This window comes from Chenopodium quinoa, unplaced genomic scaffold (assembly GCF_001683475.1).
Source record: "Chenopodium quinoa cultivar QQ74 unplaced genomic scaffold, ASM168347v1, whole genome shotgun sequence".
Classification (NCBI taxonomy): Eukaryota; Viridiplantae; Streptophyta; class Magnoliopsida; order Caryophyllales; family Amaranthaceae; genus Chenopodium; species Chenopodium quinoa.
In genome coordinates, this window is record NW_018742410.1 from 617,501 (window position 1) to 671,859 (window position 54,359).

A 54,359-nucleotide genomic window follows, 5' to 3' on the forward strand; every position below is an offset into this window, starting at 1 on the left:
AGTCAGTCCAAATGGTTCAATAAAGGCAGGATTGATGAACACACCCTACAAAACACCAAAAAGTGGGATAAAATCATTATGACAGTAAGAATGTACTGCATGCATTACTTAGCTTCAGTATGCCATGAAAGTAGCCTTGTTAGACATAGAGTCTAGACTCAAAATGCTTCAGCATATATAAGCCCCTACCATCCATGTAACCATGACTCAATCCAAATGATACTCCCTTTGTTGAAAATAATCATCAATCATGCTAATTTGGATAGAGAGAACATACTTTGTAAAGTTTATGATTGGACTTTCCAAGATGCATATACCAAGTGATGAGAACAAAAGGGAATGGCTCAATTATATTACATATAAATATATCCTTAAGCATGAGAGATAGGAAGAATGTGACGACTATTTCCTGAAAAAGTAAATACTATGGAAGAAACTTAAGCATAATGCTATGGCCAGATCATTTTAAAAAGGTAGACAATCATTTTGGGCTGTATAATGTTAAAGTTACTGTCTGGAAAAAAGGGACAGCTGATGAAAGAAATATCAAATTAAATGTTCATTGAAAGCTTCCTGCTACTTATAATCAGTTGATCTTCATTGAATTGATGACCCGTGGAAGCATGACTAAAAGGTTAATAACAAGACTAAAACCAACACCAAGCCCATTGGCAACGAACGCCAGCTACTTAAGAGCTAAATAAACAGACATTGTGGTTCTGATGTCTGCCACTAAAGCTTAAATTATGGTACATACTCTCTTCACCTGAAAATTCTAGTACCTTTGTTTTGGCAGCCAGACGATATATATCAGGAACAGCAGACTGCTTGTGGTGCTTAGGATATGCCACTTGACCATACAGATCATACTTGTCAATCAATTTGAGAATAGATATCAGGACAGATGCATTTGTAGCAGACATTTCATCGATATCATCACGATTTCCCATAATCAGAGTCTGGAAGAGTAAGAAGAAAAGAGAGAATTACACAACACTCTTTCTGAGATGGACATAATAATCTATTAGCCTACTTAGCCTAATGTAACAAGCAATTCTTTTATAGAACTAATGAAGTCAGATGCCCTATGATACACACAAAGAGACAATAAGATCAGATAGACATACCAGGTTTGCGAGTTCCCTCAATGGACGGCACTCACCAAAAGCCTTGACTAACGTTGTAAGGTTCTTTTTTGGATCTGGCCTGGCTAGAGCAAGTATCATTGGTTTGCGCCCATTTGTAAAAAAACGCATAATCTGCCAAGAGATAGGGTCAGAAGGATGCAGATTATCCATATGTCAAAGCCACCCATACTGCATAGCAAGTTACTAAAACAAAACACTAGCCAGCTAAAAACGAAGAAAAAGCTAAGACAAAAATCTCTTAGTGATATATTACACAGAAATGCTCCACTGACCTCAGACCATATTGGTGGATCTGGATTGGCATTGCTATCTTTATGTCCATCAAGATCTGTTTCCATATCAACGTCATGTGGAGCAATATGGTGAAATTCCATGCCAGGAGGAATTCTCTGAATGATTACAAAACCTCCATTATAATTATGACAAACAAGCACAAAAAAAGAAGCCACAGAGAAGGGAAAAAAGACAACAGATAACTGCAGGTCTATGTAGATAGTCTTATAGATCATTCCAGAAAAAGGTATTGAACACTCACAGCCATACGGGGCATAAATCTGCCATGACAGCTCACACCACGTCTCATCCTAGCTCTTAGTTTGCGTTCTAGAACTAGATCAAATCCATCATAGAGCTGCCACTGCTCTTCAATTTCCTGTCTAGTACTGGTGATAATTATTTCAGAGGCATCAATGCACAACTCCTCAGCCTCTATGCGACGCATTATTTTGTATGTAGCATTTATTTCTTCCCTAGAATGTCTCCCCTGTTTCAACAGCTGTTCAAGCTTATCTCGTCCAAGGGAGTGACCAGTAAAAACCATTGGCACATTTAAAGCACCAGATAGAAGGGCAGCAGAATCTCCAGCATCTGCATAATGCCCATGGATTGAAGCTGGCCAAACAGGCAATCCACCACCAATTTGCTCACCAAGAACCTTGGACATCTGTTTTATGTGACTTAGTGCACCATCGACAAACTCTGGAATGTATGGCCAAAGTAGCTCTTTTGCTATATATTTATCCTTTGGCCCAAATGGTATGCGGATAATATAAGCACCACTACTCTCTCCAAGCTGCTCTGTTGAAATCTCTCTTGGAGACAACATCTCAGTAGGTTCACCATAACTCCAATCTACCCCTGGAGCTGAAACCTGTCTTGTCAGTAGATCAACGCGGTAAACTCCAGGCATTGACCCAAGTGCCCTTGCAAGTTCTACTACATACTTTACCTGAGTAACAATCATGATGACATATCATGTCAAACCACATATAAATCTTCCAGTAAACATTATTATATGCAGACAACAGGTCAAAATGAAAAAAATGCTAGAATAAAACGCAAAAACTACCTGACCACCTGTATCAGAATCGCGACCAAGTTCCATATTTTCCCCACGTATCAAGCCATGAAGGCTGCAACAACATTGATTGTTAAAAACAATAAACTAACAAGAATCACAAGTATTTCAATCTAACTCAGCCCTGAAAGAAATTTGTTCTAGAGAAAATCAATCAAAATAGATATGAATAAAACATAGAGCTAAACAACCATGTATCTCTATTCTTGCCTTATTAACACAACGTAGAGTTTTTTCTCTTTAAAGGTACTAGCCCAATTGTCCATCATTTCCACCGAACTTATTCTACGCATTCTTCCTTTAGTGCTATCACTAGCAAATGACATATCAGCAACAGTGTCTCCCTTCTCTCCTTCTGACAAGTCTTCGGACATATCAGCAGTAGCTTCCCTGCGACCTTTTTCGCGTTCCACGTGGCGTTTAGCCACACGCTGAGCTTCCTCTCCCTCGATCTACATACAAATTGCATATGAGAAGCAGAAAAATAACGGCAGCAGAAAAAGCCATCCAGAACTGACATCAATTGCACATGTAACAAAGCAAAATTAATATATATGCAAATGAAAATTCATTTATGAAGAATATTTACCTGCATATCCCTTAGGCCCTCTATTCTAATACTTGGTAACTAACAAAATAGAGCAAATTAATCGTACCTGTTTCTTTTTGCGTGCCAAGTTCCATATTCTCCAACACAGATTCTCCAACCGTGTATTCCTCTCTTGAGGGCTGCGAGTTGATGCAGCCTATACAAACAGGGAAACACTGAAATCTTCAGAATGCCAAACTAGTAACCAGAAACAGCATTCAAATCCAAGATAAAGGAAAAAAAAAGTTGATCCTACAATGTACTACCACACTCCACAGTCAAAACTAAATGAATCAATACGCATCGACATAATTTTAAGAGGGAGGAGGAAAAGCAAATAATTACATAATAAAACAACACAGATTATTTCTATGAAAAATATCATACTACAAAGTACAAACCAATGTTTAAAGAAGCAGGGGAAACAAAATTCTTGATTTCAGAACTGACAACCAACAGTAACATAAAGCCAGTGAATATTAGAAGATAATCTTGCATTTATCTTATGTTTATCTTTTCCTTTATTAAATTCTGATTTAATCTTCTTAGTCAATGTATCTAATTTAGCTCCACTAATTTAGCCATAACTCTAGGCTTAGTTTTTCTATAGTTGTTAATATTGTATCTATATATATACGGCTACTGTAGCTTGTGTAAATCAATAATAAAATTTATAATCTTTATATTTCTTATATGGTATCAGTTGGTTTTTGATCCTATTCCTTGCTTCCGCTCCTTTTTATCACCATGTCTGCCACTACCATTCCTAATCATGATGACCCAGCAACCCCCTTCACTGTCATCAATGTCCAGAATTGCATCAAACTTACTCCCTCCAACTATGTCGCCTGGAAAACTCATCTTCAGGCCACACTCCTTGGGTACGATGCGTGGAAGTTTGTGGATGGAACCTTCCCGTCTCCCCCCAAAACAATCACTACTAACGGCTCTCCTGCACCCAACCCTGCTGCCTCAGCCTGGTATCGCCAAGACCGTTTAGTATTTAGTGCTATTGTTGGCACTCTTTCTCAAAACCTAGTACCCTTAATCACACAATCTGCCTCATCTCATGAAGCCCGGAACATTTTGGCTTCTACCTTTGCCAATCCGTCTCGTGGGCACTTCAAGCAAATCAAAGCCCATCTTGCCCAGATCACGCATACTACTCAATCTATCTCTGAGTACATGCAATCAATTAAACAATGCTCCGACAGACTGGCTGCTATGGGAAGACCCATGGACCACGAGGACCTTATTGACAAAGTCCTCAATGGTCTTGATTATGACCAATTAAGGTCTGTGATTGATGCTGTCAATGCTCGTGACACTCCCATCTCCTTTGAGGAACTTCATGAAAAATTAATCACCAAAGAACTCACCATTCCCGTAGCTCCACCCTCCTCTTCCTTCCCTGCCTCGGTGAATGCTATGCATCATCGCAAACAGTCTTCCTCTAAATCATCATCCATGCCTCATGTGTCTCCTGCGCCTTCTCCTACCAATATGTCATATCCTGCTACCCCGAACCCACCTCCTCCTACCCCACCACACCGTCCATTTCTCGGCAAGTGTCAGTGGTGCCGAGAACAAGGACACACTCTCACTTACTCCCTGCATTCAAAGGCATGTATCCTTCCATCCAAGTTCCCTCTCCTGCCTATACCCGTACTCCTTCCAAAGGTTACACTCCTCCATTTCACGCCCCTCAGGCTCATGTTGCTACAGCTGCTTCTCCTCCCTCTAATGCTTGGCTCCTTGATAGTGGTGCATCTCATCATGTTACTAATGATTTGGCTAACCTATCTCTCCATGCACCATATGACAGTACAGAAGAATTAGTCATTGGAGATGGCTCTACTCTTCCCATTCAACACACTGGTTCTTTCTCTATCTCTACTCCCACCGCTGTTTTTAATTTTTCTAATGTCCTTCATGTTCCTTCCATTTCTCGCAACATTCTATCCATTTCTCAATTTTGTCAAGAAAATAATACATCAATTGAGTTCTTACCTTCTTTATTTTGTGTGAAGGAGCTTTCACAGGGGAAGATCCTCCTCCAAGGTCCAACTAAAGCTGGTGTCTATGAATGGCTTCCTAGGGTTCCTCGTGTTTTCGCTTCAACCGTCATTCCTAAGCACCCCTGGCATCACCGTCTAGGGCATCCATCTCAACAAGTTCTTCAATTATTGAAGTCTAGTTTTAATCTTCCAATTTCTGATTTTCGTGTTAATGGATGTAATGCTTGCAATATTAATAAGAGTCATAAACTCCCTTTTCATTCTTCTACTCTATCATCTAATGCACCCTTGGACTTAATTTTTTCGGATCTTTGGACTTCTCCTGTGTTCTCTTATGACAAGTTCAAATACTATGTTATATTTGTTGACCACTTTACTAAATACGTTTGGTTTTATCCCCTCAAAAAGAAATCGGATACATATGATGTCTTCTTACGTTTTAGGGCTCTAGTTGAAAATTTCTTTAAACGTAGGATTGTACAATTCTTTTCCGATAATGGTGGTGAGTTTGAAAAGCTCACACCATACTTATCCTCATCCTCGAATGGAATCTCCCATCTCACATCTCCACCTCATACTCCGGAGCACAATGGCTATGCCGAACGTCGACATCTTCACATTGTTGAAACCGGCTTGGCACTCCTCTCTCATGCTTCCTTGCCCATCACATTTTGGCCTCATGCTTTGGCCACAGCCACATATCTTATTAATCGTTTACCCACCAAGACATTACACAACACCTCTCCCTATCACAAATTATTTGGTGTTTCACCTAATTATCACAAACTGTGTGCCTTTGGTTGTCTTTGTTATCCCTGGCTCAAACCTTACACCTCTCACAAACTAGACTCCAAATCCTTACCATGTGTCTTCTTAGGTTATTCCCCCACTCAAAGTGCCTACTATTGTCTACATCCTTCAACTAATCGCATCTACACATCACGGCATGTAAGATTTGTGGAGGATGTGTTTCCTTACTCTACCCTTTGCAAATCTACTTCCTCTGCGTCCTTGTCCACCATTGATGAATGGGTGAGCATAAACCTACCCATGCCGGTATTACATCCATCTCATCCCATAGTTCGTGATGCTGTTTCACTTCCCAATTCCCCTACTACACTCTCTGACCCTCTTCCTACGCCCTCCACTTCCACTACACCTACGACTAACTCACCCTCACACACGTCTACCTCACCCTCCTCAACTCCAACATCTTCAACTCCTCCAAATCTCGCAACACAGTCCTCAACCGAAACAAAACCACCATCCCCTCCTCCACCTCGCACCATTGTTACACGACTCCAAAACAACATTGTTAAACCAAATAAAAAATATGCCCATCACACAACCACAACCACTTCCCATGTTGAACCCACAACCATCACTCAAGCACTCAAAAACCCTCAATGGCGGGCTGCAATGACTGCTGAATTTGATGCCCTCACAAACAATCAAACTTGGGTCCTAGTTCCACCTAATGATACGCCCAACTTGGTGGGCTGCAAGTGGGTATATCGTATCAAGTATAAGCCAAATGGAGAGGTCGAGCGCTATAAAGCCCGCCTTGTTGCCAAAGGTTTTCTTCAACGTCCAGGAATTGACTTCTCAGAAACGTTTAGCCCTGTGATTAAACCATCAACTGTGAGGTTGTTGCTTTCACTAGCAATCTCAAGTAGATGGTCAATTAGGCAACTTGATATTAATAATGCTTTTCTTCAGGGTACTCTCCATGAGGATGTTTACATGGCTCAACCCCCGGGTTTTGTTGACAAAGATAAGCCCAATCATGTGTGCAAGCTTCGCAAAGCAATTTACGGTCTTAAACAAGCACCACGTGCTTGGTATACTGAGCTTCCCACATACCTTCTCTCAGTTGGGTTCCAGAATTCTGTTGCCGACCCCTCATTGTTTCTGTACAATTGCAATGGAATCAGTTATTATTTGCTTGTTTATGTTGACGATATTATTGCTACAGGACCATCTCCTAATGCTCTTCAACAACTAATCAACACTCTTGCTTCACGGTTTTCTTTGAAGGATTTAGGGCCCTTGTCATACTTCCTTGGTGTTGAAGTACTACCACATGAGCATGGCCTATTTCTAAGTCAACGTAAATATATTGGAGATATTCTTGCTCGAGCCAATATGACAGATGCTAAGCCCGTCTCCACTCCAATGGTGGCACATCCACCACTTTTTGCTGATGCTGGGTCTCCACTGCCCAAGCCAACTGAGTATCGTGCCTTAGTTGGTGCTCTCCAATACTTGTCTCTCACACGTTTGGACATTGCCTACGCGGTTAATCGACTGTCACAATTCATGCATTGTCCAACTGATCAACATTGGGCTGCCCTTAAGCTTTTGCTTCGCTATCGCAATGGTACACTTGATCATGGTTTTACTCTACACCGCAACTCTCCTCCAATACTTCATGCTTTCACTGATGCGGATTGGGCTGGTGATAGAGACACTTTTCTTTCTACAACTGGGTACATTGTATATTTGGGAAAGAATCCTATTTCCTGGAGCTCGAAAAAGCAACAAGGTATTGCAAACTCTTCCACGGAAGCTGAATTTCGAGCCGTTGCTTCCACTACGGCAGAGGTACTTTGGCTCCTTTCTTTGCTCACTGAGTTGAAGGTTACTCTCTCTGCCAAACCGGTTATATATTGTGATAACTTAAGTGCTGTAAGCTACTCCAAAAATCCGGTTTTTCACTCACGAATGAAGCATTTTGGCACTTGCTTTTCACTTTGTTCGTGAACAAGTTCAGCTAGGCACTCTACGTGTACAACATATCAGTGGTGATGATCAGCTTGCTGATGCTCTGACCAAGCCCCTAGCCCTTACTCGGTTCTCTACATTACATTCCAAGATTGGTCTAGTCTCACGACCGTCCATCTTGAGGGGGCATATTAGAAGATAATCTTGCATTTATCTTATGTTTATCTTTTCCTTTATTAAATTCTGATTTAATCTTCTTAGTCAATGTATCTAATTTAGCTCCACTAATTTAGCCATAACTCTAGGCTTGTGTAAATCAATAATAAAATTTATAATCTTTATATTTCTTATAGTGAAAACAGCAGAAAATTTCCAAACCTCATCCAAGTATAACCGTGCTCGTTAGTACTCCTGATTTACGAGCAAATCCATTATTACAGTAGTTTCGTACATCCCTCAATACTTGTTCCATTTTTCAGCTAATGCCAACAGTCATCTCTGTCACTGACCATTCATACTTCTATAATAACTTGCTAATCTATATTGGAAATATTCTGCCTTTTCATTTCTGTGATTAGCTTATCTCGTCCCAAAATAGTGATCCACATTCAAATTGGTCTCGTTGCCAAGCAAACTAAAATTTTACTCAGAACAAATTTGATTTTACTAAGATCTCAGTGTCTCATTTTAATGCACATAGCAAGTCTAGTCCACACAATTTTGCCAACAGCTTATTCAAATTTTATTTTCCATGCGTAATTGTATATCAATTACTAATACCACCTCCGTTTTTCTATGCTACTTTTACTTCAATAACTATAATTACAAGTTACATCCATCATTTCAACGCAATCAGCAAGTCTAGTCCACACAGTTCTAGTAAAACCTGTTCAAATTTTAGGTTCTATGCGTAATTGTGTATCAATTACTACCTCCATTTTTTAAAATACGCACTTACAAATTTTGTGGTTAAAATAAGAAGTTTGACCGTAATTGTGGGTTATACCTACAAGAAATAAATTATCAGGTAGGATCTTGTTACATTTATTTCAGTGTGTAAACAAATTTGTACAATTAACTTTAAAATAAGACCATTTTGGGATCTCATTTGAACAACCTTCAGCTCACCCAGTAGCAAATTAATTAAACTCAAACAAAGTAAGAGCTCATCTAAAATGAGCTCCATTAAGTCCAATCATACTATATATTACATTAACATTTCACTATCAGCCCAATATTGGGCTCGACTCGTTTACACCCCTACTTGGTTCGACTCGTTTACACCCCTATTTTGACTCGACTTATTTACACTCTAATCAACAATTTGTCCCAAGTCCTCCAAGTAATTTTCCATATAAACAAATGCTGAGTAGAAAAATAACAACCTTTTTTCACTGAATTCAATAAATTCCAATTCCCATTAAAATAATTAATTCAAAAAATCAATAAACTACTCAATCATAGCTAATCATACAACAACACGTAAATCAAATAAATAAAATACTCCAATAAACTTACAACCCAACCACATAACTCCACAATTACGCAATTAGAAAAGAAAAAGAAATCAAATAATTTAATATATGAGATTCATCAAACAAAACCAACCAAAACAAAACTCCAGAAAACAAAAATCAATAAAAACGACGAGAATCATCAGAAAAAGAGGAAAGAGAAAGAAACATTACGCGAACCCAAGAGCGATGAAGATCGGTTTCATCAAAGCCAGAAATAACTTCTTCAACAAAATAACGAGAAGGACTAAAATGCCCTCGTTCACGAAGAAGCAACGAAGATGGTGAAGACGACGACATTTTGCCATTAGAAGCGTCGATACCTTGACCTCCAACATCTAGAATGGCTTCTAGATAACTGTTTATCCAGTCATTTCCCGCCATTTTTTTTCAATTTCAGAGCAAAATTCTGTGAAATTGAATTTGAGTCTGTAATTTTCTGGAAGAAGAAGAAGAAGAAGGGAGGATGAATAAATGGCGTAGGAGAGAGAGAAAGGAGAGAGGAGAAGATTGACAGTTATGAGAGCGTAACTACAGGTGGCGAATTGTAGGGTAGGAGAGAGAAAGAGGGAAGGAAAAAAATTTACAAATATTCACTTTCTGGAACGGTCTTACTTAAATAATGTGATGAAAATAGTGATTTTGTTAAATCAAATAAATCATGCATTTGATATTTGATAGAAGGATCTTGCTAATAAGCGTCGTAAGGTGTTAGATAAGGAATTCACATACTAATTTTATATTGGTTAAAGTATTGTATTAAATTAGAATGCATGATAAAATTACGCGTCATTCTGTTTTTGTGTAATTAATGTTAGATTTACTCTAATATTTCCACTTTTAATTCTCTAATCTAACGTCTCGGGAGTGCTCATTAGCTTTGCCTTGATACAATTGGTAGTTTATGGGCATGTTGGGTAAAATTAGTTGACTAGTGGGGTTGTGGGGTAATGTAGAGTCGTAATTATTAGACTTAAAAATTAAGCAAGTTTGACGGAGTTGGTGGGTAACTCGCCTTATAACTTTGAAGTCATTAGTTCGAGCCTCACCGACTACATAACACATGATTGAGAGTAAGACACTATTATATGAATTAAGTAATATTTTAACTTGGTTAAAGACGCCTAAAAATTCTCCAAATGTTATACCTCTCTATACTTTTTATTTTTAAAAGGCCCGCATAAAATAATTTCTAACAGTGTTGATTTTTTTATTTTTATATTTTTTATTTTTTACAAATAACAGTGCTAGATTATACTTCATAAGTTTTTAACAAATATTACTTGTATAGATTGATAAATTCCTTTACTTTAGATTGATTAGATGCAACAATTTGACTTTTGCACAATTCACATGACTCACCTTAATTGTAATTTTTTTAATCATAAATTAAAATATTACAAGTACATACATGTAATATAGATGAACTACAAAGTAAGATTCTCTTAGAATAATATCAATGAAAATTTCTAAGAAGATTTGCATAGATAAATATTAAGGCCAAATTAGAAAATAACACCTGCAAAAAAATCCGATTTTGATTATAACACCAAAACATTTCGAAATTTTATTATAACACCTACAAAAATCCCAAAATTTTGGTTTCACCACCCACTATTGGATTTTTGGATGGAAACCGTTAGTGGGACCCACTAGGAACACGTGTCAGTTGTTTATTGGCTTAAAAATTAAAATTAAAAAAAATTAAAATTAAAAAAACAAAAAAAAAAACCCTACACTCTAACCCAGCCACCAGCCCCACCACCGCCGACCGTCACTACACCGCCGGAGACCCCAACTGTCGTCGGATTCCCTTCCTTCACCGGCGAAACCACCGACCGTCACCCCCACCAACATCAGCCCCCCCCCCCCCTAAATCCCCTTCCCCCTTCCTTCTCCCCGAAAAATCACCCCCACCCACCACAACCCTCCGCGAAAACGCCTGCAGTTGACGGTTTCCTGAGCAGCGAAATCGCCGGAACTTCACTAACGAAACTCACCGGATTCTGCAGGATTTCAGCCGGTTTCTTGAGCCACGAAATCTTCCGAACAACCACCTGCGAATTGACGGAGAACCACCAGCGAATCTGCTGAATTTCGCAGCAATTTCAGCGGTTTTTGCGCAGCAACACCACCGGAATCTGCTGAGGTTGGGTTCTTGGTGAGGCTAAGGGAAGGGGTCGGTTTCTGGCGGGAGGAGAAAGAGGGTGGTTTCAGGTGAGGGGCTAGGTTAGGGTGGCTCTGGCGGTAGGGCTGGGCTGGGGCTGATTTCGCCGGATTATGCGAGGGCAGGTGATGCCCGCGGCTGGGCAGGTGGTGCCGGTGGTGGGGCTGGCTGGGTTAGGGGGTTAGATTTTTTTTTTTTAATTTTTTTTTAACCAATACATAGCTGACACGTGTACATGGCAGGCCTCACTAACGGTTTCCATCCAAAAGTCCGTTAATTAGTGGGTGGTGAAACCAAAATTTTGGGATTTTTGTAGGTGTTATAATAAAATTTCGAAATGTTTTGGTGTTATAATCAAAATCGGGTTTTTTGGCAGGTGTTATTTTCTAATTTGGCCAAATATCAATGATCAATGACAAATGTGTTAGTCAAATTTGACCTAAAACGGAGCTAGTGAGAGTAGTGAGGCTCAATCAAATTTTGTTTTACCTTTCTGTTATCGATAGACATTATAGCAAAGCAAGTCGGCATGCATGTCCTTTCTATATACTATTTCCTATGTCATTTTCTTAAAAACAAAGTTATAAAAAGTAAGATTCTTGTAGAATATTGCAAGTACATACATGTAGTATCGATGAACTACAAAGTAAGATTTATTTAAGAATGATATCAATTTCTAAGATATCAAATTTGCATATATAAATATTAATGATCAATGACAAATGTGTTAGTCAAACTTAACCTAAAACGGAGCTGGTGAGAGTAGTGACGCTCAATCAAATTTTGTTTTACCTTTCTGTTATAGATAGACAATATAGCAAAGCAAGTCGACATGCATGTCCTTTCTATATACTACTTCGTATGTCATTTTCTTAAAAACAAAGTCATAAAAAATGGCTTTTTTGCTCTCGTTATTTCTGTGACCTCCCTTTTTTCTCTTGCTAGGGGGCTGATCTAAATTTTATTTTAAATTGGTTTTTGATAACTTTATTTGGCTTATTGTTTTTGGTATGTGATGGAGAATATTACTTTTTAAAACTAAAATAAAAATTTAAAAAAGAGACGGAGAATATTACTACTCCATATCTAACGGATTGGGTTCACGTTTCCCTATTAAATGATTTTAATATATGTGGAGAGGATTTTAGATTAGGTTTTTGGAATTTGACTAAGTACATTATTTTGGATAAAAAATGAAAGGATAGGCAATAATTTAAATAAAAAAAACAAATAGATATTTTCATATGTTCGGATATTTACTTTGGAGTTTGAGTTAGCACAAAAATGAAATGAATTTCTTTAATCATTAGTTTTCGGATATCTCCTTGATCTTATTTTCCACCCCCTATTTCAAATGGCAAATATTTTGGCATTGGCAACACCAAATATAGGAGTAGTCAAATTTTGTGATATGTAAATTTATTTCTTATTGTTGTGAAAGACAATAAAAGTCAGAATTATTCGCAACACAATATTATTAAACCATATAACATGAAATTAATTAAATTCAATCATTAGTTTATGACCCCTTCAAATTATTCTTTATGAGATTTAATTGACCTATTTTGGTGGTAGTGGGTCATATCCAACATGAAATACAAAAGACGAAAATATATATACCTCACAGGTTTAGTCAGTCTAGCGCTTGAGATTAGAGGGGGAGGTAAGGAAATCCCCCTACTCCTAAGCATTTTTGTAGTTAGTGGGGCTCGAACTTGTGACCTCAAAATAACAACGTGAGTTCTCCTCCAAATCCACCAAGCTTTGCTTGGTAAGTACATGATTATGGTATACATTATACAATAGACACTAATTATACATGTAGACGTAGTATTTTCTCGAGAAAATATAAGTTTATATTAAAACGGCATGAAGAAATTGTTCATAATTAATCTAAGATTTCATCACAACTTAGTAACTTTTACTTCTTTCTTCATGAACTAGCGAACTACCAAAGCATATGCTGAGGTGATAAAGAGTATTCATATTCCAATTTCAGTTATCTTGGCTTAAATTAATGAAATAGTTGAAAGCGGACATGATCAGAAAATCAGGAATGTTCTTTTGATTTAATAATATATACAAAGTACTTTCTTTTTTTTTCTTTTTTTTGAAACAAACGAAGTACGTTGATTAGCTGTTTGTCTTTTTGGTGCACCAGAAAATAGTTCCCTAATCTAGTATTTTCAACATTATGGAGCTACATGTAACAGAATAATTCGTTAAAAAAGTATATAAAGATGTTCTGTCAAACATGCTCATGATTCTTGAAAAAAATAAAGTAGCTTATGCTTTCTATCTCTAATACTCCCTCCGTTAATTTTTATTTGCAATTTTGGGGGGTTTTGCAGTTTACGAGGCAAACATTAGTGGGAGTAAATGAAAGTGATTAAAGTGTTTGGAGAGAGAAAGTTGGCCTACCCACTAGCAAATGAAAGTGATTAAAGTGTTTGGAGAGAGAAAGTTGGCCCACCCACTAGTAAAATTATTAAAATCAGAATTTTTAATTAAGGGTAAATTTGTAATTTTCAGGGTTTTTGTGTATTAAAAATAGAAATAAAATAGAAAGTTGCACATAATAGTTAACGACTAAAATGACAAAAGTTGTAAATAAAAATTAACGGAGGGAGTACTTTGTATCATCTAGATCTCGATACTGATATTTCATTTCCCTCGATACTTAGTAAATTTTGAGGGGTTGGAGCTTTGAACTCGTACATTATTCATACACTCTTTTTAATCAATTATTATGATTAAAAAGAGTATGAATAATGTTTGATCAGGCTAGATGACCCAATAGTTTGTAATCTCAATATATAGAATCTTTTTAAAAATGATTAATAATTTTAAAATATACATCGAGAAAAACCTTTTATAATTTTAATTCAACATGCATACTTAATCAAATTATCTGAATACCTATAGTATAAAAATCAAAATAATAATAAGAGACATGTGTAACCACATATTTCATTCGAGAGTATATCCATGGCTTCCAAGATTTATTCCTTTTTGGTAGAGAATTTCCAAAATTGAGTACTTTTAGAATTTAGCTGGATTTTCATAAACTTTCCAAGTTAGCTTACGTTAGGTAGAGCGAGTATTGTATGTAAGTTTAACCTCACAAATAATTCCAAAAAAAAAAATCAAAAAAACAAAAACTCCGTATTAAAGTATGTAATGAAAGAGAAAATATCTTGGTATGTTAAAGCCAATAACACAATGACATATATATATATATATATCGTTTCATATAATCATACTAGATTAGTTCCGGTGCCATGCACGGTTATTTTTAATAACTTTTATTAAAATATTATTATATTTAGCTTTTTATGAACAAATTATTAAAATATTATTATATTTAGCTTTTTATGAACAAATTATTTTTTTTAAAAATATAGTTGACAAATTTTGATCAAAATAAAGGATTACAAAATATATGATAGATATAAAATATGTTAAATATTTGTGTTAAAAAAAATGTCAAATCTTTTTATTTTAAGTAATTATATTGTATAAGGTTAGGGAATTATTTTTGTATATAAGATTTGTTTCTTACATAGAATTTTATTCAGTAAAATAAAAAGAAAAAAAAAACACCAAGAAATAACACGTGTCATTGTTGATGTGTCTTTTAGTATATATGGATTAGTTATTATTATTATTGATTCCCATGTCCCATCAACATCTTCTAATAAAATAGTTAGTTTATCACAACTTTGAAGATGCGATGTGAATATTCTATAGATTACGGTAATAATCAATTAATTAATTATACACAATAATTTGAGGTATCTGTCCATCACTTGATTTTGGCCATTAGCCTATATCATGATACAAACAATACAATACAATATGCAGTGTGACCTATAACAGAAATAAAATGGTTGGCTCATATAGTTTGGTCCCATATCACCATAACTTCTATTTTACGGTCCATATATCTCGAATCTTTTGTTTTGATTCCATTTTGGTTCTGCTGGTATTGTCAATAAGCTTATGATGTTTAATTATTAATTGTAATTGGATAGTTTTATTTATTTATTTATTTTATTTTATTCTTGAACAAAATTGGTCAGTTTATTCATGTTGTGTATATGTAAGATGTCTCATATTAAAAATGAAATTGAGACCAAAAGAAAAATAAAAATGAATCGTTTTAATAAACTGGTCAGATTATGCAATTATTCTACAACAAAGCTGAATAATAGGTTTCATGAGGTCTAGTTTAATTTGGCACATTACAACAACAACAACAAAGTCTTATTCTCAAAATAATTTGGGGTCAGCTAACATGAATTGTCATAAAGAACCGTATGATATAAAAAGGAACATAACAAGATATTCAATTGAAAGAGCTTGAAAAAAAGTGAGTAAAGTGAGAAAAAAAAAAATCCAAGAAAATAGAGGGAATTTTAAAAGAGAACAAAAAATAAAATAATTTTTTTTTTTAAAAAAGAGATGGTTAAAACTTAAAACATATAGAGTTAAATTAAAAAAAAAAAAATAAAGAAACGTAAAAGGTTAAGCTTTAGTGAAGAAAATCAATACAATTCATAAAACACTGATGGGATAAAATTATAAAAGTAAATAAAAAGAGTTTTGGTAAGGAATGTTTGGAGGAAGAGTTACATTAATTATAAGGTGATCTCTGGTAAAAATGGCTCTAGACCGTGCCAAGTCGTGCCTCATACCGAGCCCACTACTTTAGGGTTAGTTAGGCATAACCCAAATTCACTAATTTTACTAGCATGTTTATCGCACAACATTATGCGTTGTTGTGCTTCGTTCAAACATAGTGACCTAAGCCTTCCCCATTGTGCATGCCATGTCATGTTGCACTTATTTTATTTTGGAAGGTGTCGTGCCTCAAGCTGGTCTAAGTGTCTAACCATGTGTCATCTTTGGTTGTTGATCAAACACTTCTTTGCAATTGGGGTTAGCCCTATATGGCTAACCCCAATTGAAGATCAACATCCATTAGCCCAAGTGCAACTGTACAAGCCTAATTAGCCCAGTCACACTCACAATCGCACTAACACCATTCATGAATCATATGATTGGGCTTGTGCTTCGCATGGCCCAATGGCCCAATGAAATGACACTTTGGACCTGGAACTTCAATTTGATGTCTCTTACACATATTTTCTTCTTCTTCTTCTTCTTCTTCTTCTTCTTCTTCTTCTTCTTGTGTTTAGAGCCATGTTAGTTTATCTAACTAATTTAATTTAAGATTTTTTTTAAGAAAAAAAGTCTTATCTAATTGGTTTAATCTGACTGGAAATTAGACTAAATATGGTCTTATTTATACATTACAGATTTACAGATCCTTAATAAAAATAAGTAATCATATAAAGCATTCATAATTTTATCTGTTAGGAATTAAAGATATTTTTGTCAATTATAATATTAAGCTATTATCCATAAATATCTCCTTATTTTGTTCGAAAATAATAGTCATATATTACATACAAACTACAAAGTACTTAATAAATACCCACACCTAAGGTATTTCTAGTAACACTTTAAGGACTTTCTCACAAAAAAAAAAAAAAAAAGGCACACCTAAGGTATGTCTAGTTCACCTTAAGGAAAGAATGGGTTTTTGTTGCAAACCAAATTCCCTTACCACTCCCCACTTTTCCAATTGTCTAGTCCACTTACCAAATTAGTGATGAGTTCAAACTCGGTAGGACTCTTTATCTTAACTAAGAAATGATACCAAAATACCAAATGAAAAACTAAAAAAAAAAAAAAGGTGTTGTTTACAAACGTGGGTTAGTCTTTGGCAAAAGACCTTTCTCATAGTTTGGCATGCCTTGATTGAGTTGAATTATTTTTTCCCAAAAAGAATGAATTGAGATTGACAAGCAAAAACAAAGTATCTAATTCCTTCCCACTACAAATTCAAGAAGTGGTACCATATTCTTTTTCTTTGCTTGTCTCCAAGTAAAGTGATTTCTATGTTTGTTTTTGATAACTTAATTTACTTTTCTTCGCATACACCTGAAGGTAAATTTGCACAATACACTGATTTTTAAATTTGAAAGATTTTACTCCGTATTTTCTAATTAATACGGAGTAAAGTTTTTATGTAGTACGTAACTAATTTTTTTTATACAAGTATGTTTCAAAATTCACCCTTCCTCACCCTAAGTTATTTGTCATTAATATGAAAAAATACATTACTTTCCTGCTATTTAATTTATAATATTTCTTGAGTAACCAAAAGACTAGTCTGGATTACATATAATTTGTCTAATGTTATAATTAAGACAGACGAGTAACATAATAATTTTGTAATAGTCCGTAAGAATGTATTTTTTCTCACAACTTAAGAAACAAGACTTTGATTGATTTAGATATTTACGCTTACTATAAAATTCGTCAACTTAGCATTTATGAGACCGTACGAGTACTTTTTTTTTTTTTTTTTTTTTTTTACAATGGTAAGAAAAAACTAAAAATTAGGAAATCCTCCTCATGAGGGGTATTCCTAATGCGTCAGAAGAAACAATGGAAAATAGAGAAGAATAGTTACAAGGCACAATATCCATACTATCACTATTTTGTCAAAAAAAAAATAAAAAAATACTATCACTAACTAAGTGACCAACATTTGTTATTTAGTCTGCTACTTGATTTGCCTCCCAAAAGATATGACGAATACTCCAATTATCGAATTTTCCAAGAAGAGAACAATTGTCTTTAACAATATGATCAATTTGCCATGGTGTGGACCAGATGCCTTTAACCGAGTTAATTAGTAAAAGATTATCACTTTCAATTATAATATTTTTGATCTCATACTCAAAGGACAGAAGAATTCCTTTATAAAGAGATATGACCGTACGAGTACATACTACATTATTTCAATGAGTCATTGGCACATTCTACATTTATACTCCGTACAGCCAAGAACCAACTAATGTTTTCAAAGCAATGAATTGTGAAAACTAATCTCATAGACAACAAACAAACAAACACCTTGTTTGGTATAAAAGGGAAAGTTAAAGAATCAAGCAAATCAAAAAGTGGTTGCAATGGAGTAACTTCTCCAACAATAAAAACTACCTTTTCTAAAACTGGAATACACCCTCAAAATTAACTAACAACACAAACCCAAAAGCAGAATTTTTTTTTATAATAATCAACAAATTTTATTTTATAATCCTAAATTAATTCACATAATCACGTTCGTACATTCTCGCTTCTTCACACCTTCTTTTGGATTCTCCCCTTTTCTATCTCCTAAATGCTCACCACCTGTTCGATAAAATGTCTCAATGAACGAAGACATCAAAATTAAACCCCATCAAATTCTCAACATATTTCACCAAACTGATCAAAACCCATTTGATTTCAGCTAAAATTCTAAAAATGGGTTTTGTTTTAGGAATTGTTCTTGGTGTTGCTTCTGGTATTGGATTGATCATGGCTATGGTTTACTATGAGAACATACGCGCCAAACGCCGCACCGATTTGGTCTCTTTCTCTCTCCTACCTATCTTAATGCAATCAAATTCGATTTTTAATGTGTTATTGTTGCCAAAGATCAAATTTTTGTTGTTGCTGTTTAATGGGTTTATGTTGTTGGGCATTAAAATTCTGATTTTTGTTGCCTAAGGCTGCAACAGTGGCTGCTTTCTCTAGGATGACAGTGGAGGATGCTAGGAAGATATTCACACCTGAGCAATACCCGCCATGGGTTATCTTTCCTCAAATGGAAAAGGTAGTTTAGATTGTTGCAATCTTCTTGTTTGGGGTTTTTGAACATGATATAATGGTAACAAATGAAATAATATTGGGTTTTGTTAAATTGCAGCTAAAATGGCTTAACACTCAGCTAGAGAAACTATGGCCTTATATTAATCAAGTAAGTAATTTCATCTTGCAATCATTGAAATTGGTCATAAAATACTCATAACTATGTATTGTGATTGATTTGGAAATAATTGTGTCAGTTTTGGCTGTTTAATTAGGCAGCATCAGAGCTGATTAGGAGCACCATGGAACCGATTCTTGAGCAATATAGACCTGTCATATTAGCCTCCTTGACATTTAAAAAGCTGACTCTTGGAACTGTGGCCCCTCAGTTTACAGGTCAGTGTGCTGATTGTGAGTTTGTGAAACATCGGGTGTTGAATCGAAATTGGTATACAAAATATTTTAGCTCTTGATTGAAGTTTTTGTGGCGTAAATTGGAGAATGTAATCGATTTTCGTTTATATTGCACACGTTCATTTAGTGAGATAGTTTTATTTTCTATCACTTGATGTGGTGTTTATTGAGAAGTAGTTGATTTGACACTTTAGAAATTTAGCAATTAGCTGAAATTGAACCATTTTCAACTTCATTTAAGGATAAATGTGATTTGTTTCTTCTTTAAATGATCATTATATTACTCTCTAGTGGTCTACCCACCAGAGGTTATGTCAGCTATTAGAATGATGATTAGCAATAGCCTGTAAGCTCTTCAATGCTGGAAGCTCTTGATATTGAAAAGATTAAAACAAATCAACAGTATTTTGACATTCGAGATATTATTCATGAATCATTATATGCTTCTTTGATTATTATCATGTCCATTAAAATAGATGTTGTTTAGCTTCTCATGGCCCTAATTGTGGTCCTGATCATGATCAATGTTATTCTTGGTTGAGTGTTGAATGGTGATGTCTTGGCAGCACTCTTAATTAGAGGGCCTAAGCACTAATCAGTAAATCAAGCTCTGTTGCACAGTTTTGCCTATACTTAAGGGTAGGTGTGTGAGTTCGGTTTAATGATTGAAACTTCAGATTTTTTTTTTGGAAGTATCTATGTGGCCATGCCTTTTTTTAGTGTCATTATCTGATACAGTTTGTAACTACTCTTACTAGTTTAATGATGTGCCGATGTAATATGACATGTTACTACTCTTATAGTTAAGAATTTACTGCTGGTTTTTTTTTTCAATGCGTGATGATATGGGTTTTCAGGAATTTGCATTCTTGATAGTGAACCTGGGGAGATAGTCATGGAAATAGAGATGCAGTGGGATGGTAATCCAAACATTGTGCTTGATGTGAAAACTCATGTTGGTATTGCTCTGCCTATACAGGTACATTTGTAACCTCTTCAGTTCTTTGCAGTAGGAGTAGCCTTTAGGATGAAATTATGATGCATTATTTACTGAAGTACACTATATAACTGTACGAGCGCAAATTTTTTATACACTTAAGTGCTCATGTATGAGCCTACATCCTCAATTGTCTCTCCTTCCCAAATTTATATCAAAGAAGAGTCAGGATAGCACGATTTAAAAAGTTTTGATCCAGTCATTGTGACCTTATCTTATTTTCACAGGTTCATTTTCTGTATATCTTTTTTCTAAATAATTCAGATCTTCATAATTTGGATTCTTAATTGTTTTGATATGGTTTCTCACTTGCTAATTGATGTTATTATTCTTGATGTGCATATTTAGATTAAAAATATAGGTTTTACTGGGCTCTTCAGGATAATTTTCAAGCCTCTTTTGAACGAGTTTCCTTGTTTTGGCGCTGTATCTTATTCACTAAGAGAGAAGGTAGAGGTTTTGTTCTGGATTTATATTATCTTCATTATTTTGTCTTTTCTGCAAGGACCTTTATCCTTATATGCCTTCCATTATAAAATGGGAGATGACATATTGGCATCTTTATCAGAAAATTTACAAATGAGAAATAGAAATTAGCATATCAAAAAAGTTGAATCAAAACTCAAAGTTGTGCACTTTATTAGTTTCGTTGATTGTCTGTCAATTGATCCATCTGTTTAATTCAACGCAGAAAGACTTGGATTTTAAACTCAAAGTTATTGGTGGTGACATGTCCATGGTTCCAGGACTTTCTGATTCCATTGATGTAAGAAATTATTTTTCTGTAAATTATGCTTCTTGTAGGTTTGTTGCAGATCTGTTGAATAGATCCTGCTATCTTTTAAAAATTGGGTAGCTTGAATGTTCTTTTTTATGGTTTTTTCTCAACTGAATCGTTTAGTCATGCATTATTATGGTTTTTGGTGTGTTTAAAGTGTATTTATTGGAAGCCTATTCCTTGGTAGAGCAAAATGAAGAGAAAATTGCTGTCAATTCATCAGCAATTTTATTGAACTGTGAGGTAGTGTGGGGTACATACGGCTTAGGGTTTAGGGTTACAGTTTCTTGGAATCCTGTCTTCATAAATTGTGTAATGCACTACCTGCATTATAACTTGATACAATAGGGGAGCAATGAGAGAAAGAGAGATTTTTTTTGCCCTACATGTTTACTGTTTAGTACTCCTTAGTATTAGTACCAATAGCAAAGTACAGTTGTTACCTTTTTGTTTGTCACTTTTATAACTACCCTTTTTTGTGTGTTCGAGTCAACCTACATTAGCTACGTTTTTGTTTACCACTTCTTTAACTTGCCATTAGTAGTCTTTTTTATATAATGACAACTATATTTCACACAGATGTTTTCCCTAGGGCTGCTAGGGGTCCTTGGAATCATTTTTCTATTTTAATGGGTATAAGCTTTTGTATAGAACAGCCTTCCCAGATCATTCCAATTGCGAGGGCTACGCTTGCGCATATTCTTGCTATTTCCATTGTTGTGTTTAAATCCTATCCTGTCGCTATAATCCTAACTTTACCATTTCATTATCCCATGCCTCTTACGGGGATCAGACAGTCAAACACTCAAACCTAAAAGCACACAAGCAGCACTGTAATAATGGCTTTTGATATTTAGTATTAGGACATGAACAGTTTAACTACTTCGTAGCTTTTTTAAAAATAAAAAGTACTTCTCATTTTCCTTTCTTTTTTGTGGGACAATGATATTGGCTTAGAGTTTGTTTTCATTAGAGCTTGACTACAATCACATATCCTGCATGCACCTTTAACTATGTCTGGAAATTTCAGTAAGATAATCTGTTCAATCCTTATGATTAGAAGGTAAAAAAAACAAAAACAAAAAAAAATAAAAACTCATTAGGCTGATCATAATTCTTTCCCTGTTGAAAACAGTTTTAAACTCATTGTTTTTCTGTTCCCTAAAATTTTCTTAATTTGATTTACATTTCTTAATTTTGATTGATTTACATTATTGTATAGGATGTATTATGTATGCAAAGCCTTATACATTTACTTCTAAGCTACTGGGCTGTAAAACCTGAAAATCTGGCATAAATTTGCAGGAAATGATAAGAGATGCTATAGAAGACTCTATAACGTGGCCAGTTCGTAAGATAATACCAATTATACCTGGAGATTACAGGCAAGTGTTGTTTCCTCTCAATGTTCTCTTTTGAAGGCTTCATCCTCATTTCCTTTTTCTTAAAAATAAATAGGTTAGAGAATAGAGATGATGTCCGTAAAATTGTCCAAATGAACCCATCAATCTTTTATCTAGTGTCAATAGTAAAGTTCAAGAGACCTTAACTAAGGCTCTGCATATAAAATTGGCTATGGACAGCTAAAAAATGTAATCATATAGAGATGATGACCGATAAAAAAAGCTTTGGAATGTTTATTTTTTTTCAAACATACATTGAATCTTTGGAGGGGAATGTACTTTATTGAAAGCTGTGTTGAAGAGGCAAAAATATAACAGATAATATAATAGTAGTGGTTTGATGATAGTTTTGTGTGTGAACCTTTTCTGGTGCAGTGACTTGGAATTGAAGCCTCATGGAATTTTAGAGGTGAAACTGGTGCAAGCTAAAGAGCTATCAAATAAAGATCTCATTGGGAAGTCTGATCCTTTTGCTTCCTTATTCATACGCCCATTACGTAACAGAACCAAAAAGAGTAAAACTATTGTAAGTTTGTGTTCTATTCTCTACTCTAGTTTCAAATGTTTTATTTTATCTTAGATGACGTTGTAGCATTTCTTCAGAGCAATCAACTGAATCCAATATGGAATGAGAGTTTTGACTTCGTAGTTGAGGATCCTGCCACGCAACATTTGACTGTTAGAGTCTATGATGATGAAGGTCTTCAGCCTCCTCAACTTATTGGTTGTGCACAAATACCAATTAATGTGCTTGAGCCTGGTAAAGTGAAAATTGAATGGTTAAATCTTGTCAAGGACCTAAAGGTTCAGAGGGATAGAAAAAATAGAGGTCAGGTAAGGAACCTGTCTCACAAATCTTTACTGATTTCCTTTCTATTTAGGTTTTTGTATATGAAATGAAAACAAATAGAGAGCATTTGCTAATTTTTCAATGTTGTATCAAATTGCCTCTTCACAATGATTTTAGTTTCCTTATTTTTGACATTGTGTTCAGGCGGGGTGTTCAAAAATATCCGATCCGAAATTTCGGATATTCAATCCGATTTTAAGGTTTCGGATATTTCGGATCGGATATCCGAAAAAAATTTTGGACTTTAAGATCGGATATGGATCGGATTTTGTCCGAAAATTTTAACTACCCGATCCAAAAATCCGTTGATCCGATCAGAAAACCCAATTATCCGATCCAAAAATCCGGATATCCGATCCGAAAAGTTCGGATCGGATTCGGATCGCAATTTCTCTGATCCGAAAATTTCTGATATCCGAATTTTTGGATCGGATATCCGAAAGTGAACAATCCTGCCAAGTAGCAACCCAATAGCTTGTGAATTTATTTATTTTGGAATATAGTTTTTGATTTTTATTATATTTTTATATTATTGGTTTATTGTGAATTTCATGTTGTGATGACACTATATATTTATCCTGCTCATATATTATCTAGTATCTACTATGGAGGTGCAAGTCAGTGAAATTTAGTTTCAATTTCTTATCTGATACTTTGATTTTTTTGAAATAGGGTAGCAGGATATCAAAGTATAATGAATGAGAATGATTGAACTACTTAAGAGTAGAGATAATGAAATCATCTGTTAGAAGTATATTGGTGATAGTATACCAGATTTGAATACAAATGTTTCATATTTTTGGTTCATTCCTCTCAATTCTTAGCTTCTTGCCTTCTTTTATAAACCTCGTGGTGAGGCTAATAAGAGAGAAGCTTGAGAAAGAGGAGACTTAATTTTCACTTGGCTCCTTTCGGAATGCAGGTTCATCTGGAGCTCTTATATTGTCCATTTGGCACTGAAAATCAGATTCTAAATCCTTTTTCCTCTATTGTGCCACTGACGGATGTGGAAAGAGTCTTGAAAGACACAACTGAGGATGATGCCAGTGATATCGAAAGAAAAACCAGTGAAAAGAAGCATGAGGTCATCCTTCGAGGGGTGCTTTCTGTAACAGTGGTATCTGCAGAAAATTTGCCAGTTATGGATCTGACTGGAAAGTCTGACCCTTATGTGACTGTGTCACTGAAGAAGGCAGGAACAAAAATGAAAACTAGAGTATGTATTCATTATTGATTAGTGTTTGCATTACTGTGCCTTACTGCCTTAATCTATGGTTTGCAGTTGGATTGGTCTTCAGAAATTGTTGCATGCTTAACCAATTCCTCTATTCAATTGCAGGTTCTAAACGAAACTCTAAATCCAGTTTGGAACCAAACCTTTGACTTTGTTGTGGAGGATGCTTTGCACGAATTGCTTATTTTTGAGGTGTATGATCATGACACAATCGGAAAGGTAAGCTCATTAGCCTGAATTTGACATTTCTTCTACTTGTCCACAAATAGTTAATTACATTTATTACCAGGACATCAATGCAATGCTTTGTTGCCCAGTTTCTATGAAGTCTCAAGTACCTTATTCACACTGTTTCCAAATTACGGAGTATTTATTATTTTTGGTATTAAAAGAGTTTTATAGTTCACAAACTAACTTGAGATCATGAATTTTAGATATAAGTAATTATATTGATGCCGCTCAGGGGGGGGGGGGGGTCAGATATTTTAATACATATCCTTTGTATAATTACAAGAGGTTTTTTCAACATTACCACACAGTTGCAAAGAGGATATTTCTAGTTTGCATCGGTTAAAGTGTATACTTCTTCTGTATTGTACAACACCAAAAAATTTCTTTCACCTATCCAATGTTGATGTCAAATTGTTGTTTAATATGATGTTAAATAGTCAGATCACTCTCTGGAAAATTCAAATAATTTATCTCAATCTAATATTGCAGAATTATATGGGAAGATGCATCATGACACTTACTAGAGTACTGCTGGAAGGGGATCTCTACGACATCTTTGATCTAGACGGAACAACATCCGGAAGGCTAGCCTTGCATCTGAAGTGGACTCCTCAGCCAATAATGAGGGATGTTTAAGTAGGAAAATCACGATGCTGTGAAAGGAGTGCTCGAAAGGTACATGAATGTCAAAATGTTTCCTCAACTTTCCTCCCTTGTTTGAGCATATGACTCAACAAAAAAGTGCAACTCAGTTCAACTTCCATGGAATATATGTTATGGTCAGACCAAGGGAAAGGCTCAAGTGATTAAAGACTTCTGCATGATTCAGGTCATTCTGCATGGTAAATGATATTTACTACTATAGATGTAATGACTAGAGTATGTACATAGGATTTTTAGAGTTTTTGTTCAATTATTTTTCTGCTAAGGTGATCTGATTTCTACATCATGTATAAAATTCGTTCATATGAAGTACATAATATTACATAATGGCATAATGCATAAGTCATACAATGTGCTTTTTAAGTCGTGCATTAAAAAATAGTCACCCCTTCCCCACCACCCCGCCGGCGCCTAGGTTCGGCCCCCTTTTGTCGGCCCTCCCCCCACCCTTGTCATCGGCCCTCCTGCTTTCCCCCAAATCATCATCCCCTTCCCCAACCCCCCTCGTCTCTTTTCTATAGTTACACTTTTGACTTTCATGATTTCTAATGCAAATCTTTGACTATGTATACATTCAATATAGTTTGAGTAAAAAAAATAATAAAAATTTGATATTTTGACAAATCTAATTACATGTATTTAGGAGGGGAAGAAAATTTGTGACAACTGAGTAGCCGCCAATAATATGTAATTGTAACTCCGAAAGTATATTTTATTGTAATCATAATTTGTATCTGCTTGTATGTTACTTCCAGAAGTGAAATAAGTTTATCAGCCAATCAAGATTATTCAACAATTAAGTCAATTGTTAAAGTCCCCTCTCCCTCCAAAAAAAATAAAAATAAAATAAAATTTGCACTCTTTGTGAACATCACCATTGGAGGAAAAAGTAAAGCTTTGAGATTATACAAAGTCAAAGAGGTGAAAAGTACAATTTTGTTTTGCTTGTGTTTCAAGTTTATTTATGGCTTTCAAAATTGCATTACACAAAATTTGGAAGATAAATGTGGTCGTGTGGAGTCTTAGGTCGAAAGCTTAGTAAAAGGTTAAAATTGTCCATCTAATAGATAAAACATTATAAATACAATAATTTTTTCTTCAAAAAAATAAAAATAAGTACAATAATTTTCAAATATGTAAAACATTTATTAGTTCAATCTAAATACATTTTTTAAAAAATAAAGCTAAAACTTGGGCATAAACCATATAGGAGAGAAGAATACTAGGAATTGAAATTATATCAATTGTTATTATACCAGTGCCTCTATGATAAAATGGTTGAATTTTTCCTGTGACTCACTAGTGGAAAAAAACGTTATTTGCAGCACGCCCAAACCCCCTCCCCCCCCCCCCCCGCAGCATTTTCATACGCGGCATATGTGAGTGATGCAATTACTGGATATTATTTGCAGTGTGCATAAAACGCTGCAAAAAATGGAATAATTGGACTATTTGCAGCATGTCCAAGCTAGGTGCGTTGTAAATAGTCCAATTATTTGCAGCATGCATAGTTGGGGGCGTTGCAAATAGTCCAATTATTTGCAGTGCACTCTAGCTCGACACGTTGCAAATATTTCATTTTTTTTTTTTTTGGTATTCCCACCTCAATTTAGACAGAAACATAGGATAAATAGAAACAATTTTGATGATTTTATTAGTCGGCCAAAAATCAAGGTCATTACAAATAATTCCATGTAAATCATAGGGGTACTCCTCTAACTAAACACGAAAACCATTAAACTATTTTTTGTCCTTAATCCTTTCCTTCATACTTCCCTCAAAAAAAAAAAAAAAAAAAAAAAAAAATTTCCTTTCCTTAATATCAGAACACCAGCTATTAAAGTCCCTTCCCCCACCTAAACTCGTATCAAGCCTCAATACTGAGTGATTCCACATCGAGATCACAGATGGGCACATCAGCAACATGTGCAATTTGTGCATTGTCGATTCAACACCTTCTCCACACATTGGGCAAATCTGATCACACTGACCACAAATCTGTTCCAAAGCCTTTGAACCTGCAACCACGTGTTTCATTATCAGAATCTACAGCCATGAACATTACATTTATCTGCAGTAAAATCTTACATGTAACAAAACCTGCCAGATACATAAAACCATGGTTTTATAAAAAAGATTTTACAAGCTGCAAGGCAATGATTATGAGAGCTTACCAGAGAGGAGCCAGGGGTGTTGACAGCTTTAGAAAAGGATACGGCCACCTGAAAATGTATATAATCATGTTAAGTTGATTACTACTCTAGCCTAAGATAGATAAGATAAGATAAGCCGCGGAGGGAAATGACATGAATGAAGCTAATAGTTGAGGAGTGCTGACCAAGTGAAACCACATAAGTTGATGAGCCATTGAAAGTTGACATATGCTGAGCTCCACAGCACAAAATAAGCTAGCCAGAACCAAGGAAATGTCTGTTCATCGATCACACTCAATTTTAGCAACTAAACAATTCATCAAGTCACAAATAGAAACATATATACAGTACATGATTGAATTTATTATCAGAAATTACTAAATGAATTATACATACCGCAAAATACATCATAGTTAAAGAGTAAGTTCACAATAAACAAGTCAAATCAAACACAGACCTAGTTTTTGTATTCCTTAATGTACTGCTCGCCCCTCTTGAAGATCAGCTTCCTGTCTTGAACTCTCTTCTTCTTCTGAACATCCAGCTACTCCTTGAACTCTCTTCTTCTTCTTCTTCTTCTTCTGCTTTTTCAAAACCAATTCCGGTACAACAACTTTAGTAGCCTCCTCACCCGTTTCTGTTTAACAAAAGTACCAATAATTAAGCATCCAAAAACACTAAAATCAAATTACATTTCATTGATCGTAATCTAGATATACTGTGAGTGTAAATAGCAGACTATGTGTCTTAAGAATTACATTTCATTTGATCCATTTCCTGCTGTTTTGATGTCTATGTTAAGTGAATGAGCTGAGTAAATTTAAAAATTATAAAAATGAGAACATTAAATGTCCCAATAGTCATTTTTTTTCCCTTAACATGCTGTTTCTCAAGGTAGAATGCTGTTGTAGAGTACGTCAATTCTTGACTCCATACTACTTTAGATAGATATACATTTGCGCTAAGAGTAGGAGGGAAAAGGGTGGAGTTGGGAGGTTTTTCTTTCCTGTCATATTTCGTATTCCTTGTCTAAGTTTGCTCTATTTATTCAGTAGCTTATTTATTATTCCTTGTCTAAGTCTGATTGATTTCATGTTTCACTCTGCATCCCTTGGTGTGCACGTGTTGCCGCAAATTAAAGAGCGTCGAAATTGACAATTCCGGCGATATATGAAACTGCACTTTATGTTTCAAGCTTTACCCGACTCTTAATTTGCTTGAATCTCGTGTCCATGACTGCCATAAGGATTATAACTACTTGTGCCCATCTCCAAAATGTGCAACTGTAATTAGCAGTGAAGATAAAACCCATGAATGCAACGACTTCTACATTAATGTTTCCCTAACTTATAATGTTTCCCTTTTCAATATGGCGCATTATATACGCAAGATAAAAGATGCAACATAAGAAATCTATCAGGCTCGATTTATTTCTTTTTTTCCAAAATATTATCCTCCTTATTCAAAAAAATATAAAAAAAATAGTGGGTTTCATTCCTCAAAAAGAAAACAAAATTAGTGGGTTTCAAAATTTTTATTAAAAAGTCAATAATTATTAGGTATTAAAAATAAAAAAAAAATACTTCGTAGGCTAAATAATAGGATATGACTTTCCTAAAATACAAGTATATTTTTTTAGATGAATGGTAGAGTTTTTTTTTTTTATTTTTTTTATTTTTTATGAATAGTAGTTTTTTTTAAAGGATGAAAAGAGTTATTTTAATAAAGTAAAATTTATCACCCAAAACCCCCCATTTCACTTTATATACTACGTATTAGCTAGAGATAGATACTCCATACTTTTTTTTTTGACTTTATTTTTTACCATTATATATTGTTGAAATAGTTACATTACAATGTCTATATTCATAATTTTTTTAATAAAAAATTGAGAGTACTTCAAGCTACACACAAACAAAGAATTAAATTACTAAAATAATAAGGGCATACAGATCATATCATTTTACTTGACTAGCTTTACAACCCAGGTTGCAAATTACACGAAACCCTAGATCAGCCAGCCGTCCGTCCAGGTCCAATTTAGGTAAGATGTGGGAGTTCCTGAAGCATATAAATACTGCTGCTCTCCTCAAAAAATGGAAACTGCTTCTATATACTCATGTGCATCCCTCAATGTTTGAGTTTAACAGGACTGTGACAGTTGACATCAGTACCAAAATTGATACATCCCTATCTCAGCCTCCTCGTCTCCTGCGACGCAGGTTGCTAGCCCTAGAATACGATAAACAAGTATCTTTTTAAAGATTAGACCATCACATGTAAGGGGAGCAGGTAAAATACCTCATTATCTCACTACAAGTCTACAAGCTACAACCATACTAAAATATAAAATCCAACTTATTTGCTACCTTGTGAAATGTTACTACTCTAATAGTATTGTGCACATCAGAATCGACTATTGATTTCGGACGGAGTACCAAGTCCAATGATTCGTGTAATAAACCTAATTCGATATAAAAAGTACAATCAGAACTTCACATGAAAAATGCTACAAGCTATGAAATCATCATAATGCAAAACTCAACATATTTTTGTAATTTTCTTTTTAGTTATTTCCTTACTATAAGGCTCCAAAATAAGAAAATTTTGTATTTATGTTCATTAGAAAAGATAATGTATCCCTCCCAAAATTCCCTCCTAACTACATCAAGACTTTTTTAATGACTGCATTGGAGATGTAAGCAAGAGTCCACTAGACATTTCCCTCCAAAATACATTTTTTAGTTAACTAACTCCCAATATTGTAAAATGATTGCATTGAAAATTCCTGATTTGTTTCATACATTAATTTTAAACCGATCATGGTCAATTTTCACAAATTATTTCAATTTTTGATTAATTTGGGTATGGATTCCTGACGTGCGAGTGTCAAATGTAGGTAGTTATTTGCTGAATTCAGGTATCAAGTACCCAATCTTAATTCGATTACATACTGGGTACCCAACCCATGCACATGCATGCAGCCTAAGCAGCAAATAGAAACACACCAGATTTTATCAAATTATAAACAGATTAAAAGCAAGAGTTTTCATCCTCTCTTATCTCTTTGTTAACTACCTACACAAACAGACACACTCACCCTTTTCTGAAGGTATTAGAGAAGACTACAGAATGAGAAGACTAGAGGAGAGCAGCAACACATACCAGTATTGATTGTGGAATACCGCAAAATCTGTTGGTATACTTTTCCCGTCATCATTGCGATTCCAATGGTAAATTGCATGGGTTCTGTTTTGTATTTCCAGTGTGGAATGCCCATAACTGGCTTCTCGAAACGCAGAATAGTCAGGTTGTGGATCCCAGAACCTGTAAGTTGAATAACCCTCAGATACACAGAATGATCATAAGAGAAGATATCCAAGATGCAAAAATAACCATGATCAGGACTAGTGTCATTCTATATGTTCTGACTTATTATCTTTTCTTAAAAAAACAAAAAATGGTGGCAAGCTCAGTCAGTTTGCATTAACCATGATCAGGACTAGTGTCACTAGTGTCATTCTATATGTCCTGACTTATTATCTTTTCTTAAAAAAAAAAAAAAAAAAAATGGTGGGAAGCTCAGTCAGTTTGCATTAAGAAATAATGGAACCAGCATACACAATTGTTTTTTTTTTTTCCCTGAATAGTCAGAGGGGGTCGTTCAGGGCTACGGTGATTTGCCATTTTCCAGATTTTTTTTGTAAAATAAAAGCAAAACCTGTTCAGTACAGGATTATTTTGAGTAACAGAACTTCCTAACATGAACTACAAAAGAGTCCCCAGAATCAACCACCAGTCCACCATTGTGAAAAGCAGAAATCATTAATCAAAGGAATGTCAAGCACAATTCATCATACTTACTTGGCAGCTAGACCTTCTCGATTTCCACCGTCTCCAACGGTTATGTAAACTGGAGCTGCTTTATCAGGTACAGGATACGGATCACCATTTGTTACATTGTAGTGTATGTTAGACATTCGATACTGAAATCAACAAAAAAAGAAAAAGCTTGTGTATTAGGCATCCAGGCTTTTACTCAACCCCCAAGTCCTCAACCCAGGGCTAAAATAGAGAGGAAAAACTTGTGAGCAAAACACAAAGGTTTGAGAACCAAACAAGAGAAATATATAATTTTTAAGAGAGTTCAAAAAGAGTGGCAAGGGGATAGTAAAGAGAGGAAAAACTTGTGGGCAAAACACACAAAAAGGTTTGAGAAAACCTTAGCAGGGGAGATAAGTAGAGTTTGCAAAAACATGAGTTCAGTAAATATTAAAATAAAATAAACAAAGTATATACAGTATATAAAATCACGATACATCCTCGCATGCATTTTCTCCCTCCACTCCACCCAACACCATGTTTTTCTCAATCCCCAAAGCACTCATATCACTCTCAATCACCCTCTTCCAAGTTTTCTTAGGTCTTCCCCTGCCCCTCGCAATCCCATCACTTGCCACTCTTCAAGCCTCTTACCAGAGCCTCGCTTGATCTCTGATTTACATAGCCAAATCATATTAGACTAATAAAGAAAAGATTAAATATGGTTCGGTTACTACCTTAGTTTATTTTTAACACCATCAATTAGCCTATAAAGATTACAAACCATGCTTATCAGACAGATTGACAGAAACAAGGTGCAGACTGCATAACAGTTTTCCCTGATTCCCCAAGTAGTTGTCAGCAATTTTGGGAAGCCTCACAGAGTTGTCACTTGTGGTCTTATTATTTCCGCCCTACAACAGTGTCCCACAGAGTTTCTCATTTTACCTCGAGGAAATAGATTCTAACTGATTGTGACAATTAAATGGGAAAGCTCCCAGTGGAGTTAATAATGTTCAGCATGTCCAAAATAAGCAAGCCCTGGCCAATAATTGACTGACCCACATACAGGGTTCCCCTCACCCCTGCCCCATGCTGACCCATCAACAAATTCCAGGCAAATGCCTACTGGGCACTGGACAGCAAGCACAGTAGTGGCTCTCATGGGATTGAACCATGGGCCATGGGAAGTTGAAAAAAGGCAGGTGCGTAGCCAGCAAACCAAACGTCTTTCATTAACAGACTGTAAATGATAAATTTTATCAGATCTATCCTATCCCACTTCAATCCTAAACCCAAAACAAAAGTTTCCAATGCCTAAAGTCAAGCCATGTAAGTTTAGCTGTATGAACCTCCCAACTTCAACAGTTTCCGTTTATTCCATAGCAACTTCAAACCATATTCGAACGTCAGAGCATGAAGTCTGATCAGATGTTTGACCACCCCATTCCCAAGTTTTATTATGGCTATAATTTATAGGTATCTCAGATCTGTATGCTTATAATCAAAGAATTGTATGCTTTATATTCTTTACATAGCAAGGAATGTTTGAAGTTCAATCTTAACATAGAACAATATAAGCAAGTAGAACATGTATGAAATCCCAGGAATAAAGGAAAAGAATATACATACTGATCTTTCATAAGCATGGACATGGCCAGCAAAGACAAAATCAACTCTGTACAGAACAAACCAGCTCTCAAACACAGAACGCATACTTTCACCCTCCATATAATGGGCTACATTACTGCTGTAAAGAGGGGCATGCATTAGAACAATAAGCCAAGGTGTTTTTTCTCTATTCACCCTTCGGAGTTCTTCTCTGAGCCACATCCATTGTGGAGTATATTTAACTGTTCAAGATGAAGATAAAGTCATCAGCATGTGCAGAGTTTGGAGTCTGGCAAAATCCAAGCATCACCCAGGGAATAGTACATCGAAGTATTTAATGAACAGAAAATTGAAACAGTAAACCTAGTAGGAATATAGCTCTACAAAATGTTGCAATACCTATTTTCCGGCCAGAAAAAACAGGTACACCTTTACAATAATTTATTCTTTCCATGAGAAGTTTAAAAAGTAATTAAACGAACAAAGCATTGAAGTTATATGAAAACAAAAGATAAAACAATATTATAAATATAATCATCAGAATCACATGGCTGGGTTTAAAACATGGAACATATATGATATTTCATCACTAGAAAATTGTATCACTTAACATAATATTTATATATTGATTAAAATTTGACCTATTATTTCTAATATAGAATGAAAACATTAACACTGACTCCAACCCATTACCAAGCTTTAATGCTTCAAGAGTAATCTAAAGACCTAGATCAAAGGCTACAGAAACAAACCACCTAATGTTCTATTCATCTTTGCATTTTCACTTTTTTCAAGTTTTTATTTTTTTTTTCTTTTGGGAAGGGAAGGGGGGGGGGAGCCCTATGCTAGCTCAACACAATCTTGACAGCAATATATGAATTTTTCGTGGATAACAGAATACCACTATATAATCAAATGCAAGAATCAGATCAAAACAATTCATAGTAAACAGATCTGCATGAAAAGAATACAAGGAAGAAGAAATCACCAAATGGAGAATAACTGGATAGTACAATAATATGAGAAGATGCACGACGAACAGAATACCAGAGAGGGCTACTGCTTTTGGAGGCAACATAAGGAGTAGGATATCTATGTAGGTAATTTTTGAACATAGTTAGTTCCCCCTGAAAAAATATAGCATAATATAAATTAGAGAAATATGGCAGTTAAATCTTATAAAGCAACACAAAACGGAAGCATAATATCAGCTAGCATCTACCTCTTGAAAAGTACAAGGATAACAAGACACTTTACTCCATATCCTAAATCTTGTGTCCAAACCAAATGGTGCAAATTAAAGAAATTGGAGGAAGTATACAGCAGTACCAAGATTATCAACCAACCTCAAAAGACACTAAAAAAGGACACAACCACAAAATATGTGCAGCTACAACGCCAATTCTACATCAACACCATTTTATAATGTAAGACACACTCCAGTTGACAGATTGTATATCACTCATTTAAGCACCAAAGGCATTCATACAAATTGACAAATCCCAGATATGGGATGTTGGAGATGGGCAACTGATAGAAATATTCTATTAACTCTTCTAGGAAAGTGGTCCCTCCCCTTGGCTCCATAGTCTTCTTTGGTATATTTAAAAAACTATGTTCTATAATTTCAGAAGCGAAATATATTATCTCTTGCATACCCCCCTCCCCAACACAAAAATAAAATAGAATAAATTAAACACCTGATAAAATGTTGAGGCATCTGCAACCATAATCTTACCAAATCTGGCATATACTCTATCTCATGATTGCCAGCCGTCCAAATCCATGATTCGTATGCGGCAATTGGCTCAATGAAGCGGCCCCAAGAATCCCACCTAACCCCAATATCATTGTACTTATATTGATCCGCATAAGAAAGATCACCCACGAATAGTACAGTTTGTGCCCCAGTTTGCTTGTAATGCTGGAGAGTAGAAAGAGAATTGTATGTTTGACCTAAGTCACCTAATACAGGAAAATGAGTAGGTATGAATTGCTCAATTATCCAGCTATAGAGTGCTCAGAAAGATGTGCATCAACAGGAAAAGAAAAAAAGCACCAAGACGGAATGGATGTTGCATAATACATCAGCTATCGCAACCACAGATACACAAAAAGGTGAATTTATGTCACCAATTAATATCAAAGGTTCTAATTGCCAGTCTACCTCTAACACTCAGTATTGTCAGGAATACTACGCTGAGTTTCTGGTAATGGAAATGTGTGAGAAAATGCATGCAATTGAAACCAATGTTATACTGTTCCAAACTTCCAAACGTGCTTGAATCGGCCATAAATCTAGCATATCCATCACGTAAGAATGTAAGATACCTTAGAATACTCAATAGACTTATATTTACTTTCACCAAGATGTCTATTAGGCTCTATGCTACATACTTTATTTTCAGTTGTGGATGAACAACCCATCACATGTGTTGGAAACATCATACATTCACAACACTAATTAATAACCACACTATTGATACTCAGCAAGAAAATAGCCTCTGCACTCAATCAATATTGCATGACTTATTGACTTGTATAATATTTCTCAACCTCATAGTGCTCATATAGAGCAGATACATGATCTCATATACTAACACAACATGTTCAAAGCTGAAAGATGTATGGATCTGAAACAACCACAATTGCAATATTTGGATCTGAAAGCATGACAACTGCCAACAAAACCTAACCATGCATTATTAAACTAAATTTTTAGATGCTACTTTCATAAGGGAATAGTAAGGAATAAGATAAAATAAAAAAAAAATAAACAAATAAAGAACAAAAAAGGCCCCCTAAAACTCGAGTAAACTGAACAGCCGCAGATGAAGCTTCCTATGTATAAGTTCACAGTAGATTCTGACTAATCAGCCTCTGCCTAAGGATAAAATATTCATCCTACGACTTTCATTACAATACTTACCGATGATTCCAAAAGTATAGGGAGAATCAGGATGGATCCTCGGAGGTGTTTGAAACCAAAATTCTCGAGACAAGTCACTTGATCCAATCTTGTAATAGTATTTTGTACTATACTGTAATGTAAGGGTATGAAAAGAAGTAAGATTGTAAGATCTTAAAAGGATAAAAAAGAATATTAGATGAAAGCATATTAATATTTGATTAATTAAATTACTTCAACATCAGAATTATCCAGATTAATTAAGTATGATGTAGTTTTATCATCTGTAATGAGATGAGAAAGATAGTAGCTGGCAAAACATTGAATACCGACTGAAACAAAATTAATATACCATCAAAAGTAATTAACATGATCTAGAATTCTAAGAGTATCTACACATATCTAATGTCTATAATATACTATAATTTTTTAAAGTGCAAATATACTATAATTTTTTAAAGTGCAACTATTTCTGATGAGAGTGGAGAGAAAACTAGACAACTACAGAAATTATTGAGTTGGGGAGCTTTTACTTCATTCTTTTCTAATGTATAGAGATTATCAAAGGTGTCTAGAGACAAAGTTCACTTATCACCCAAAACATAAAAAATGTCAAAAATCTTACAAATGTAGTTTGACAAACATAGCTACTCCTATGATGCACTTGTAAGAGAAATTGAGGAAGGCTTGAATTTTAATAAATACAGTAAATTAAAGTGTTCGACTTGATTTTGAGATGCCATAGCAGTATGACACAATGTCTAAATATATTAATTTAAAGGTGTTATCTGAATCATTATATCATACGCATATCAAATAGCCATTCACCAATAAAAGTACATACCTCAAGACCATCAAGAAGACAATAATGAATGAAACCAGAATTATATTTATAGAAAGTGTAGTTGGTCACAGTGCTTTCAACACTAAAGTTGTACTCCTTGGATTTTCCATATTGTAGTTTACGAGGGCCTGGTTCATCAAGTGTAACCCATGAAATTATGACAGCCTTCCCATCATAATCTCCTTGGGTTATATGAACCTGTTTGTCATAGAATTTTTGAAAATAGATATTAGCAAGAAGTTTCACTTTAATTTGAAAATTAAGGAATGTGATTGCATGTCAAACACTACTAGCAAAAATATTATAAGTATACTAATCAGCACAAAACTGATGATCACTTGTTTATCCTTGTTCCTCTTTCAGTGAGAGAAAGTACATAACGGAAGTGAGGATGGATAGGCCCTTTCAGAATGGTTACAGAAGGATTCTTTCACAGTCCTTTTACATTTTAGCACCAAAATCGAGAATATAATACACTTGAGGACAATTTGAAGATGCACGCAATGCCAGCTTCTCTACCATATTCAATATTTCTATTTACTGTAGTATTGAAGATAAATGTACCACATAAATCATCTTAAATAATGATTCATGTTAGATTTCAAAGGGTACATATATATTATGCAGCTCAAGCATACGCGTTGTATAATTTATTAAATATTTGAATGTTAATGAACAAGCTACAAACCTGCTGAGGAATATTGAAACCCTCTGGAACTGCAAAAACTTCATTATTAAGAGGGATGTCAACAGAAGGCCATTCTGATCGTATGTAGGCGCTACTTATCCCAGCATGCCCACTGCTCAAAGAACTCAATATCGTAGAAAACAGCAATAAAAAATGAATGCGTAATCGCTTGGTCCTGAAAGCTACGAGCATTGATCCTCACAAAGCACTAGTGAGAGTAGTGACAAAGCACTTCTTCCTCCTTCAAAATTGACGGTCCAAATAGAAAAATTAAGAAACTATGTAATATGCAGCCACAGGAAAACATGCCTTTATAAAACAGAAAAAGAATAGCAAGAAACCATGGCACACTGTGTACATCAGAAAGCAATGAAGAAAAATTACACCCAACAAATAGAGGTTGCAAACACCATACAATCCCACAATTCACCCACTTTATTTCTATTACAAAGACACGTTCATTTTGCTCTTACCATAACAACCCATAGTATCACCAGAAACATCATATTTTTACTAACCCAAATACCAGCCCATCAAAGATGTAAAGCACCTCCAGGTTTTCTCTAACACAAAAGGCATACACCATAAGGATCAGCAACATCATATAGTAAAAAGAGATGAGGATTCATATCTGCCTTTTAGTAGCACATAATACACACATTTGGAGACAAGGATAAACTTTAAACTGCTATCAACTCTAAATCCCTTACTTCATATGGACCTTTGTTCTTCCAAATTGAACAGCTTTATAAAAAGAATAACAGAACAAGTGAGCTGAAGAACTTTCAATCAAAATTCTCTGATGGACCCCTCTCTATCTCGAGGATTTTGTCTCAATGTTGCCAAATTGCCAGAACAAGCTATGCGCCTTTGAAACCATTAAGTGTGAAATAGATGTATTTGTAAAGTTGATTAATGTTAAATACATGGAAAAAAATGAATCGATGATGGGCTTCTCATAACAAATAATTCCAATACCCACTCTAGTCCCATTGCACACCAACAAAATTAATCAATGGAAAAACAAAGAAAATGCCTTGTAGATGAGCTTTGATATGTTTGGATAGGAAACAAAGGCAAAAAAGATCCCTTTTCTCCTCTATAACCCCAAATAAGAGGAAATTCTGCATGAATCTCTCTAATATATTAACCACTCCAACCAATATCAGTCGTCAGAAGGATGTTTTTCTAATTCCACACAGCCCAGACCCCCAAGGTGCTTCTATTTTAATTGAAATTAGATAAAGAAGGGACTATTAAGAAGGAAGGAATGAAGGAAGTTTTCCCTCAGTACCAGCCACAGACAGGTTGCCAGCTATTAGTGGTTATGGAAGCTCTCATTTCTTTCAAACCCTTTTCATTCCCTAGTGGTTGCCAGCTCTAATATCTTTCAAAGAAATTGATAATCTTGAGACATTTGGCTTTTGCAGTTAAGGAAGCCATAAAACTAGTTAAGGGCAGGTCATATCTTCTGCTTACTAGAAAATAGTTTTCCCTTCCTCTAAAACCAGGGTGCTTCTCTGTGCAAACCCTTCTCTTAGGGAACTAACTCAAAGCTTTATCATACAGATTACTAGTGATAAAAATAACATTATTAGCTCCCATCACAGCTTCCATCTCACAAACCAACCCTAATCAACAAAAACACACCAAAAAAAACTACAAATACAATTATACAAAAAATGAATCTTCCTAACAAACATAAATTTTTATAACTAAAGTTACACTATACTTCACTTATTTTGGTTCACAAGAAGAAAATTGAGCGTAATCAATGTTTTACTAATATTACTCCAATATTGTTCAATACTCCTTAGTTATTTCCATTGTCTTTAACACTGTAGTATTAAAAAGTTGTGTGTTTCAACTACTCGACTTCAATGCGAACCCTAACACTCTATTTACAATAAGACATTATCATTACATACCTAGCTGATTTTTGCAAGAGTTGTTTTTACTGTATCACATTTTACACAAAATCCAACAAAAAAAACAGAAAAATTAAGAAACCCTAACATTTAACATAGATAATCAATTTGCATCTACATTTCCTCACCAAAATTAATAATCAAGCACATAACTTTCTAATACTATGCTTAGCGTTAAGAAAACAACATACAATTTTCAATTTATGAAATAAACATCCAAATCTGGTATATAGTAACAACACCCAGTTCAATTTGACAACTGAAATCAGATTATAGCATATAATAATATTAAAACTGTAAAAATAATCGAAATTTGATCCTAACATAAAGGGTTTAAGATTAAACAGTTACCTGGAAATTAAATCAAGAACAAATAATTGAATTTCGGGAATTTGAGAGAAAGTATGGTGAAATCGGAAATGGGACAAAGAACAATCAGAATGTTTGAGGTGAAATCACAGAAAAGTGACGACTGTTAGCAGGAAGTTATCAGTAGGTAGGTAGGTAGCCTGGCCAGGTAGGTAGTGCGGAAAAAAGAACAAGCATCTTCCATTCCTCTATTAAAAAATCAAAATTAAAAAATTAAAAACAAAAATTGATCTTCATTTTCTTCTCCAAGATAAAAAATTTCATGCAAATTTGTCACTATTATTCACTAATTCGTTTAATGTTTCACTGTGAAGTTCGATCTTTAATTTCGTTCATCAATTCGTTTTGTAGCATTTTGAATTTTTAAATTTTTGTTTTTTAGGTTTTTGTTCTTAAAAATCTCAACCAAAATAACATTATTACGTATTTGTTAAGGAGGAATTCCCCGCATATGTGTTTGGCTATATCGCGGTGATCAGCGGCATGGTGGTTTAGGCTGAATGATTGGTGTTCTTCTGAATGTGTGGTTGGAGAAGACAACCATTCGTAAACAAGTAAATAATTTATCGCGATCTTGTTTGTGGCTTAGGTAATGACCTAGACTTCTTTAGGTCATTACCTTTGGAAAATAGTGTTTTATATGTTCTGGTAATGACCTTACTATGTTATGGACATGACAATATATTAGATTAAAACAAAAAAGCGTGTTGTTTTCATTATGAGAATTATAAAATCTAACTATAATAAAAGCATACAAATGATTTCCCCAATTATAACAAGGTGAATTTGGCAATTCATATCAACAGTTGCTTTTATAAAGTGTAGACCCTTATATTGATTAACAAAAGTTATAAATGGCATGTTATATATTGGAAGCGCTTTATTTTAGTCTTTTTTATGAAAAGTATAAAAGGCAGTAGTTTTATTTAAAGTTATTTTTTACTTTTAAATATTATAATTACGAAGGTGCGAATTATTGGTGGGGAATATTTGAATTTTTATGGTTCTATTATGGAAAACAAAGAGTGAAGTACTAAAAAAAAAATTAACTGCACAAGATCTTGTGGAGGAAAACGTGTATGTTGTGAGAGAGAGAAAAACTAAATTTGACAATAACTGAAAAATAGCATAATAATCTTTTACAAAATAAAAAGATTTCAAATAAATCTTTTAGCCTAAACTTTAGGTCCAATGAATAAACCCTGTTAGGAAAAATAGTGTAACTAAAGGTCTTAATCTAAATTTCCCATATACAAAAACCCTACTAGGAAAAAATGCGTAAATTGATTAACCCAGAGTATATCATAATCTAACATTTTGTCATGTCCATAATATAATAAGGTCGTTACTAGAACATATAAAACACTGTTTTTTAAAGGTAATGACCTAAAGAAGTTTAGGTCATTACCTAAGCCACAAACAAGTTCGCAATAAATTATTTACATTTTTACGGATCAAACAGGGACGAAAACAAAAAACGAATGGTTGTCTTCTCCAATCACACATTCGGAAGAACACCAATCATTCAGCCTAAACCACCATGGCACCGACCACCGCAATATAGCCAAACACCTATGCGGGCAATTCATCCTTAACAAATAAGTAATAATGCGATTTTGGTTGAGATTTATTGAGAACAAAAACCTAAAAATCAAAAACAGAAAAATTCTAAATGCTACAAAACAAATACATGAACGAAATCAAAGATCGAACATCGCAATGAAACATTGAACGAATTAGTGAATAATAGTGACAAATTTGCATAAAAGTTTTGATTTTGGATGAAGAAAATGAAGAACAATGAAAAATAATTTTTGTTTTTAATTTGATTTTTAATTTAATTTTGATTTTCTGATATTAATTAAGAAATTAAAAAACAGAATTTCTAAAACTATAAAAATATAATTTTCGAAAATAAAAAAAGAATTTCGTAAATGAAAAAAATGAATTTTAATTAAAAAAAGGCTTTGAAAAGTCAAAGATGACATGGCTTATAAACATCCAATCAAATTATGCCACGTCATTAGGCTTGTGGTAGTCACTTTTCAAAAGGCTTTGACTATTGTAAAAATAAGTCAAAATAAGTTGTTTTTTTAAGGTAAAATGAAAAACCATATTGAAAGTTGAAAAAGTTACCCCTTAGGGCTCTCACATGTTAAGTTAGCCCAACTTCATAAGTTAACGCTTAGCCCAACTTCATAAGTTAACGCTTGAGAGTAGAGGAGGTAAGGAAAGCCCTTACTCCCAAGCAAATATAGTTGGTGGTGGGACTGAACTCATAGCTTTTGAGTTCCTACCAATTCCACCAAACTTTGTTTGATAAGTATGAAGCGTTAGTTGTTTCACGTTTGTTATAATGATGTAAAGTAATAAAATGATAGTTGGTCTTATATATTCACAATATGAGTACCTAAAATGAGTAAAATTGAATCCTACTTGAAATGGGACAAATGCTTTCAAAAGGTTAATGGTTTATTAGATTTCATGGAAAGATTCGTGAAACAACTAAATAAAAAAAGACCATGAAGAATGTCAAAACTAATGATAATGAAATTAAGTTAAATTGTACTTCATACTCGTTAAATTACTACTTTATATGGAGTATATGATACAGAGTAAAGAAATTAATTTAAAGAGAATACACGTTAAAACTCCGTAAAATACTATTCTTTTAACCTTCCAAAAGAGAAGAAATAACAAACCGTTTGAATTGAATGGTTGGTCCCGCGTAAGTGGACTGTTAGTTGAGACGTTATTCATAAGCAAAGCACTAAACCAACGAACCCTAAAATGGCTTAAATTAACATTCATCTCCCTCCCTCTTCCATCTTCCATCTTCTTGCACTAAGCTTAATCGTGAATAATTACAACTCTAATCAAATCATTGTTGGAATATTTAGAGTGTCGTAGTGGAGCGTGCTCTACTGATTGATCATGCTCGCGCTAGCTAGGCGCGACCCGCGATGAAACCGCTCCTAAACCGTGAAGAGTTTCTGGAAATCTGGCAATTCTTTGGAGGAGCGCCCGCTCCTCCAGCGCGCCACTATTAGGCGCGGCCCGCGCCTAAATCGCGACTAAATCGCGTCAGCTTTCTGGAAAATCAGAAAGTTGGGATTCCAGAAGAGGAGCGCCCGCTCCACCTTGAGGAGCGCCCGCGCCATCTGTTTTTCGCGAATTTTTTGACGGTTAAGCTTTTTTTTAAAGGTTTGGTTTTTTCGTTAAGGAAAAAATACAGATTTTTCTCTCATTCTCTCCCTAAGAAATTCTCCATAATTTCTCTAAAAAATCTTGCAAACTTTTGTGAGAAATCTTCCTGATTTTAGCCTTCTTTGTGAATTATTCATCATCAATTCAATTTTTAGTGAAAAGAACAATTGGCTGTCTTTTGTATCTCAAAGAGTATTTTCGGATCAAACCCAAGCACCATTGTGGGGGAAATTAAACTCTTTAGGAAAGTGTCTACACGCCTAAGACAGTGTATCAAGGATTGAGACTCAAGTGGTCATTGAATTTCTCATGTTCATGTGCGTTTATTAAGGCTTGGAGTAGAGGCAAGTATATTATCTTTCACACTAGTGTTTTCCGTTGTATTTTCTGTAATACTTTGGTAATTTGGTGTTTGGTTGAAATACATTGGTTTCTATTTGGATTATTGTATAATTTGATATTGATTATACATGTTTCGGGGTTTTCTGATGTCCTGCGGGAGAGTTACAATTCCGAGACTGGAACCGGACGCCTGTACCTGCAAAACAAACGGATGCTCCGGACGGTTGGAGATCCGCCTCCGACGGTCAAGTTAGTACTTGATTAAGGAGTAATTAATGCGGAAATTAAAATGATTGGGTCTCTCTAGGTGAGAGTGTTTAATGTGTGTAATCTGCTTTTTTAGCATGTTCTCTCCCTTAATGAGGATTAAGGGAGGTATTTATAACCTCGGGAAACGTGTCAATCTAGGTTTAGGTTAACCTTGGGTTGATTGGACTTCCCTCGGGAGTTGGGCCTAGGTGACCGGTTATCCCAGGTGTCATGGGAAGGACACGTGTCGTGTCGTAATTGGTCCATGGTGGACGGATCATTGCTTGACACGTGGCAGGCTCCTATTGGCCCATGTGACGGACACATGGCGGAACCTGATTGGTCCACTTGTCAGATGGTGATTGGTGGGGAAAAATCCTTTAATCATTTGCCCCTCACAGGTGGCACGTGACTGGTCACGTGTTACCTGTGACAGGTATCGCCCTGTAACAGGCGACGGCCTGCTACAGGTGTCACTCGGCGAGAGGCCGAGAGATTCTCCCGCCAAAATTTTGAATTCTGGAAGTGACCCTTAGCCTTCTCACTTCGCCTATATAAAGGAGTGTTGACTTCGGTCATTTTCACACTTGAAAACTTTGTGAGAGAACATTTGGACCCCTGAACTTGCTCTGACACTTTGGACCCTCTCTGCCTACCGCCTGCTCTGACAAGCCGACTGCAAAGGATTTTCAGAACTTCATCAATCGTCACTCGTTCAGGTAACCGTCGGTTCTCTTACTCTTAATTTTCTCTTTACTTTATTCTTTTTTGAAATGGCACCACGGAAGCACACGACACGACCTAGGTTAGTGATCAGCCGGTCACCGGGGACGGTTGAATCTAGGACTAGGAGTGCCGCCTGCCCTTTTCTGGACCCATCTTTGCCCTTTATACAAAGTCCGACTGTATCTGTGTCTATGCAGAGTATGATGGCCAGAATAAAAAAGACTGCCAGGATCTCAAACTCAGACGGCTCCTCCCACAGGGTGTCGATTAGTGAAACATCTGACCAGGCGCCAGATGTGGAAGTGAAACAAAGCGGCTTGAAAGCCAGCAGTTCTGAGGGAGGAGTCAAAGTGACCCCTTCCCATTTTACAGTTGACAATTCTTCATTCTCTCCTGCTCCTTTTAAAGGAGAGGAGGCGGGCCCCTCCGGGAGAGGGGAGGAGTTGTCCTCTTCGGACTCGTCAGAGGACGATTCCGAGTCTAGCTCTTCTGGCCATGCTTCTCTGGACACAGAAGAGAAAAACAGTCGCCTACAAGAGGCGAGGCTTTCTCACGCAGTTGAGAAGGGGGACGATTGGGCGGCGCCATCCGCCTCTCACCGAGAGCAAAATACCCCCTACTACTGCACGGTACCTCGGGGCCGGATCACAGCCATGCAAGAGAAAGTGGAGAGCTTTATTGCAAACCACACAATGGGCCCCGACTTTTTAGTGTTCGTGCCGGATCCAGAAGACACAGTCGTCTGGCCGGCTGGTACCAGTTATTATGGCGCCTGCTTTGGCTGCTACGAGGCGGCCATCAAGGCTGGGCTGCGCTTCCCACTACATCCGGCTGTTCAGCGGATCTTGGATGGGTATGAGTTGGGGTTATGGCAGTTAGCCCCGAACTCCTGGGTCAACGTACTCGGCTATGTGGCCGGGTGCGAACTGCACGGGGTGGAGCCGAGCTTTGAGGATTTCGCCCACATGAACTACCTCAGCCGGACCCCTAAGGCAGGCGGTACCGGCTGGTATCAATTGATGAGCCACAAGGGCTACCTCATGACGAGAGGTAAAGCAAACAAATGGAAGGACTGGCGGAGCACCTTCCTCATCATTGAGAGTTAAGACACAGAGCTGAACAAGCGCTTCAACAGGTGGAATAGGAATCCGCCCCTTCTTGCAGGCGGCCGCAGCATGCCGCCTGTTCCCCCCAAGGCTAAGAAAGAGATCCTAGATAAAGGACTCTTCAAAGTGGAGTCGAAGGTGAACTCTACTTCAGGGGTACGAGAGCAAGTACCCCTGCACTGCGTCCCGAGCTTCAAATGGCTCTACGACGAGTACTTTTTGGCCGCCTGTGGCCTCAGCAGTCGGTGCTCAAGAGGTAGCCGGCCTGTCGAATACTGATTTTCCGTGCATTTCTTGTTATGACTTATTAACTTTGCTATTTGTTTTTGCAGCGGACGCCATGAGCAAAATTACCGCCTCCAAGACTGCGGCGGCCATGTTGCGGGCCTCCATCATGCAGCAGTCTTCAACCGACTCCCCCAACAAGGGGGCACCCTTGGTGGGCTTCGAACCTTTCACCCTCTTTTTGGAGTTGTGTTTATGCATATACTGACTCTTTTCTTCTTTTTTAGACGGGCGCTCCAAGAGCTTCTTCTTCCCAACAGCCGGACCCCAAGGCCCGGAGGACGACTGTTGCGAGCTCTCCTGGTTCTGCCAGGAAACATGCGGCGGCTGAGAAACAGCCGGCCACTTCTTCTAAAACTCCAGCTTGGCCACCTAGAAGTATGAAATTGTCCTTGTAAATTTTAGACTTGCTCCCTTCTTTACTAGGTCTAATCCGTTTGTTTATGCTTGATGCAGCCGACCCTCAGGAGCCTGACTTGGTCGAGGTGGCCAAGTCTATGATCAAGGTCGTACCTCCAGCTGAAAGGGAGGCGGTCAGGGGTGTCGGCACCCTTGACCTAGACGGGATTGCAGGGGTCCTTGCTGAGGTATACTTAGCATATTTTTAAGTATTTGAATTCCAGGACGCCTGTTTTCTTTTTTGTTTGGAAACTGACGCCTGTTCCCCTTTTTACTTAGGCCCTGCTCCGAGTGAACGGCCTTCGCAAGCCGCTTGACCGGAAGAACAAAGAGGTAAAGGCTGCAAAAGCTATGGCCGCCTCTGACTGTGATAAGGCAGTGTTTCAAATTGCCCAAAATGAAGTTCTGACCATTGATATTCTTTATTATCAGGCGCAGGCTACCGCCGCTATCCGGGCTCAGTTAGAGGCGGCCCAGAAGAGGAATAGCGAGCTGGAGGCGACCATCAACAACCTTAAGGCCGAGCTGAAACCTCTTTGCCAAAAGATGTCCTCATACGAAACCTTGGAGAAATCCTTGGCGAGCGTAAAGGTACGCCTGGTGACCCAGGAGAAGAGTCTTACTCAGGAGCTCTCGGAAAAGGCCGAGCAAGAAAAGAAATAGCTGGTCCGGGAGATGATGGAAGACTCTGCTCAAATCGAGCGCATGACTTGGGGTCGCCTCTTCCCCAATGCCGACTTTGCCTCATGGGAAAAAACGTATCGCCAGTGTTCTGATAGATATAATCAAGAGATCCTGGCGGCTGCTGAGGAAGAGGCGTTGGAGGAGGCGTTGGAGGAGGAGCAGCCGGTAGTGGCGCTTGTGCCGCTTGGGGGTAATGCATCAAAGAAGGATGCAGCTGAAGCCGAGTTCAGCAAGAAGAGTGCTGACCAGGCGGTAGCTGCTGATATTGAAGATCTGCCCCCTTCTTAAGCTTTATGTCTTCTTTCCACGGCCTGCGTGCCGTTTGTTTTGTATTTACCCGGCCAGGGGGCCGGGGCTCTGAATATTTTGCCGGTCTTTAATGTCTGGCTTCTTTTTAATGAATGTTTTTGTTTTGCTTCAAATTTGTTCAAGTATTGAATATTCTGATATCCAATTGTACACTATACCGACTGTTTTACATGGCCGATAGTTGCAGACATGTACGGATAGTTAGTCACGCCGCCTATGCCCCTGGACGACTGGTTGTCTGTTTCCAGGCTAGACGATCAGTCGGCCATTTATCCAATCGGTATTCGAACCATTTTAAAGACTGGATCCCCTTTAGGCAGGCGGTCCTGTCATTTGTAAAAATAACCAAGTAGGAAAGTGGTTTGACCAAGTAAACATGATTGTTACCTAGTCGCCAAGTAACTGAGTAGTAGAGGTATCAAGCGGTTGGTACCGGTTGTTCCCCTTTATTCGCCAATGTTTGTTGGCTTTTAACTCATAGGTTGTTAACCTAGCAAGAGTAGTGGTTGAGAGCCCCTGTTTGCTAAAAACAGGCGGACGACTTATACCTTTTAGGCTCCATACTAAGTTTGAGAGAGTGACTATGAGTTAACTTTGGAGTTACCCAGTCGCCGTCACTCCTGCTTGAGTAGTAAAGGTACCAGGCGGCGGTGGCCGGCTGAACCTTTTGATTCGCCAATGTTTGTTGGCTATTAACACAAGAGGTACCCCCTGCATTTATCCCAAGTAATACAGGCGGTCATCTGACTCAGATGTCAACTGCTACCACTGGTTTGGTTAGTGATAGAGTTATCCTTGTCTCAAAAACGGCTACGTGGTTGCCCTTGGGGGCAGTCGTATAGGTGCCGTGTAATTAGTTTATAGAGCAATGTTCCACCCAAAAGGGAGCTGCTCTCTGCGACGAATTTCATCCGGAGGGATGCCGCCGGACGCCTGCTATGATGTTGGGACAGGTCGTATTAGTTTTGAAGATCGGATCAGTTGGCTTGGCGCCTGGTCTGATCATTCGGCCTGTGGCCTTGGTTAGTTCTTGGTGAACGTAGGTGCTAAGTAAAAGGAGGGTAGCCGCCTGTTAGGCACAGGATCGGCCAGGCCCTGATCATTTTTAGTTAAGTATAAAGGGGGTGGCTGGGTGTTTGGAACCAGTCGACCCTCTTTTATGGAGAGTAGCCGACTATATGTCCAGACGGCATGCCCCTCTGAAGATAGAGTAAAATACTCAATGGAGAGTAGCCGACTGTAAAGGTACAGACGGCATGCCCCTCTGAAGATAGAGTAAAATACTCAATGGAGAGTAGCCGACTGTAAAGGTACAGGCGGCATGCCCCTCTGAAGATAGAGTAAAATACTCAATGGAGAGTAGCCGACTGTAAAGGTACAGACGGCATGCCCCTCTGAAGAGTAAAATACTCAATGGAGAGTAGCCGACTGTAAAGGTACAGACGGCATGCCCCTCTGAAGAGAATAAAAATTAAACATGGAGAGTAGTCGACTGTTTGTTAGTAGGCGTGCCCCTCTTAGTAAAAAATTGAATATTAAGTATGCAAACTTTTATTAAGTAGCCCTTGACTATTTACATCATTCAAAAGAAATATTTCTTAAGATTATCTACATTCCAAGTTCGAGGCAACGGTTGTCCGTCTGGTGTTCCCAGACGGTAGGTACCGTCCCTGACCTCTTCACAGATTCGGTAGGGTCCTTCCCAGTTGGGAGTTAGTTTGCTAGACTCATTAGCCCTACCAACTGCTTCCATTTTTCTAAGTACAAAGTCCCCCACTTTGAGTGGACGCCTGTGTACTTTTTTGTTGTATGATCTAGTCATTCTCAGGCGGTAAATTTCATGGCGCAAGACAGCATTGCCCCTCCTTTCAGGAAGTGAGTCTAATGTCAGGCGCATGGCTTCCCAGTTTGCCTCTTCGTCATATAGCATTACTCGAAGAGTCGGCTCGTAGTGTTCTATTGGAAGAACAGCTTCCGCACCATAAGTTAGGAGGAATGGAGTTTCTCCAGTCGCCCCTTTTTCAGTCGTCCTAATGGCCCAGAGAACATGTGGTAATTCATCCGCCCATAGGCCGCCTGCACGTTCAATATTTTTCTTGAGACCATCTGAGATGATTTTATTAAAGGCTTCTACCTGGCCGTTTGCTTGTGGACGGCCGACAGATGCAAAGTAGTGTGCAATTCCTTGGTCACCCAACCAGCTTTTGAGAACAGGCGTCTCAAATTGGGGACCATTATCAAAACCATAGACATGGGAACCCCGAACCGAGTGATGACATTTTTCCAAATGAATGAAATTACATCCTTCGTCTTGATTCCCTTTACAGCCTCCGCCTCTACCCAATTAGTGAAGTAGTCGACGACAACAAGTATGTACCTCCTTCCGCCTGTAGCAGGCGTATATGGACCCAGAATATCCATGCCCCACTTAGCAAACGGTAGTGGGCTATGAATGGTAGTGAGGTCAGTAGCCGGACGGTGAATTAGTTTGCCAAACCTTTGGCACTTGTCACATTTTTTCACCATCACCATCGCATCTGCTTCTAAAGTAGGCCAAAAGTAGCCCTGCCGCCTTGTCCGTTGAGCAAGCGTCCTACCGCCTATATGGGAAGCACAGTAACCAGAGTGAAGATCGTCTAGTATCTCTCGTCCCTTTTCTGGAGTAACACACTTTAAGAAGGGTTGAAGGTACCCCCTTTTGTGAAGTTCTCCCTTTATTATTTCAAAACTGGTTGCTCGTTTTTTCAGTGCTGCCGCCTGTTGATGATCATCCGGCAGGGAACCGTTTGTCAGATATGCCCTGATTGGATCCACCAGGTTGAGCTTCTGTCTAGGATTCCATTAGGGTCTTCCTCGATGCTTCTCTTCTCCATTACTTCCCAAAAAACAGTTCGAGGAGTATCACAGGAGGCGGATGATGCTAATTTTGACAGTGCATCCGCCTGGTTGTTTTCTGATCTCGGCACTTGGATCAGATGGAAATCCTCAAGGGAGCCGACTGCTTGTCGGACCGCCTGTAAATACTTGATCATGGCCGGATGGGTTGCTTCGTATTCGCCATTGTACTGACTCACTATCAATTGTGAATCGGAATAGGCGTCTATTTTTCTTGCCCCTGCCGCCTTGCACATGCGGATTCCGGCTAGTAAAACTTCATATTCTGCCTCATTGTTTGAGGCCTGAAAACTGAAGCGTAGAGCATACTCGTACCTGTCGCCCTCTGGCGACTGACATATGACGCCTGCTCCACAACCATTTGAAGTAGAGCTTCCGTCCACATATACCTTCCAGACTTGGTTTGTAACTTGAGAGTCAGGAGGACGAGTCATCTCAACAATAAAGTCAGCAAAGGCTTGCCCCTTCACTGCTTTTCTAGGCTCGAAAGTAACTTCGAGGCTCTGTATTTCTATGGCCCATTTGATCATTCGGCCTGACGACTCCATGATGGTCAGTGGCCGCTTGATAGGTTGGTCTGTATACACGACGACTGCATGTGCCAAAAAGTAGGGCTTCAATTTTTTAACAGCCATGAAGAGTGCAAGACCAAATTTCTCCACTAAGGGATACCTCAACTCGGCATTTTTTAGTACATGACTGACAAAGTAGACCGGGAGCTGACAGCCGTCTCTTTCAGCAAGGAGAACAGCGCTTAACGCATGATCAGAGACGGCCAGGTACATGTAGAGTACTTCTTTGGGCAAAGGGCTGACCAGCCTCGGCAAGGAATGCAAGTGAACTTTCAATTTCTGGAAGGCCGCCTCAGCATCTGGCCCCCATTCAAACCTTGCCTTTTTCTTAATTGCCTGGAAAAAGTATAGGCATTTGTCGCCTGATCGGCTTAGAAATCTTCCCAAGGCCGCCAGACAACCTGTTAACTTCTAAACCTCTCGGATGGTACGAGGCGACTGCATGTCAATGACCGCCTTCACCTTCTCAGGGTTCGCCTCTATTCCTCTCTGATTGATAAGGAATCCGAGAAATTTCCCAGACTCAACTCCAAAGACACATTTCTTGGGATTGAGCATGACATGGTGCCGCCTGAGTGTGGCGAAAGTTTCTCGGAGGTCCGACAGATGATCTTTCTGAAGTTTTGACTTGACAATCATATCATCAATATATGCCTCGACATTTCTCCCAATTTGATCAAAGAACACAGTGTTTATCATTCGCTGGAAAGTGGCCGGGGCATTCTTAAGTCCAAACGGCATGACCGTGTAACAGTATAACCCCTGATCAGTGACGAAGGCCGTCTTCTCCTGATCTTTCTTCCATAAAGGAATTTGATGGAAACCAGAGTAGACGTCCATAAAGCTCATCAAAGCATGGTCGGCTGTTGAGTCGACCAGGTTATCAATTTTAGGCAGAGGGTAACTGTCTTTGGGGCACGCCTTGTTTAAGTCTGTGTAGTCTACACACATTCGCCAGGTGCCATTCGGCTTTTTAACAAGCACCACATTTGCAACTAAGTCTGGGAAGTAACATTGCCGAATGAACCCTGCATCAAGTAATTTTTTTACTTCGGCGGCTGCCGCCTGACTTCTTTCTTCGCCATGGTTCCGCTTCTTCTGCCTTACCGGCTTCTTTTTCGGATCCACAGCCAGTTTATGTACCGCCAGGTCAGGACTAATGCCTGGCATTTCGTGGACTTCGAATGCAAAGATGTCCTTGTATTCTTTCAATAGTTTGTGAAAGTCGTCACCTAGGACTCTCAGAGCAGTCGTCCCAACTTTGACTGTTCGGTCAGGACGCGAGTCGTCTAAGATCAGGTCCGTATGCTCACCAGCCGGCTGAGGGCGGAATTCATCCGACCGCTCCTCTGCCAATGATTGCTATTTTCTGTCTTTTCTGGCGGCCCCTGTCTGGGATGCCTTTCTCTTCTTGCCGCCTGCTTCTTGAACAGGCGCACTCTCCTTGACATTGTCAAGGTCTATTTTTCCACCACTCGACCCAGTGGCCATAACAGTGGGCTTGACATCCGAGAGATAGCACTCTCGGGCCATCCTCTGATCTCCCCATAGGGACCCGACTGTTCCATTATCCCTCTCAAACTTGAGCAACATAAGAGATGGGATTATAACAGCCTTGGAATTATTCAGGGTTGGTCGTCCCAGAATCATGTTGTAGGCCGAGAGTTCTTCTACTACCAGGAACCGGACTACCATGTGTCGTCCTTCCCCTTTTTCGCCCAGGCGGATGGGTAAATCCACTCGTCCCACTGGGTGGACGACTCCTCCTCCAAACCCTACTAAAGGGTGGGATGCCGGATGTATGCAATCAGTCTGATATTTTAGTTTCGACAGACATTTGCTACTGATGAGATCTGAGGAGCTTCCGGTATCTATGAGGATTCGGCCAACTCTCTGGTTGGCCACTTTACATTCAATAACGATAGGGTCGTCATGCGGCCCTCTTACCCTCCTAGATCTTCTTCAGTGATGACAATCTCAGGAAATGAATATTTGGAGGGTCGTTCTTGGTGAACGGAATTTACATCTAACCGTCTGATATTGTCTTTGTTGCCCCTAATAGTGGGCCGCCTCCTGAGAAGCCCCCTGCAATGGTGTAGACGGCTGCATCATCTGTATCGGAGCTGTCGGCCTGTTGATTCTTTTTGGTCGACTGCTTTTTTGAGGAAGTGTTCCCCGTAGATTTCTTGACATAAGTGTCAAGATCACCTTGCTCAGCCAGGCGGTCCAGATACCGCATGAGACTGATGCATTCATTGGTGTGATGACCAACATCTTCATGATAAGCACAGAATTTTTCTTGGTTCCGGTTGTTTGCAGAACCCTTCATGGGGACCGGCTTCTCAATTGAGATCCGTCCCTTGATTTCCTTTAGGATAAACTGGCTATCCTTGTTAAACGCATACTTTGGGGAGTATGGTTTCTTTTTCTGGGCCGGCTGTTTAGAGGAATCAGCCGCCCAGACCTCTTTTCTCTTCTCGTCTTTGTTTGACGACTGTTTCTGTCGTCCTTCTCTTTTGTCGGACCTTTTCCCGTCTGACTGTTTTACCGTACTACAAAGATCAGTCGCCTGTATATAGGCTTCCGCTTCAATCAAGGCCTCTTGAAGAGTCGCCACCCTCTTTCGGACCAAATCAAATTTGAAGGTCGACCCGTCTTTGAGACCTCTGAAAAAGTCAGTATAGGCTACTTCATCTGGTAACCCTTGAATCTGTATTCTCATCAGGTTAAACCGCCTGATGTAAGAACGAAGCCCTCCTTCTCGCCCTGCTGAATTGTTCCTAAATCAAGGGTCGTCTTCTTCGCAGGGATGTTCATGGCGAAGTTGGAGGTGAATAAGTAAGAAAGCGTCCTGAAGTTATTTACACAACCAGTCGGTAGGTTGCCGAACCATTGTTGTGCGATTCCTTTGAGAGTCGCTGGGAAACACTTGCACCAAGTGGGATCATCCAACCCTTGAAGGTACATCAGGTTGGTGAATGCCATCAGATGGTCTTCTGGGTTAGTAGTGCCGTCATAGGCGCCTACCAATACATTTTTCACCTTGGACGGCTGAGCGGCTTCAGTAATTTCCTTGGAGAACGCCGACGGCTGTTCACCAAGTCTAAGCAACCGTAGCTGCCAGTCCATAGGTTGGACATTTTTTGCTGCATGTCCACCAAACGGAGGTGGCTGTAGAAAATACTGTTGTTGCGGTACAAACGGTAAGTTTGGTACCGCCTGGTCGCTATGAAAGCCGGACTGACGGGAGGTGCCGCCTGACTGACTCTCATGATACGACTGAGTATGCCTCATCGAGGTATTTCGCAGACTGTCTTGGAAGTTTGAAGTAGAGGCCGACTCTGACAATCGGTCACTCTTCTTCTGCTCTAGTAGTAGCCGAGCGTCTGTGTATGTTTTCCTCGACCCGTCCGCCTGAATATGACGAACAGGTTTCCTAGTTCCTGGAGTAGGAAAACGGTATTT

General features: G+C 37.5%; 3 protein-coding genes and 1 long non-coding RNA gene across 6 annotated transcripts in view; 1 reads left to right on the forward strand and 3 right to left on the reverse strand.

Moving 5' to 3' along the window:
- Positions 1–9,958, reverse strand: part of LOC110705371 (sucrose-phosphate synthase) — a 12,748-nt gene extending 2,790 nt beyond the window's left edge. The window contains exons 1-9 of the mRNA XM_021883222.1: positions 9,525–9,958; positions 3,162–3,251; positions 2,716–2,957; positions 2,497–2,560; positions 1,684–2,376; positions 1,421–1,537; positions 1,128–1,259; positions 783–959; positions 1–45 (exon numbers count right to left, since the gene is read on the reverse strand). The exon at positions 1–45 is cut by the window's left edge and continues 9 nt beyond it. Coding sequence (XP_021738914.1) covers positions 1–45; positions 783–959; positions 1,128–1,259; positions 1,421–1,537; positions 1,684–2,376; positions 2,497–2,560; positions 2,716–2,957; positions 3,162–3,251; positions 9,525–9,734 — 1,770 coding nt within the window. The 5' untranslated portion in view covers positions 9,735–9,958. The remainder of the gene's footprint in view (positions 46–782; positions 960–1,127; positions 1,260–1,420; positions 1,538–1,683; positions 2,377–2,496; positions 2,561–2,715; positions 2,958–3,161; positions 3,252–9,524) is intronic.
- An 8,559-nt stretch (positions 9,959–18,517) lies between these two features.
- LOC110705391 (synaptotagmin-5-like) lies at positions 18,518–26,139 on the forward strand. Of its 2 annotated transcripts, none has more exons than XM_021883243.1 (13): positions 18,518–19,005; positions 19,148–19,252; positions 19,346–19,396; positions 19,503–19,623; positions 20,499–20,620; positions 20,987–21,088; positions 21,330–21,404; positions 22,722–22,801; positions 23,195–23,345; positions 23,423–23,653; positions 24,592–24,885; positions 25,009–25,122; positions 25,624–26,139. In XM_021883243.1, the coding sequence occupies exons 1-13, from the start codon at positions 18,901–18,903 to the stop codon at positions 25,768–25,770; spliced, it is 1,698 nt and encodes a 565-aa protein (XP_021738935.1). In that variant the 5' UTR covers positions 18,518–18,900; the 3' UTR covers positions 25,771–26,139. The 2 variants fall into 2 exon arrangements, with proteins under 2 accessions (XP_021738935.1, XP_021738943.1); XM_021883251.1 differs by having other exon boundaries at positions 18,880–19,005; positions 19,158–19,252.
- Positions 26,140–27,975: 1,836 nt separating this feature from the next.
- Positions 27,976–29,435, reverse strand: LOC110705417. Its single transcript, XR_002508072.1, has 3 exons — positions 28,408–29,435; positions 28,136–28,227; positions 27,976–28,019 (listed from the first exon to the last, which is right to left on the reverse strand). It is a non-coding gene; the product is annotated as an uncharacterized LOC110705417 (long non-coding RNA).
- A 196-nt stretch (positions 29,436–29,631) lies between these two features.
- On the reverse strand, positions 29,632–40,415 carry LOC110705406 (bifunctional purple acid phosphatase 26-like). Of its 2 annotated transcripts, none has more exons than XM_021883272.1 (10): positions 40,103–40,410; positions 37,824–38,064; positions 37,136–37,333; positions 36,313–36,424; positions 35,122–35,348; positions 34,372–34,510; positions 33,405–33,625; positions 31,815–31,936; positions 31,116–31,277; positions 29,632–30,182 (listed from the first exon to the last, which is right to left on the reverse strand). In XM_021883272.1, exons 2-10 carry the CDS (start codon positions 38,013–38,015, stop codon positions 30,146–30,148), a joined length of 1,410 nt encoding a protein of 469 aa, XP_021738964.1. In that variant the 5' UTR covers positions 38,016–38,064; positions 40,103–40,410; the 3' UTR covers positions 29,632–30,145. The 2 variants fall into 2 exon arrangements, with proteins under 2 accessions (XP_021738964.1, XP_021738955.1); XM_021883263.1 differs by lacking the exon at positions 29,632–30,182 and adding an exon at positions 30,212–30,414 and having other exon boundaries at positions 40,103–40,415.
- Positions 40,416–54,359: the final 13,944 nt, after the last annotated feature.

What these genes read in the sequence shown, in the direction of transcription:
- LOC110705391 (XM_021883243.1), top strand. Translation starts at nt 18,901, where the DNA reads ATGGGTTTTGTTTTAGGAATTGTTCTTGGTGTTGCTTCTGGTATTGGA. An exon ending in CTTATTCACTAAGAGAGAAG is followed by an intron (nt 21,089 to 21,329) that starts GTAGAGGTTTTG and finishes AATTCAACGCAG; the next exon opens with AAAGACTTGGATTTTAAACT. An exon ending in ATTATACCTGGAGATTACAG is followed by an intron (nt 22,802 to 23,194) that starts GCAAGTGTTGTT and finishes TTTCTGGTGCAG; the next exon opens with TGACTTGGAATTGAAGCCTC.
- LOC110705406 (XM_021883263.1), bottom strand. Translation starts at nt 38,015, where the DNA reads ATGCTCGTAGCTTTCAGGACCAAGCGATTACGCATTCATTTTTTATTG. An exon ending in GTTTCAATATTCCTCAGCAG is followed by an intron (nt 37,334 to 37,823) that starts GTTTGTAGCTTG and finishes TATGACAAACAG; the next exon opens with GTTCATATAACCCAAGGAGA. An exon ending in ATCCAGTTATTCTCCATTTG is followed by an intron (nt 33,626 to 34,371) that starts GTGATTTCTTCT and finishes CATCTTGAACAG; the next exon opens with TTAAATATACTCCACAATGG.